Source organism: Pelophylax lessonae, assembly GCF_965119305.1.
Source record: "Pelophylax lessonae genome assembly, chromosome: 1".
NCBI classification, from domain to species: Eukaryota; Metazoa; Chordata; class Amphibia; order Anura; family Ranidae; genus Pelophylax; species Pelophylax lessonae.
This window is the reverse complement of record NC_138768.1, coordinates 131,532,466-131,604,554: the sequence shown is the minus strand read 5'-3', so window position 1 is coordinate 131,604,554 and position 72,089 is coordinate 131,532,466. Positions and strand designations below refer to the sequence as shown.

At 42.6% G+C, this 72,089-nt stretch overlaps 1 protein-coding gene across 1 annotated transcript; it reads left to right on the top strand.

The window, feature by feature from the left end:
- Positions 1 to 35,157: 35,157 nt before the first annotated feature.
- HMGCR (3-hydroxy-3-methylglutaryl-CoA reductase) lies at positions 35,158 to 62,131 on the top strand. The gene is made up of 20 exons (XM_082258728.1): positions 35,158 to 35,307; positions 48,629 to 48,812; positions 49,973 to 50,084; positions 50,201 to 50,288; positions 50,371 to 50,455; positions 50,557 to 50,662; positions 53,264 to 53,370; positions 53,540 to 53,659; positions 54,601 to 54,761; positions 54,851 to 55,089; positions 55,211 to 55,380; positions 55,542 to 55,736; positions 55,955 to 56,113; positions 57,058 to 57,215; positions 58,319 to 58,424; positions 59,523 to 59,693; positions 59,976 to 60,116; positions 60,200 to 60,358; positions 60,607 to 60,761; positions 61,786 to 62,131. Exons 2-20 carry the CDS (start codon positions 48,648 to 48,650, stop codon positions 61,838 to 61,840), a joined length of 2,652 nt encoding a protein of 883 aa, XP_082114854.1. The 5' UTR covers positions 35,158 to 35,307; positions 48,629 to 48,647; the 3' UTR covers positions 61,841 to 62,131.
- The last annotated feature ends 9,958 nt before the right edge of the window (positions 62,132 to 72,089 follow it).

Here is a 72,089-nt window from a genome sequence, read left to right as displayed (position 1 = left end):
GTGCGATGCTGTACCCAAAAAAATTCATGTTTTTTTCCCCACAAATAGAGCTTTCTTTTGGTGCTATTTGACAAAAAAAAAAGCATAATTTTGAAAAAAAAAACAATATTTTTTATTTTCTGCTATAAAACATACCCAATAAAAAAAAAAAAAAAATAAAAATCAAAATTTTTCAGCAATTTAGGTCAATATGTATTCTGCTACATATTTTTGGTAAAAATCCTAATAAGTGTATATTGAATGGTTTGCACAAAAGTTATAGCGTCTACAAACTATGGGATACATATATGGACTTTCTATTGTTTTTACTAGTAATGGCGGCGATCAGTGATCAGTGAGACAAATCTGACACTAAGTGATACTTTTTGGGGACCAGTGACACCAATACAGTGATCAGTGCTAAAAAAAAATGCACTGCTAGGCTCCATGTACACAGGACGTTAGAAAAAACGTCCTGCAAAGCTATTTCTGACGCCGGGAAAAAGCAGCTGTTAAACGTGCTTTCAGTAGCTTTTTCCATTTGCCTTATTGCACGTTTGGCCATGTTGCTTTTAGCAGCGTTTTTCTGCCTCCATTCAAAATCAATGGTGCCCTATGGGAGCCTATTGATTTGAATGGAAGTCGCACCGCAAGTCGGATGAGGATGATCCGACTTGCAGCGCGACCTGCACTGTAAGAATCTTGAGGGGGAACTCCACGCCAAAAATGGGAAAAAAACTGCGTGGGGGTCCCCCCAGGTTCCAAACCAGGCCCTTGGGGTCCGGTATGGAATTTGAGGGTAGCCCCACGCCGAAAAAACGGCGTGGGGTCCCCCCCAAAATCCATACAAAACCCTTATCCGAGCATGCAGCCCGGCAGGCCAGGAAAGGGGAGGGGACGAGCGAGCGGCCCCACCCCCCCCTGGACCACACCAGGCCACATGCCCTCAACATGGGGGGTGTTGGTGCTTTGGGGCAGGGGGAGCTCTGCACCCCCAACCTCAAAGCACCTTGCCCCCATGTTGATGAGGACAAGGGCCTCATCCCCACAACCCTGGCCAGTGGTTGTGGGGGTCTGCGGGCAGGGGGCTCATCGGAATCTGGAAGTCCCCTTTAACAAGGGGGCCCCCCAGATCCCGGACCCCCTCCCTATGTGAATGGGTATGGGGTACACTGTACCCCTACTCATTCACCACATAAAAGGCAGTGTATGGAAATAACGACAGGAGACGTTTTGGAAAGTTTATTAAAAATCTTCATCCGTCTCTTCTTGTCTTCTCCTCTCCGGTCTTCTGCTCTTTTGCTGTCTACTCCTCTCCGGGGTCTTCTGCTCTTTTTTTGTCCGCCCTTCTGCTGTCCTCTCTTCTTTCCTCTCCTCTCCGGTCTTCTGCTCTTTTGCTGTCGGCTCTTCTTCTTCCTCTGGTCCTCCTCCGACGACGTCTCCGGTGATTATGCCGGTCTCTGGTCTCTGCAGCTTATTATATAGCCATTAGGGGCGTGGCCACGATGACGTCATCAGGAGGCCACGCCCCCTCATGTCACAGATGACATACGGAGCGCCGTGTGAAAGGGCCCTTACTGTATAAATGACACTGGCAGGGAAGGGGTTAACACTAGGGGCGATCAAGGGTTAAGTGTGCTCCTAGGGAGTGCTTTCTAACTGTGGGGGAGTGGATGCACTAGAGGAAAATAGAGATCTGTGTTTCAGCTTAGCTTCCTCTGTGACAGAACGGCGGTCTGCCTTGTTTACATAGGAAGACCGCCGTTCTGTCATTCCACCGATTGATCGGCGGCCGCCGGACCTACTGATCGGCTCCTGCTGTGTCCAATCACAGTGGGAGCGGCAGTCTGCAGTATGCATGTAGTTTATCTTGGTCTCATCAGATCACAGGACATGGTTCCAGTAATCCATGTCCTTAGTGTGCTTGTTTTCAGCAAACTGTGTGCAGCCTTTCTTGTGCATCATCTTTAGAAGAGGCTTCCTTGTGGGATGACAGCCATGCAGACCAATTTGATGCAGTGTGCGGCGTATGGTCTGAGCAATGACAGGCTGACCCCCCACCCCTTCAACCTCTGCAGCAATGCTGGCAGCACTCATACATTTTTTTCCCAAAGACACCCTCTGGATATGACGCTGAACACTCAACCTCCTTGGTCGACCATGGCGAGATCTGTTCTGAGTGGAACCGGTCCTGTTAAACTGCTGTGTGGTCTTGGCCACTGTGCTGCAGCTCAGTTTCAGGGTCTTGGCAATCTTCTTATAGCCTAGGCCATCTTTATGTAGAGCAACAATTCTTTTTTTCAGATCCTTAGAGAGTTCTTTGCCATGAGGTGCCATGTTGAACTTCCAGTGATCAGCATGAGAGAGTGAGAGCGATAACACCAAATTTAAGATACATACATATTCACCAACACCATGGATCTTGCACAGCAGTCCGAATAAACTTTTTATTGCAAAAGAATCACATCAGGATAGGTGCAACGTTTTGGAGTCACGCAGGACCCCTTCGTCAGACATGTGATGATCAGTGCCCAGTTTCTTCAAACTGCTGTGCAAGATCAATGGTGTGCTGGTGAATATGTATGTATCTGTGATCGATCCAGTGTCCAGCTGGTGATCGCTGCAGCACCCACAACTGATGTGCCTATATCCAGGAAGGTGTGAAATGGGAATATTCAACACCAAATTTAACAGACCTGCTCCCCATTCACACCTGAGACCTTGTAACACTAATGAGTCAAATGACACCAGGGAGGGAAAATGGCTTATTGGGCCGAATTTGGACATTTTCACTTAGGGGTGTACTCACTTTTGTTGCCAGCGATTTAGACATTAATGACTGTGTGTTGAGTTGTTTTGAGTGGACAGCAAATTTACACTGTTATACAAGCTGTACCCTCACTACTTTAAATTTGTAACAAAGTGTAATTTCTTGTGTTGTCACATGAAATTATAAAATAAAATACTTACAAAAATATGAGGGGTGTACTACTCACTTTTGTGAGATTTTGTATATTATTTCTCACATTTCGTCCATGAGTTAAAAATAAAAGATACTTCTTAGAATTTTTTGAGACATGACTACCAAATGTTATAAAGATAAGATAGAGAAAAAAACAGAGTACAGAGTTCAGGAGTGCACTTCCTACAGAGTGCGGAGTTTGAGAGTGCGTTACATAAAGAATTCAGGGCTAAGGAGCGTGCTACATAAAGAATGGAGGGCCAAGTAGCACTCAGTAGCGTGCTACATAAAGAATGCAGGGCTCAGCAGTGCGCTATAGAAAGAATGCAGGGCTCAGCTGTGCCCATCTATGCAGCCTCCCCAGTGCCCATTTATGCATCCTCACCAGTGCCCATCAATGCAGCCTCACCAGTGCCCATCTATGCAGCCTGACCAGTGCCTATCCATTGCAGCCTGACCAGTGTCCATCGATGCAGCCTCACCAGTGCTCAGCAATGCAGTCTCACCAGTGCCCATCTAATGCAGCCTCACCAGTGCCCAGCAATGGATCCTCACCAGTGCCCAGCAATGCATCTTTACCAGTGTCCATCCAATGCAGCCTCACCAGTGTCCAGCAATGCAGCCATACCAGTGCCCATCCAATGCAGCCTCACCAGTGCCCATCCAATGCAGCCTCAACAGTTCCCAGCAATGCAGCCTGACCAGTGCCCAGCAATGCAACCTCAACAGTGCCCAGCAATGCAACTTCACCAGTGTCCAGCAATGCAGCCTGATCAGTGCCCATCAGCACAGCCTCAGCAGTGCCCAAGCAATGCAGCCTCACCAGTGCCCAGCAATGTAGCCTAACTAGTTTCCCATCCAATGCAGCCTCACCAGTGCCCATCCAATGCAGCCTCACCAGTGCAGGGGATCAGAGATAAAAGAGGAAGAGCCGGCCAGATTATCACACAGGCCGGCGTCGCCCGCTGTGACAGCTTTAATTTGAATCGCTGGTCGCCTGACGTCACTCAAGTCCCGCTTCCAGGATCGGCTCCTACCTATGATAGATGGCACATGTCTCGGCATTGGACAAGTGTGCTGTCTATCAAAGGAGCCAAACCAGGAGGCGGGACTTTGTGTGGCGGCAGGCGCCCGGCTATTCAAATTAAAGCTGTCACAGGGGGCGACACCCCCCAGTGTGTGCCACCTGGGACAGACTGCCCCCCCGTTGGTATGCCACTGGCTTTGGCGCCCCCCTGCACTACTTCGGTACCTGCCCAGGATCGGCCCTGCACCTAGCGCCATCCCTGCAATCTGGGGACAGACTGGCTCCGGCCTCCGGGGAAAATGTCCTCAGTCCGGGGACTGTCCCCGGAACCTGGGGACATCTGTTCACCCTACTTTGGTTCCACATGAAGTGCCGGTTCACACTGGAATGCAGTACGTGTTTACCACAGCACATTCCAAACACACTGGTTGTGCGATCTACCACGGGTGTCAATAAATGGCTAACGACACCATAAACGCAGAACACAAATGCAGTGCGTTTTCCTGCACTGGATCATATGGTACTGTAGTACCATGCAATTCAGTTCCAGAGCATTTTATTTTTGCACATGCACTACTTTTGGTGAGATCCAGTGTGATTTTTAGCCCATAATGGTCTGAAAATCACACCACAGCCATAATTCAGCACCTGGGAGCCACAGGTGGTTTATACAGCCACCTGTACAAATTAATTACAGGATATTGCTGTACACAGATGGAACACTAACACGCCTTGCGCAGTGGGCCATACTTGTCTGTATCGTTCCATTTGTAGTATGTGTCCTGCAGATACGAGGACACAATTTTTTTTTAAAACGTAGCTCCACATTTCCCCCTGGGTGATCTATGTACATTGCAAGGATTTTAACAAACGTTGTTGCAAATTGCTACCTTTCGTTATTCTGAAGAAATACCTGTGTGTTTCTCTGTTCCTCTTTGCTGAGTGGGTCTAATGGGAGTGGTTTCATATTTATCAATTAACTGTGCACCTGCAGGGCTATAATGAGGAAAGCTGCTGGGTCTGCATGCCTTTAGAAGTGTTCCTATTGGGAGTATCTCACCAAAAATGACATTTTTGTTGCAGGGGATGCCTTAAATCTGACTTGTATCTTACGCAGACTTCTGGGAAAATCGGTGAGCCAAACACACAAGCAGGAAATGATGTTTCTGGGGGATGTTCTGTACACATTCTGTGTACAGAACACCTCCAGGTAGCCATATTGCTTTGCATTTTTAGAAAATAAAGCAGCTGCAAATTTATAAGGAAAGGTAATTTTTAATAACATTCAATTACAATATGACTTGTGTCGCAATTGTGTACACTAGGGGTAATGAATCATAATTCATGAAGGTCCAGTCAGTAAAATTTTCTTCCAGCCAAGGTCTGAATCATATGTTTGGCTCTCAATGGCACCTTTGCACAATAGGCAAATGTGGCATGCCTTTACGAGTGCCACATCGCATGGTGCCACAGTACAGCGCAAAAAAAAAAAGATCAGGGACTTATTTTTCTGCGTTCCTGCCTATAAGGCAGCCCACTAAAATAAATGGGCCGTCTACATGCATTACGCAATAATGTGAACCTTGTCTCAGATCTTTCACATCACAATCCTTTTTATTACATCAGTGTTCTCAGTCCCCGTGCACATTACAGTCCTCAGCCCCCCCTCCAATTCTTGTCTGTGGCCCCCCTTTATATCACCCCCTACTTTAAACTGCAGTTCCCAGCCTCTTTGATATTACTCCCCCTTCACAATCCTGTCCTCGCCCACTTTATAGTACCCCTCCTTCACTTTGAAGTCCCCAGCCCCCCTTCACATTCCTGGGCTCACCCCCTTTATAGCACCCGCCCCCGACATTCCTGTGCTCACCCCCTTTTTTTAGAACCCCCTTCACACCGCAGTCTTTTGCCCCCCTTCACATTTCTGTCCTCACCCTCTTTGTAGAACCGCATCCCCCTTCATATCACTCCCTTTACATTTCTGCCCCGCCTCTTTTTTATCACCCCCCCCCCCCTTTCCCCCTTTACATCAACAGTGCCTTCTTACCTATCCTACCTTACACAGGGCACGGCAGCTGACATCGAAAGTGCAGCAAAGGGATGGACGGAGGGGGGGACCTGCCCCAGTTAACTGATTGGTTGCTAGAATACAGGGTAGTTCTAGCAACCAATCAGTTAAATGGGCCAGCCCCCTGCCCTCCGTGCATCTCTGTGCTGCTGCTCCGATGTCAGCTCTGTAAAGACAACAGAGCTAGCGGGCAGCGGCGGAGGGTGAAAAAGCAGATCCTAAATGGCGCGAACGCGGCGGGGCCGGACGGAGCATTGACTCGGTCTGGACTTGGCCCGTGGTCCGCTATTTCGTGATGCCTGGTATACACTATATTATTTTTTCTTTATTTGCTATTTTTTCTCCCTTACCCTTTAAATAACTGATAATATGACTAAAACTTTTTATAATCTTAAAGGTAAAAAATGTTAGTCATATTATCCTTTATTTAAAAATTAAGTTCTATGTGTGTGCATTCACTGCACTATGTGGGATGTCGGACTAATGGGTTTCTATTAGGTCCCTCATTTTTTTTTACAAGCCTGAGGCTCTTAATATCTTGTGATTTTAGCCAATCAATATTCACCATTGCTTCACTTTCAGTTTATGGCTTCTCGTTCCAGCCAATCAGGACAGGAGGCTGAAGATTTAGAGCGCGTAAAAGAAGATCGGTTAAACACGGAATCCACCGGGTATCAGGGGAGCCGTGATGGCTGGAGGGCTCCGTTTGTAGGTAAGCCTCGGGGGGTCCTTTGGTGAGTCCGATCCCTAAAGGGGATGGTTTGCGCCCGCCCCCCCAAAAAAATTTTTAGCACCGTATACCACTGTACATATCAATACAGTCTCATTGCATTCCCATAAACAAACAGACCATTCATGTTGAACAGGCCGCAGTACCCAGGTGAATAAGGCCTTATAGTACACCGAGAGGTTCCAAGCACCTGGGGTGTTTTACAGGGTGTCAGACTGTTTTTCATGCCTTTATAACAGAAAGTTCCAATTCAGCACAGGTTAAAAAAAAAAAGGAATTCATAAGGGTTGGTATTAGGATAGCCACCAGATCGAAAAATGAAACTTGCTGTTGGTCTTATTAACCACCCCAATACAGGGCACTTTTACCCCCTTCCTGCCTACGCCAATTTTCAGCTTTCAGTGCTGTCGCACTTTAAATGACAATTGCATGGTCAAGCAAAACTGTACCCAAATTAGTTTTTTTATCATTTTCTTCACACAAATAGAGCTTTCTTTTGGTGATATTTAACCACTAGGTTGTTTAACCACTAGGTGCACAAGCTATAGCCGAAAGTCGATCCTGGACCTTTACCACATGATCAGCTGCTAGCCAATGATCATCAGAAGCCGGTAATCAGCTTTTTTTCCCCTCACACTGACAGCGTGAGGAGAAAATAAAAGGCCGAACACCAGCTTCTGTAAAAGGGAAATCGATCCAACACAGTGACCGCCAGTGCTGCTAATCAGTGCCCACCAGTGCTCCTAACCAGTGCCCATCAGTATTGCTAACCAGTGCCAACTACTAGTGCCCACCAGTGCCACCTATCAGTGCCATCAGTGCTGCCAATCATTGCCCATCAGTGCTTAATCATCAGTGGCACCTATCAGTGCCCCCCAGTAATGCCTCATCAGTGCCGCCTATCAGTGCCACCTATCTTCGCAGCCTCACCAGTGCCCCCCAGTGCTGCCTCATCAGTGCCGCCTTATCAGTGATCACCAGTGCAGCCTATCATTGTCCATCAGTGCATCATCATCAGTTCACCTATCAGTGCTGCCCATCAGTGCCACCTACCAGTGCCAATCAGTGTCCATCAGTGCCGCCTTATCAGTGACCACCATTGCAGCCTATCAGTGCCAATTAGTGCCCCTATCAGTGCCCATCAGCGCACATCAATAAAGGAGAAAAATTACCTGTTTGCAAAATGTTATAACAAACTATTAAATTTTTTTCTTCGTTTCTGTCAGAAAATGTTGTAAATAAGTAATTTTTCTCCTTCACTGATGTGTGCTGATGAGGTGGCACTGATGGGCACTGATCAGGCAGTACTGATGAGGCAGCACTGAATGGCACTGGTGGGGTGGCACTGATGAGGAGGCACTAATATACAGAACTGATGGGCACTGATAGGTGCCAGTGATATGCAGCACGGATGAACACTGATAGGTGGCACTAATGGGTACTGATAGGCGGTACTGATGGGCACTAATAGGTGGCACTGATAAGCGGCACTTATGGGCAATAATAGGTGGCACTGATGAGCAGCACTGATGGGCAGGCACTGATAAACACTAAAAAGCAGCACTGATTGGCATCACTGATGGACAAAGGTTGGCCTCACTGATGGGCACAGACTGGTATCACTTATGGGCACAGACTGGCATCACTGATGGGCACTGTTGGGGCTGCATTGTAATCGGGGCACTGATGACCCGTGCCCTGATTACCTATACACATCTCCCCTATGAGGAGATGCCGCTGATCGGCTCTCCTCTCCTCACATTCTGTCAGTGCGAGGCAAGGAGAGCCGATAAACAGCATCTCCTGGTTTACATGTGATCAGTTGTGATTGGGCACAGCCGATCACATAGGTAAAGAGTCGCAGCTCTTAGCCGAGATCGGATTTGTGCAATGTCCCAGAAACACCGCACACCCAGGACAATTGTGCGCCACCGGGTGCACACGATCGTGGCTAAATAAACTGGGCACCGTCATATGGCGGTTGTCCCAGAACAAGAGCCGCACCGCTCCGTCATCATTTGTCTATGCGGCGGGAATATTTAGGGTACAACATGGAACATGCTCTTATGCACCCGCCTCCAGCCACCAGAGCTTCCCTCTCTGTGACAGCAGGCGGGGGATCTTCTTCTCACACCAACTGTCACTTTTTGAGAATCCCGCGACTGTGCGGGGTTCTGTCCACACAACTGCATCATTCATTCACAGAAATGTGTAAGTGAATAAACTACAAGTATCATCTTCTACTGCAGCAGACAGACTTGTAGCATCAATGAACTGCGAGCACACTGATCAGCCAGCTTTTAGCTCACTCACACTGCCTACAGAGGTATGGGCAGAGAGCTCTAGGCAATGTGTGCAGGAACCTGACATTGCACCTGCAATCCACTATTTGTGGGTGCAATGCTCTGCAGGCTTCCGGTAAAAAAAATATATATATATATATATATATAAATGCTCAATTTTTCCCTGCAAAAATATGTGCATTTATCATTTTTTTTCACAAAGGTGAGCTTATGCTTTAATGTAAACAGATCACAAGCCTGGTCATTTTTCTTACAAAACAGGACAACCTCACGTAGGTGTTTATTTATAAAACTAATGTCACAAACATTCTCTCAGCCATCACAAATTCTGATGGTATTTTACTTAAAGTGGAGTTCCACCCTATTTTTATACTTACCTCCATCTTCTCGCTCCGGGTCACCTGAAAAAGAAATGGATAATCGCATATTTTTTTTTTTTTTTACTTACCTCGTAGCGAAGAAAATATACTTACCTTACTTCCTTCTTCCTCCTTCCTCGGCCGCGGCCCGTCGTCACTTCCTGGCTCTGCAATGATTCCTGGGAGCTGGACGTCATAGCTCCCAGGAATCATTGCGCCTGCACCGGCCCCGACGTCAGTTCCGGGTCGCGCGCGTCATCCCCTTCTAAACAGCTTCTGGGCATGCCCAGAAGCTGTGGAGGGGTGACGCGCGCGACCCGGAAGTGACGTCGGGGCCGGCGCAGAGCATCGTGGGACCACAGAAGGCGGAAGAAGACGCCGAAGAGGACGCGCTGGCTTCAAGCTGCCCACATCTGAGATGGCAGCGCTGGACAAGACGTTTGCAAGGTAAGTATTTCGTCTTGCAGGTAAGTGCAACCCGGGACAGATCAGAGGCTAGCCATTGTGGAATGCACTAGCCCTGACTGTCCCGGGGGTATTAAAAAAAAAAAAAACAAATCCAGGGTGGAACTCCGCTTTAAGGAGGAATTAAACCCAAAAGCAAACATTTATTATGTTGTAGATCACCAATGTGATGGCTGCATTTGTTTTCTTCTTTAGTCTTTCTTTCTTCTATTTTCACCTGGCGATGTTGTCAGTAAATCTGTTGATTTTTAACAGAAGAAGCTGATGTAGCAGTTAGAGACCAACCATTTCTAGCGGAAGTAAACCCTCCTACCGTTTTCAGCCAGGGAAAATGCCATCTTGCCCTTAGTATAACCGCTTGCCTGCTGGCCACTTTTACTCCCTTCCTGCCAAGACCAATTTTCATCTTTCAGTGCTGTCGCAATTTGAATGACAATTGCGCGGACATGCAACACTGTACCCAAATGACATTTTTATAAATTTTTTCACACAAATAGTGCTTTCTTTTGGTGGTATTTATTTACCTCGGGATTTTTTATCTTTTGCTAAATAAATGAAAAAAGACGGAAAAATTTGAAACAAAAAAAAGTTTTTCATAGTTGGTATAAAATTTTGCAAACCTCCTTCACATATGTGCGTTGATGATGAGGCTGCACTGATGGGCACTGATGAGGCGGCACTGATGGGCACTAATATGCTGCACTGATGGGGCGGCACTGGTGGGCACTGATGAGGCTGCACTGATAGGCAGCACTGAAGGGTACTGGTAGGCGACACTAATGGGCAGTGGTTGGTGACACTGATGAGGAGACACTGATGGGCACTGATTGGGAGCAGTGATGGGCATTGATTGGCAGCACTGATGAGCAACTAATTGGCAGCACTGGTGGGAACTGATATGCAGCACTGGTGGACACTGTTGGGACTGCACTGATAATCAGGACACTAATAATTAGTGCCCTAATTATTAGTGTAGATGTCCCTTATATACAAGTCGATTATCGGGGAGGACGTCGTATGACACCCTCCCCGAAACCGGCCAGCCGTGCTGTAGCCGTCATTCGGCTATAGAGCGATCAGCAAGTGGTTAATCTTCATCTGCCATGATGCTGCACATGTGATCAGTTATGACACCAGCCATTGGATGGTGTGACAGTTACATTCCCAACACGTGCCAGGAATGTAACTGTTTTTTTTTTTCAAACTGTTAAATCAATGGGTTTACTTCCGCTTTAACACTGACAGGGGTGCTTACAATGATTAGCTTTTATTTATGTAAAACCTTTATCCCAAGCCGAACAAAACTGCTGTGACTGCTTAAACCGTGTTAGCTGGAGTTCAGCTTCAATTAATTAGTGCATTTATATCTACTAGTACATCTAATGGGCCATACACACTATACAATTGTCTTTTTCCTTTAGATTTACCAAAACCATATAATATGAGGTCAAATCTCAACACTTTCAATTTGTAAGCAATCTTGCAGGCCCATGCACTACTTAGTAAAGGTAAATCTAAAGGAAATCTAACCACAAAAGTTGTATAGTGTGTATCCAGTTTAACACTCCCCTCCCTCCAGACTGGCGATGCTGCTGTCCAAAGGTGTCTCTGCTGCTTCTTCATTCAGAGTGGGGACACTCTAATACAGGAGGTATGTTACTGGCCAGATAATCAGGTGAAAGAGGTAAAAAAAAACTAAAAAAGAAAACAAATGTACTGTAGTTACCACATTTAATGATTGCTAATACTGCAATGTATTAATTTTCTTTTTTTGGGTTTAATACCATTTTAATATGTTGAGTTCCTATGATCATCAGCTCCATCTAGTGGCCACAATGCAGTATTTTCCTGATTGAGTTATTTCAGGTAAAAAAGACGCAATATGCCCGCAAGATAGAACTGACGATCATAGGAAATGAAAATATCAAAGTAGAAGTGTGAAAATAGAAAAAACACACATACTCAACTACATGCTGCAGCACACCCACTCCGGCTCTAGGTCCAAGAACTAAACGATCACACGACCGTTGATTACTTAGTTCTCAGTTCACTCAGCTGAGAGTGGTGCCAGCTGCTGATCAGGCATCTCGGTAGATCCTGACATTATTGATCCTTCCAGAGCCTAGATCGGCTCGGTGACATCAGCCAAAGCCCTCTGTCAGCTGATTCTGGGTCACAGGAGAGCAAAAGTGCACTCCTATGACCCAGATGAGAAGTATGGCCAAAAATGTTTGGCCATACATCTTTTTATCTTTTTTTAAGTAAAATACAGAAGAGCTAAGAAAAAAGGATAGTCATTCATCTGTGGTAGTGAAAGCTGTAGGTGTGGAGGTGAGAGGGAAGGAGGGGTGGGGTTAGGCATTCAGGTATGGTGGTGAGAGAGGATGGATGGTATTTGAAATGCAGGTGTGTACAATAAACTTATGCACTGCTATTTTTACACAAAACCCCAAATATGATCTGCATAGACAGCTGCTCACACCTCATAACACATGCATAAAGCAACTTGCATTAAATAGCATTTCATTACTGTCACAATAATATAAAACAATATATCATGCAAACAAAATGTCCCAGGTGCACCAGTCTTTATGCCTCTTCCTCCATATCACTCAGTGTGCTTATAAACACTTGGCAAATGTGTTTACTCTTCTACTCCTCCACCTTCAGTGCTCCACCAATCAGGGCCAAGTCCGGGGGGGGGGGGGCAACAGGGCAAATGTTGGCGCTATATAAATCCTGTATAATAATAACAATAATAATATACACGAGAACAGGTAACCAACCCCCTTTCCCTCGTAATAATGTAAAAGCTTCCTGCCAATATACATTTTCAGTTATTAAATCCCCCAATTGGCAAAATAGCAGTAGCTTTTGTAGCACTGCCCCCACAAGGACTGCTGGATATTAACTCTGCCATCTCCCCTGGTTACTAACACACAGTTATAAGTAAATAGAGTTCTTGAATCCCTCCTTACTCCTGTTGGCTCTTCCTAGAAATAAACAGTCTAGGGGTGTTGTTTTTTTTGTTGTTTATTTTATAATTGGGATAGGAGAAGGGAATAGTGGGATACTCCAACTGAACTATTCACATAAATGAGGACTTCTATCTTCGGAACTCCTTTAGCGATCAGGAACAGCCAGGCTGTTGTTTCATGCTGCCACAAGTGTAGATGGGGTTGAGTTTCTTGCTCTCTTTACTCTCTGACATGACGACTTGGTGATTGATATCTTATTTTCAGGACACAATCACTAGCTGCCCCTCTCTCTGCTGACACCCATCCACTGACTATCCTAGGAGCAGGGGTGGCCCCCCTCAGGTCAGGCCCCTTGACACGAGGTCCTGTACTTATGATACTGCAGAAACAGGACCTCCAGTGTCTCCCCTCTCAGCCAGCTTCCCTGTACCTCTGGGTTCAGCTCCTCTTGCGGCCCTTAGGACGACCCCCTGAGGCCGTATGGTGCCTCTACAGAGGAGGAGGCAGCCTCCCCCTCCCTCCAGGACTCCGCTCCCCAACAAAAGACCTCGAGCACATGTGCTCCTGGCTTTTATACAGTATCTCAACATGCACCGAGGCAACTTTCTCTCTGTCAATAATCGGGACTGTATCAAAAGCCCATGCACCCATACATCAGGTTTCCTCCCACTGTCCAACATGCCTCCTGATTGGACCAGTGTGAAACACTCTCTAGACTGAATGAATTGCATGCTAAGTACAATGAGACTTCACTAACAGATCATGCTCTCTGGTAGGCAGAGAATAATAAAGATTTACCGGCAACTCTTCTGGTAAGCAGACAGAGCTCAAAATTATACTTTTTCACTAGCACCTATCTAGGAGGTTGCTACACTCACCCCCCGCCAAACCGAGCCATGTCCTCACTGGCTCTGGGCAGCTGCCCCTACAAAATTCTTGTACAAAAATTTTACAGAGTATCCCACAAACTTGGAAAAGGGAAAAAAAATATGTACAGGGCCATGGGGCATACCCCATATGTGGCCAGTGAATACAATAAATTACGTGGAAAAATATATGACTGCTGTACAAATATTTACACATGTATGTACATATACCAGGTGCATTTAGACCAATGCACCCCCCGCCAAACAAAAAAAATCAGCTTGACAGGTTATGATTTTACCCTATCTAGCTAACTAAATACAATTTCAACATTGTATAGATATATACACAAAGAATAGTGGAGGGCCTATTCAGACTCGGAAGTCCCATGCAAGCCTGCAAAGGAAACAAAAGGTTAGGCATAAAAATGTACATTGTCTACCTACTCATGGTGAGACTGCCCTCTCCTCAGAGGCGACCTTCTCAACAGCATTATGTCTAGCTGTGACATTCCCGTAGAGATCTTCATTACTTCCAGCCCCCTAAGGGCATGCTTGACTCGACGTTCTGTTGTAATAGACAACAAACAGATCCTGCCAATCTGACTGTCTAACACTTCACCATTTATTTCTACTGAGAATCATGTTTTGACTAAATAATAGGCACAGTCCCTCTCAGACACCAGGGCACTGACTCTTTCCCCTATTAGAGTCAGACTCACAAGTTCAGAATGAAGAAATGCACCCAACTGGTATTCACAGTGTCCTTTCCGTTTGTAACACTGAGGCAACACATCTTTTCTTGGCGGCAAGTCAAATTGTTTTGCTGGAGCCTGAGCAAACTTGCCTAACTTGAGAGTTTCTGCAAAGCTTTTCAATGGATCCTTCACTTTGGCATCCCCACTCTCTGAAGAGACAATGAGTCACTACCACCTTTTCACAAGGTAGCAACTCACACAAATTTCTTTCAATTGGCCCACTGGCCCAACAGGATCTTCACAAAGTGTCCTTTGAGCAAAGTATCTTCTGCAAAGGGTCCTTTTCTGTACTCTAGATCCCCCTAGACCAGAATCCCCCACGCTAAGCAGATAGAGTCCTCAAGGTCCTCCAGGTCGGATTAGGGAAAAGACAAAAAGGCTCCAAATGGTGCAGTACCGTTTAAAGATTGCTTTATTCGAGTAAATAGGCAAACAAAGATAAAACACGCTATCTACTGCCCGCTGGTAAGGTGTCTGTAGCGTGGAGAGCGGATTGCGTTCCAGGCTGACTTCCGGGATTGACGGCATGCGTTCCACCTGACGCGCATTTCGTCAGAGCGTATGACGTCTTCAGAGGCACATTTATACACTTTATTGATATTTATTTATATATATATTTTTCTTACTGTGCGTACTTTTTAAGGGTATAGATTTTATGTAATTTATGATATTAGCTTTTTTAATTGTAATTTTATTCCCATTTCCCTCCTGTTCCTACCAGCAAGCGCTATATTATCCCATTTAGTTTGGGGTTTTTTTACTCAGTTACCTCCCACTTTATAGCAGCTGCTTTTATACTCACTTTTATTAATATTAATTAATTAATTATTTATTAGTGTATTCAACCCGTTCAATTAGGCGCGAGGAATATATTCGTCTGAATATATATATTTTTAATATATATATATATATAGATATATTTAACTAAACAAAAGAAGAATCAAAAAGATGGGTATATATAGAAATAAGATGGGTATATATAGAAAAAAGGAGCTATATCCTTGTCCAAAAAGGCCGGTGGAAAGATGTGGGCTGTGAACAATAGAAACCATTCATAAAGACACACATATATTGCGAATCTCTACTCAAAATAGTGGGACACATCCCATTCATAATTCATGCCATGGAGAATACAAGTACCTAGCAAAATATCCAGTATACTTCCCGTTTGCACAGGAGTCTGAATAAATTACCCCCTCTAGCTGGGAGACATACTTTCTCTATTACCTGGACTTGTATTAAACTCATATCCCCATCATCATGATTATTAAAATGTCTTGCTACATTGGTTGATTTCTTTGTTCTAACATCACTCAAATGTTCTCGGAAACGTTCACGTAGTTTACGAGTAGTGCGTCCCACATACTGCATACCACAGGTAATAACATAAATAGGGTTCTTGGTATTGCAATTGAAAAAATGTTTAAATTTAAACGTTTTTCCATTGACGGTAGAAACTAAAGTTTGGCTCTCAAAAATATGTGGACAACAAGAGCAGTCTCTAATCCCACACCTAAAATTGCCCCTGAGATGTAACCATGTCACCGATTGTTCCGGTGTTGAACAAAAAAAGCTGGGAGAGAGTGAGGTACCCAAAGATCGAGCTTTCCGCTGTGTAAAATTGATCCCCTCTTTCAAGATGTTCATCAATAAATCATCCTCGAAAAGGAGGGGTAAGTATCTAATAACCACATCTTTTATTTGATGGAACTCTAGGCTATATGGAGTAACCAAAGTGGGCTTGTCAGTGTATCTTTTTTTACTTTTTTTGTTACTAACTTTATTTTTATTATATTTGGAAAGAAGTAAGTCTCTATTTTTACTTTTGGCAATATTGAATGCACGTTCAAGCATCCACTCTGGATAACCCCGTGAACGGAACCTCCTATATAAAGCCTCTGACTTATTCAAAAAATCCGCCTCCTCACTGCAAATGCGGTGTAGACGGATAAATCAAAACCGGTATACCCTTGATGGTATGCATGGGATGCTTTGACTGAGCCAATAGGAGGCTGTTGCCAGCCAGAGGTTTCCTGTATAAGCGTGTGGTTACTCGCTCTTCAGAGGAAGCCAAAAGTACGTCCAGAAAACAGATTTGTTCTTTATCCATTTGTCCTGTGAATGATAGATTCATAGCATTGAAATTCAAATAGGCCAAAAAGACTGCAAGTCACCCACTTGGGCATCACAGACAAACAGTAAATCGTCTATATAACAAGTGTATAAATGAATGTGTTGTCTAAATGGATTACCATCTCCATAGATGTGGGACCACTCCCACCAACCCATGAAAAGATTGGCGAGTGAGGGCGAAAACGTAGCCCCCATTGCGGCCCCACACTGTTGGAGATAGAAAATTGCATCAAACATAAAGAAATGATGTGATAATAAATAGTCTAGAACTTCCAAAACAAAAATGGAATGGGTAGAAGGCAAGGCTGTAAAATGTTCTAAATAGAAAGAGACAGCAATCTTGGCTAGGCGGTGTGGGATACTAGAATATTGGCTAGCGACATCGCAAGTCACCCACACATAGTCCGGCCTCCACACCACATCGCTCATGAGATTTAACAAGTGGTTTGTGTCTTTTAAATAACTGGGTAAGGAACTGACTATAGGTTGTAATTGGCCATCAATCCATTGTCCCAACACTTTATTTAGAGATCCAATGCCTGCCACTATGGGTCTGCCAAAGAGGGGATCCAGACCCTTATGTTTTTTTGGGGGATGATGGAATATGGGTGTGATGGAGCTTTCCGGAATAAGAGAAGCCGCATCCCTGGTGTTAAAGACCCCCAAATAAACACCCTTCTGAATCAAATTATATAAGGTCCCCCGGAACTATGCGGTCAATGGCATATAAGTATCATGATCAGAAAGCTGTCTCAGTGCCTCGTTGCGATATATATCTGTATCCATGACAACAACCATGCCACCTTTATCTGAATTTTTAACAACTATGGATTTATCATCTTGTAAATTGCGTAAAGCAACCTTTTCTTGTGCTGTAAGATTATCTGAATGAGTATTAGTAGCATGGGAGTTGATATTCTTGGTTAAAAGCAACAAATCCCTCTCTACACATTTTTGGAACCTGTCCATCCCTGGTGTACGTGCATTGACAGGATAGAAATCTGACTTGCTATTGATATTAACCCTTATTATATTGTCATTGATAATGTGGCCAATAGAGCCACCATCATTACTTTCCGAAGCCAACTCCGTCAAATCCCTAATTGAAGACTGTTCACGGAAAGAAAAAGAGTCAGGTTGATCATCATGTTGGGGAGTGGGAGTGTAACGATCTTGGATATTAGCATCACTTGATGAATAATGTCTTTTAATTGCGATTTTACGTATAAATCTATTTATATCCAAAAGAGTCCCAAAAATATCAAAATGTTGTGAAGGACAAAAACCCAAACCTTTGGATAAGAGTGAAATATCGACCGGGGTGAGGATACATTGTGACACATTAATGACATTGTTCAATTCCTTCGTGTCTGGAGTCTGAGGGAATAGGCCCCCCCTCCCCCTTCTCCTTCTTTTCTGGCCTCCTCTCCTGGTCTTTTTCCTCCTCTCTTGTGACCCCACTTGGCTTTGTGTTTCCCGTTTTTTGGGGGCGCAGGGGTACTTGTGGCTGAACCAGTTTATTACTACTGCAGTGTATGTTTGTTTTTTATGTTCCATTGTCAGGGATTCTAAAAATACATTTTTTTATATTTGTCTTTGTGTATCCTTTTACAAGGTAATAGCTCAGATTGTATTCCATCTGTTTTCCTGATCAATTGAGGCTGACAACTTGGAACCTCTTCAAACAAATGCTGGGGATTTGTACAGGTGTGTGTGCTCTCTCTCTTGATTGATCCTTTAGGTGATTTGAAACACACTTTCATTGAGTTTATTCGTGCACCTTGATCTATAAAAGAGCACCCATACCTCTCTAAGATCAGCAATGATTAAGCACTTTGTGTGAAACGTGTCTGCTGAACTGTGTGCTCCTGTGCTATGTCGATTTTTGGACCTGTGATTTTTCAATGAAATATAGTTTCTTTTATCGCTGGAGGTGCCACTTTTTCTTTGCTTTGACCTATGGCCCTCCTCAGGTCAGGCCCCTTGACACGAGTTCCTGTACTCACGATACTGCAGAAACAGGACCTCCAGTGTCTCCCCTCTCAGCCAGCTTCCCTGGACCTCTGGGTTTAACTCCTCTCCGCTACTCTTCCAGCCCTTAGGATGACTCCCTGAGGCCGCATGGCACCTCTACAGAGGAGGAGGCAGCCTCCCCCTCCCTCCGGGACTCCGCTTCCCAACAAAAGACCTTGAGCACATGTGCTCCTGGCTTTTATACAGTATCCCAACATGCACCGAGGCAACTTTCCCTCTGCCAATCATCGGGACTGTATCAAAAGCCCATGCACCCATTCGTCAGATTTCCTTCCACTGTCCAACATGCCTCCCTATTGGACCAGTGTGAAACACTCTCTAGACTGAATGTATTGCATGCTGAGCACAATGACCAGACCTCACTAACAGATCTTGATCTCTGGTAGGCAGAGAACAATATAGATTTACCTGTAACTCTTCTGGTAAGCAGACAGAGCTCAAAACTATACTTTCTCACTAGCACCTACCTAGGAGGGTGCTACACTTTTATGTTAGTAAAGATAATTCCATAACAAAAGGGGCAGAGATGAAACAAGCATGCACCACCATTTACTGTAGATGTGCCTAAAACTGCATGATTTTCAAAAAGTTAACACCTGTCTAATGTGTGTGACCTTATGTTAATTGGACTATAGTTATTCTATCAAATGAGGAAGTCACTTGGATGAGTAGTCAAACTTTTTCAAGAATAATCAGAAAGTTAGTTGTTTTTTCTACTGATAGACAATCATAACTGTCCATTCAGTTTCCACGTACTGTATGTCGATTCTCATGTGTCCATGTTGTGTCTGCCCTGGTAAATGGAACGTCACAGTAAGATCAATAGGCCAAATGGAAAAAAAGTGACTATGTGTAAGTAAAGGCTTGTACACACGATAAGAAAATTGGAAGTAAAATTTTGTGCGACGAACGATCTGCTGATTTTTGTATCATTAGTATGGTGCTTTCCACAGCAGATTACGAATTTTCGTACGACAAAAGCTGAATGTGCAGGGTTTTTTTATTGTACGTGAACACAACGTTAGATTTTTCTTTGATTGGTACAGTTTTCGTCTGAAAAAAATCGTAAGAGCAAGACTATGCATGCTTGGAAACGAAAGAATACATACAAAACAATTCAACACATAACAACACTTCTGAAGTTGAATTCTGTCCTACAAGAATTTTCGTATGAAAGTAACCTCTTTACTTTCAATATGAGACTAGCATGCAACCGAAAACGGACGAAAATTAATTCGATAATCTGATCGTGTGTACGAGGCTTTAAACATTCATAGCAATGACCCAAGTACCACAGCTTGAACTGAATAGGCCTTTAGCCTTGATAGGTTCCTTTGTTTCAGACATGCACTTCTCAGAAAGGTATTGAACTAAATGAACTCTTCTTTCTTCAACCTCAGTAATAACAGAATTATTTATTACTCTGCTCTGTCAGCATGTTGCCTATATTATCTTATCAGATGAACTGCACCTGTTGCTGTGCAATGCAAGCAGTAGTTACATAAGGACTGCCACTCTTTTGTTGTGTGAGGTATGGAATGCACAAACAGACCAAGGTTCTACTTGGTGAAATGTTACAGTATAATTACGCATGCGTTATTAAATAAATAAGAAAAGTTAAGGCTGAACTCTAGAGAGATATAAAAATCACTAATTATTGCAGTTATTTAGTCATTACCTGCCCTGGACACAGAATGACCTTGTCTCAGCACTGCAGATAGAGCTTTCTTTTGGTGGTAGTTAATCACCACTGGGTTTTTTATTTTATTTTTTGCTGTGTGAATGAAAAAGATTTTGAAAAAAACTTTTTAATTACCTTTATAAAACTTTGCAAATAAATAATCTTTCTTCATAAATTTAAGCCAAAATGATTTCTTCTACATTTCCATGGTAAAAATAACCCAAATCAGTATATATGACACTGCCTGCCCCAAAAAAAAGTCGCCACCAAAAAAAAAGGTCACACGCTCTAATATTTTGTTTGCTTTGACTACGGCACGCATTCACTGTTGAATTGTTTCGATAAGCTTCTGCAATGTCACAAGATTTATTTGTGCCCAGTATTGCATTATTTTTTCATCAAATGATGGGAGAGTCGGACCACTGCGCAAAGCCTTCTCCAGCACATCCCAAATCTCAATGGGGTTAAGTTCTGAACTCTGTGGTGGCCAATCCATGTGTAAAAATTATGTCTCATGCTCCCTGAACCACTCTTTCACAATTTGAGCCCGATGAATCCTGGCATTGTCATCTTGGAATATGCCCCTGCCATCAGGGAAGAAAAAATCAATTGATGAAATAACCTGGTCATTCAGTATATTCAGGTAGTCAGCTAACGTCATTCTTCGGGCACATGCAGTAACTATCCAATAAGATAGTTACTGCATGCTTAGTTTAGTTAGTTGCTTAGTTATATCCAGGCGGCGACTTTTTTTTTTTTGGCCAGGTAGTGTATTTAGTCTGTGTGAAAGGTATAGGGTCCACAAACTATGGTATGCAGTGTATTTGAAAATTGATAAATCCTGATGTACTGATGGCCTATCTCATTTCTTGAGGCCCTAAAATGCCAGAACAGTACAAATACCCCCCAAAATGACCCCTTTTTGAAAGTAGACAGTCCATTGTGTTTAGTAAGAGTAAGTATGAGGTATTTAGTAAGGTAAGTGTGATTTTTTTGTTGTTGAAGTTGTCATTTTTTTTTGTCACCTGTTTTTGTAAAATTAGTAAATTAACAAAAATTTGCTATTTTCACAAAATAGTTATTTCTAACACACAGCATAGGCATACTTAAAATTACACCCCACAACACATTCTGTTATGCCTTTCGAGTATAAGAAAACCACATGTGAGACTTTTTCACAGCCTAGCCGCACAGAGGGAGCCAAAATCCAAGGAGCTCCTTTGGGCTTTCAAGGACCATAATTTATGCGTCTAAATTCCTGACATTTGGAGAGTGTCTCTGTGTGAAGATAGCAGTGTGCTCCAGCCAGGAGGGGTGATCTGCTCAGTAGACAAGACCCTATGTTGGGGGTGCTTCTTGTCCATAGGACTTGGAAAGTCAGGACAGCTACTCAGGTCCGGAGAGAATGAGAAAGCTGAGGTCACTAGCGAGTCCACAGAGGGGACTGGAGGGAGTCCTGCATTCCTGAGAATTGGCAGAACCTGAGGTGCTGGGTAAACCCTATCAGCGGCCAGGAGTAGGCCTGTACAGCAGGGTGCTGCAGCAAAGGCTGTGTGTGTTGGAAGAGCCCGTGGTCTTGGAGACAGAGAGAGCAGCGGTGCTGCTGACAAGAGTGCCCAGTGGCTCTGCATTTCTGTTTAATACTGTTTTGTATGAAGCTGAAGCTCCTGCATGGGAAACCTTATGTTGTAAAAACGTTCTTATTCCTTTTAAATAAAGGTGGGCTGCCAAACCCCTAACTATAGTTCCCGCCTCTTACTTTAAATAGATATACAGTGCATCCTGAAAGTATTCAAAGCATTTCACTTTTTCCAGATTTTGTTAAGTTACAGCCTTATTCCAAAATGGATTCAATTCATTATTTTCCTTGAAATTCTACAAACAATACCCCATACTGACAACGTGAAAGAAGTTTGTTTGAAATCTTTGCAAATGTATTAAAAATAAAAAACGAAAAAAATCACATGTATGTAGCAGGTTTTGCAGGCCTGTGGCCTGTTGTGAGTCTGCCATCGGTACCGGTTACCCCTCCAGCCCTTGTGAGCTGTGGCCCTGGGTGTGAGCACTGAGAAATTGACAACTCTGGCATCTTTGTTTTGTGGTTTTATTGTATTTAACCGGTTGCCGACTGCTCACAGTATATTTACTGCGGCAGTCAGCCCCGGGCCAGGCAGAGTGACGTAGGTCTACGTCGCTCGCCTGTCACTCCTTTTAGAGCCAATAGTGGGCAAACGTGCGCCCGCCTCGGCTCATTCACAAGAGTGCGGGCGTGTGACCGGCGGACCCGATGTCCGCCGGTCACACTAGGATCGCCGGTACAGCGGGAGAAAGACAGAGCGGCTTATGTAAACAAGCCGCCTGTCATTCTCCCCTGTGTAAAAATGAAGATCAGACGGTTCTACTATGTAGAACCGTTGATCTTTGTTTTTACACTAGGAGACATGTCCCCCTACAGTTAGAATCACGCCCCTAGGACACACTTAACCCCTCCCTGTCCAATACAGTTAACCCCTTCCCTGCCAGTGTCATTTTTGCAGTAACAGTGCATATATATAGCACTGATTACTGCAGTAATGTCACTGGTACCCCCAAAAGTGTCAAAAATGTCAGTCAAGGGTCCGATCTGTCCGCCGCAATGTCGCAGTACCGCAAAAAAAATCGCAGATCGCCGCCATTACTCGTTAAAAAAAAAACACCAAAAATGACAAAAATCTTTCCCTTTGTTAGTAAACGCGATAACTTTTGCGCAAACCAATCAAAATACGCTTTTTGCGATTTTTTTTTTTTTTTACCAAACATATGTAGCGTAAAACAATTTGGCCGAAAATGTTAAAAAATTTTGATTTTTACATTTTTTTTTTGGGGGGAATTTCATATAAAAAAAAGTGAAAAATATTGTTATTTTTGCAAAAATTACGCTCTTTTTTTGTTTATAGCGCATGATCAAAAAATCGTACAGGTGATCAAATACCACCAAAAGAAAGCTCTGTTTGTGGGAAAAAAAGGACGTGAAATTCATTTAGGTACAGCGTCGCATGACCGCGCAATTGTCCGTCAAAGTCACGCAGTAAAAAATCGCAAAAAACCCCCTGGTCAGGAAGGGGGTAAAATCTTCCGGGGCTTAAGTGGTTAAGGGGATGGGAGAAGGGAATGAGTGGGATACTCCTTTAGGCTCAACTAGATATATTTTTGGGACTTTTCTGGCAAAAATGCCTATTAGCGCTATCTTGATGCCAGCCGACGCTAGCCAACGCTTCCTGACGCTTGAACACTGTGTAATTACTGAAACTGTGCTGGATCCTCAACTGGCTCCCTCCAGCACTGCACTGGCTGAGAATCTCCTTGTATGTTCCTGTACTGCTGCATCTCTCAACTGGCACACTTCACACTGTACACTATCACTTCAGGGCCCAAACCACAGGCGCCCCCTTTACACTTTAAGCTCTTCAGGGTCCACTGACTATGTACCCCCTCTGTAGCTTCAGGGTCCTCAACCTAGGTACCCCCTTTCACCACTAGCTGGCACTGGATCCCCGAACCTCATCCGGAGTGGTCCCCTCTAACTTCAGGCAGACCCCCAGGGACGATCCTCAGTACTCACGACCTATGTAGGCTTTCCTGGGACTGGACCCCTCTGACTTTCCGCACACCGGATCCCCTCAGCTTATCTCAGCACTCTCTGGATCTTCAGGCAAAACCCCGAGATCCTCCTCCTCAGACAGGAGGGGAGACAGCCATTCTCTCCCTCCTGGGACTCTGCTCCTCCCAAAGACATTGTGTCATGTGCCACCCCCAAACTGATACCCGCTCCCAGAATCCTTTGCAGCACAATCTGCCTTCTAGGGTAGTTACAAGCCTGGATGTGTCCCCTGATTGGGTTTCCTCCACCGCCCTATGAGAAGCCTCTCACAGGAGCTAGTGGGGAGACTCCCCCTTCAGCAGGCACACCTAGAAACCATGATACCCTGACTAATAAATCACAGCCCTGCTGTTAGGCAGACAAGGCCCACTATACCTTTACCTAGCACCTACCTGTAGGGTGCTACATGTACATAATTATTCACAGCCTTTACGCAATACTTTTTTAAAGCACCTTTGACACCAATTACAGAATTACAGTCTAAGGTCTTTTTGAGTATGATGCTACAAGCTTGGCACAGTATTGGGTGGGTGGTCGTATCAGTATGGGTGATCGATGATCAGTGTATGTGTGTGTACAGGGCCGCTGATAGGGCAGTACAACCAGCCCTGTTGTACCGGGCCCGGGCTCCATCAGCTCTACAAGGGGCCCGGGCAGCATCACAGTAAATTTCTGCATGTTAAAAAAAAATAGTTTTTTCTAAACTTTTTCTTAATTTGTACTTTCTTGGGGGTGTAATTACATTTTCCTGGGCCCTATAATGTCAACAGAAGGGCCCAGGAGGTGAGTGCAGTGGCGGGACTTTTTTTTCATTTTCGGGGGCGCATGTATACATGGGATGTAGTTCCACCTTGATTTGCTGCCATAAAGTCCAGGCTGCTGCTGTCCACTGCCTTCCCCGGTGGAGGGATACAATAATTCTCTGCTCAGCCCCGCCTCCCCTTACTCAAGTGCCGAGTGTGATCATGTAAGGAGGCAGACGACTCAGCAGCTGACAGGGAGCAGCAGGAGGACAGCGTGGCTGCATTGGACAAAGTGAGTGAAGAACAGAAGATAGAGTCCTCACTGTGTCCTATGATCACCAGTATGAAAAATCACACAGGCTGCAGGTGCCCTGTCACAGTGTCACATGGATGCTGGGGATGCTGACTTTAAGCTATGGCTGTACTGAGTGTTACTGCATAACAAAGTCAGCAGTCCCAGCAACCAGGTGACACTGTGACAGGGCACCTGCAGCCTGTGTGATTTTTCATGCTGCATAGGACACAGTGAGATGCTACTTGAAACTTGTGTTTGGGGGACAGTAAAAATGTGCAGTCAAACCACTCCCCTTTAACCTCTTCCCGTCCATCGATGTATCGGTGTTCTGTCAGAATAGCGCTACCGATCAGATTCTGCTAGCAGAAGTGACGTACGGACTAGAACAACATACTGCCCATGCGCCATAGGTTCCAACATGGCGGCTATGCGTTCCAATAGGTTTCCTAATGTGACAGAACACGAAGCAGCAGCGGACATCTTCTTACACCCACACAAGTCTTGAATTTTACATTTATTTTATCAGTAAACTCACCTTATAGACTGAAATAAACTATTTCACCGCAGCCGAGTGGAACAGTCTATTTCACTATATAATCAGTTTGTCGCTGAGCAGTGCGGGGTGTACCAAGATGGCCGTCACCACCTTCTGGCCGCAGGTTTCTCGCTATATTTACTAGAATACAATAATAATAGAAATGTAATACTGTGATTTATTCTATAAGGTCAGTTTATTGCTAAAATAAATGTAAAATTGAAGACTTGCGTGGGTGTAAGAAGATGTCCGCTGTTGCTTCATGTTCTGTCACATTAAGAAAGCTATTGGAACGCATAGCGGCCATGTTGGAACGCATGCCGCATGCGCAGTAAGTTGTTCTAGTCCGTATGTCACTTCCAGTAGCAGAATCTGATAGGTAGCGCTATTCTGACAGAACACCGGCACGTCCCTGGATTGGAAGGGTGATATCTTGGTCATCCCTGCAGCATGATAGCCCCAGCAACTTTGCACAAAGTAACATAAATAAAATAAAATGTAAAACCTTTTTAAAGCCCCCATTCCCCCTTGCTCATGCGTAATTGCAAACATGCACATTGGTCCCGCACATATATACGTAAACGGTGACAAACCTGCATTTTGTTTTGAGGTGGGGCCAGGGATGGGGTTGAAGGGGGCCCCATCATTTCTAACAGCAGCCCTGTGTGTGTATATATACATATACAGTGTCTCACAAAAGTGAGTACACCCCTCACATTTTTGTAAATCTTTTATTATATAATTTCATGTGACAACACTGAAGAAATGACACATTTCTACAATGTAAAGTAGTATGTGTACAGCTTGTATAACAGTGTAAATTTGCTGTCCCCTCAAAATAACTCAGCACACAGCCAATAATGTTTAAACCGCTGGCAACAAAAGTGGGTACACCCCTAAGTGAAAATGTCCAAATTGGGCCCAATTAGTCATTTTCCCTCCCCGATGTCATGTGACTCGTTAGTGTTACAAGGTCTCAGGTGTGAATGGGGAGCAGGTGTGTTAAATTTAGTATTACAGTCGTGATTGAAAGTTTGGGCACCCCAGGTAAACATTTGTATTAATGTGCATAAAGAAGCCAAGGAAAGATGGAAAAATCTCCAAAAGGCATCAAATTACAGATTAGACATTCTTATAATATGTCAACAAAGGTTAGATTGGATTTCCATCATTTACACTTTCAAAATAACAGAATACAAAAAAATGGCGTCTGCAAAAGTTTGGGCACCCTGCAGAGTTAATATCTTATACTGCCCTCTTTGGCAAGTATCACACCTTGTAAACACTTTTTGTAGCCAGCCAAGAGTCTTTCAATTCTTGTTTGAGGTATCTTTGCCCATTCTTCCTTACAAAAGTCTTCCAGTTCTTTAAGATTTCTGGGCTATCTGTCACGCACTGCTCTTTTAAGATAAATAGATTATGTTGAGGTTATTCAATTATGTTGAGGTCAGGAGATTGTGAAGGCCATGGCAAAACCTTCAGTTTGCGCCTCTTGATGTAATCCCCCATGGATATTGAGGTGTGTTTAGGATCATTATCCATTTGTAGAAGCCATCCTCTCTTTAACTTCAGCTTTTTCACAGATGGCATCAAGTTACCATCCAAAATTTTCTGAAATTTTATTGAATCCATTTTTCCTTCTACTCGTGAGATGTTCCCTGTGCCACTGGCTGCAATACAACCCCAAAGCATGATTGATCCACCCCCATGCTTAACAGTTGGACAGAGGTTCTTTTCATTAAATTCTCTGCCCCTTCTTCTCCAAACGTACCTTTGCTCATTCCGGCCAAAAAGTTCAATTTTAACCTCAAAGGTCCACAGAACTTGTTTCCAAAATGCATTAGGCTTGTCTATATGTTCATTTACAAAGTTCAAACGCTGATTTTTGTGGTGAGGACAGAGAAGAGGTTTTCTTCTGATGACTCTTCCATGAAGACCATATTTGTACAAGTATCTCTTTATAGTGGAATAGTGTACCACAACTCCAGTGTCTGCCAGATCTTTCTGGAGGGATCGTGCAGTCAAACGTGGGTTTTGAATTGTTTTTCTCACAATCCTGCGAGCTGTTCTGTCTGATATTTTTCTTGGTCTTCCAGATCTTGCTTTAACTTCCACTGTTCCTGATGACTGCCATTTCTTAATTACATTCCGAACAGAGGATATTGACATCTGAAAACGCTTTGCTATCTTCTTATAGCCTTCTCCAGCCCGGTGAGCGTCAACAATTTTCAGTTTCAGTTTTCTAGACAACTGCTTTGAAGATCCCGAGGTGCTGATTGTTGGGGCAAGGTCAGATGAGTCTGGGCATTTAAAACCTTTGAGATTGACATCACCTGGTCTTCCCAGACAATCATTGAGAACAATCCATGACACTGGCAGGTCTCAGCCTTGCAAAGGGGGCAGTGCATGCTATAAATTCTGCATGGTGCCCAAACTTTTGCAGACGCCATTTTTTTGTTTTCTGTAATTTTTAAAGTGTCAATGATGGAAATAAAATCTAACTTTTGTTGACATATTATAAGAATGTCTAATCTGTAATTTGATGCCTTTTGGAGATGTTTCCATCTTTCCTTGGCTTCTTTATGCACATTAATACAAAGGTTTACCTGGGGTGCCCAAACTTTCGATCACCATTGTATCGCTCTCACTCTCTCATACTGGTCACTGGAAGTTCAACATGGCACCTCATGGCAAAGAACTCTCTGAAAAATCTGAAGGATCTTAAAAAAAGAATTGTTGCTCTACATAAAGATGGACTAGGCTATAAAAAGATTGCCAAGACCCTGAAACTGAGCTGCAGCACAGTGGCCAAGACTATATAGCGGTTTAACAGGACAGGTTCCACTCAGAACAGGCCTCGCCAAGGTCAACCAAAGAAATGAGTGAACGTGCTCAGCATTATATCCAGAGGTTGTCTTTGAGAAATAGATGTATGAGTGCTGCCAGCATTGCTGCAGAGGTTGAAGTGGTGGGGTGCCAGCCTGTCAGTGCTCAGACCATACGCCGCACACTGCATTAAATTGGTCTGCATGGCTGTCGTCCCAGAAGGAAGCCTCTTCTAAAGACGATGCACAAGAAAGCCCACAAACAGTTTGCTGAACACAAGCAGACTAAGGACATGGATAACTGGAATCATGTCCTGTGGTCTGATGAGACCAAGATAAACTTACTTGGCTCAGATGGGGTCAAACGTGTGTGGCCACAACCAGGTGAGGAGTACACAGACAAGAGTGTCTTGCCTACAGTCAAGCTGTCAGGGACTCAATACCCTGCGCAGACGCACTGGCGTCGCTAACCGGCGAACGCCTATGCGCATGCGCTAAAGCTACCTTGGTAGAGTTCGAGGCTACCTTGGCGGAGTTCCAGGCTACCTTGTTGAAAGTTCGATGCTACCTCGGTAGAGTTCGAGGCTACCTCGGCAGAGTTCGAGGCTACCTCAGTGTAGTTTGAGGCTACCAAATTGGCGCCAAAATGGCCTATTTAAACACAGCTGTCACTCTAGGTGATTGCTGTGTTGTCTTCAGCTCTCCTGTATCCTGTGCCTGTTATATCTGCTGTTCCTGTTTACGTGACCCGGCTTGTCTTTGGATTCTGATTACCTGCTGCCCGCCCTGACTATCCTCCTGTCTCGTCCAGATCTGTTTACCTGCTACCGGCTATTGGTCCTGGACCTGTTCCTGGCTCTCCCAGGGAATCCGGGGGGCCGCGACCTGGTGTTAGCAAGCAGCCAAGTCCATCCCCACCATCTGGGGCCCTGGTGAAAACCGGCTAACACTTAGACTCCGCGCCTCTGGTGAACCTGTGCCACGCCAGTTACCCGGTAAGCCACTCCTCTTACATCAGGCTCTGCCACATTACCCCGTGACAGCACAAGCATGGTGGTGGGAATGTCATGGTCTGGGGCTGCATGAGTGCTGCCGGTGTCCTGTCGAATAATGCCTCCCGTCGAAATGGACGTCCGATGGACTGCGCGTGCGCAGTAAGTGACGTCACTCCAGATGATTTCTGCGATCAGCTGGGGTTGACATAATCTGTGCTCGTGCGCAGTCCGTCGGATGCATTTTTCGACGGGAGAGTCAGAGTGTGTAGAATCTAATGTCACATTCTGCCTTGCGCTTTGTACTATCTGCGCATGCGCGGGACGGAACAGATTATTCTTATTTGAGATTCTTATTATCTGATTACAGAATACACAGCTCTTATTGGGACACATTAAAGGGGCACTCTGACCGGGACACAAAGGTGCATTCTGATTGGGACACATTAAAGGGGCACTCTGACGGGGACACTGATGTAAAGGAGAACTCTGACGGGGACACTGATGTAAGGGGGAACTCTGACGGGGACACTGATGTAAAGGAGGACTCTGATGGGGACACTAGCCTGAAATTTTAGACACTCAGGCTCCAAAGCCGGAAGTGACGTTCGACTCCAACCTACGCGTTTTGTCATCAGACGTACCTCTTCCTTTCCTACTAATTATTTATTTGTTGCTCACCAATATTTTCTCAAAATATACACTCAATATTTTTACCCTATTTATTGCACTCTAATCTTATCACCTGCACTTTATAAAGTATATATAATTTTTACAATAAATTTTATTATCACTCGTGCACACTTGTTTCAATTTATTGCTTATTGAACACCGTTTCGCTCACGGTATATCATTTACTCAGCACCTTGTTAGGGGGAGTGTGTGACCCAAACCCCTTTGTCTTTATGATTTAGTGGCACAATTGCACTTTATACCACGTTATATTTCTACCATCTGATTTTTGCACATTGAGTGATTTTATATATTTAGTATCTTTTTAATATATTCATAGGTAGCGCCTTTTACCAACTTTTTCTCCTCTCTATCCCATTTTAACCCTTGGAACCCAGGGGTTGGTTGGTGGCTGCTTACACCTATCTTTATTAATATTTATCAGTTTTATCACATATTCCATAGCGCTGGTCATCCCTACTTTTAATATTGAAATAAGTTGACGCTCACAAAGCTGGAGAAGGCTATAAGAAGATAGCAAAGCGTTTTCAGATGTCAATATCCTCTGTTCAGAATGTAATTAAGAAATTGCAGTCATCAGGAACAGGGGAAGTTAAAGCAAGATCTGGAAGACCAAGAAAAATATCAGACAGAACAGCTCGCAGGATTGTGAGAAAAACAATTCAAAACCCACGTTTGACTGCACGATCCCTCCAGAAAGATCTGGCAGACACTGGAGTTGTGGTACACTATTCCACTATAAAGAGATACTTGTACAAATATGGTCTTCATGGAAGAGTCATCAGAAGAAAACCTCTTCTACGTCCTCACCACAAAAATCAGTGTTTGAACTTTGCAAATGAAAATATAGACAAGCCTGATGCATTTTGGAAACAAGTTCTGTGGACCTTTGAGGTTAAAATTGAACTTTTTGGCCGGAATGAGCAAAGGTACATTTGGAGAAAAAGGGGCACAGAATTTAATGAAAAGAACCTCTGTCCAACAACTGTTAAGCATGGGGGTGGATCAATCATGCTTTGGGGTTGTATTGCAGCCAGTGGCACAGGGAACATCTCATGATTAGAAGGAAAAATGGATGCAATAAAATTTCAGAAAATTTTGGATGATAACTTGATGCCATCTGTGAAAAAGCTGAAGTTAAAGAGAGCATGGCTTCTACAAATGGATAATGATCCTAAACACACCTCGAAATCCATGGGGGATTACATCAAGAGGAGTAAACTGAAGGTTTTGCCATGGCCTTCACAATCTCCTGACCTCAACATAATTGAAAATCTATGGATAGACCTTAAAAGAGCAGTGCGTGACACAGCCCAGAAATCTCAAAGAACTGGAAGACTTTTGTAAGGAAGAATGGGCAAAGATACCTCAAACAAGAATTGAAAGACTCTTGGCTGGCTACAAAAAGCGTTTACAAGCTGTGATACTTGCCAAAGGGGGCAGTACAAGATATTAACTCTGCAGGGTGCCCAAACTTTTGCAGACACAATTTTTTTGTTTTCTGTTATTTTGAAAGTGTAAATGATGGAAATAAAATCTAACTTTTGTTGACATATTATAATAATGTCTAATCTGTAATTTGATGCCTTTTGGAGATTTTTTTTTTATCTTTCCTTGGCTTCTTTAGGCACATCAATACACATTTTTACCTGGGGTGCCCAAACTTTCGATCCCCACTGTACACCATCAGAATGCCCCTTTAATGTGTCCAGGTCAGAGTGCCACTTTAATGTGTCACGGTCAGAGCTGTGTGTTCTGTAATCACGACAATATTCCTGCCATTTGCCAATATGAATCTAAAATGAGAATAATCTGCCCAGTAAGAATAGACTTCCATTGGGTGCATGCACAGATAGTGCAGAGAGCGAGGCAGAATCTGACATGAGATTCTCGTCCCTCCGCTCTCTCTCTCGTCAGATAATGCATCCGACAAACTGCGCATGCCAGTGTCGTCACCGCCAGCTGATCGACAGATCAGCTGGAGTGACGTCACTTACTGAGCATGCGCAGTCCGTCGGATGCATTTTCTGACGGAAGGCATTATTCGACAGATTGTGGGGGTCGGGAGGTGTTGTTATGGGGCGCTACCACCTTGTACAGCAAATTACTTTGTTGTGTGTGATCACAGTTAAAAGTGCACAGTGTTTGCTTATATAATTATTATGCAAATATAATATTAAGGTGCTGCGTGCTTAACAAGATAAATGTGCAACTTAATGCAAACACAAAAAATGGTACTGTATTGCCGGGTGAATTGTACCATCTATGTGTCACTCATCGGATGAAAAAAACTACCATTTGTTTGGTGACAAGTGCCAAAGTGCAAATGTGCAAATAAGTGAATGAACAGTATATAAAACCTTTATTGTGACCTCCTATTACAGAGGAAACTAGCATCCGTGATGAGTGTTATAAGATCAATAAAATTGCAATATAAAATCAATTTCAGTAAAAAATATATATATAAGGTGGAAGTGAATTGCGCCTGTTTGCGCGTGCTGAGAGTGAGGAGTGCTAATAACGAAGGTAAAGCACTTACCAATAGCCTCTCCCTTGTTCACTTGGTTTACTGTTTCTCCCTCTTCCTGATGCCTGCAAGATCTTTACTGCTGGTCGTTCCACAGATATTGTTGCGCGTGCATCTAGGGAGTTAGTATGAAAGAAACCAAGAGAGCTTCCATTGCGTAGTATAGTGTGTCATTAGGGGAAAAAATAGTAGCGACTCACTGTTTGGGAAGTTCATCGTCAGCTTGTTAGTGGATCTCCGGCGTGCGGCCGGACCGCCCCAGATGACGTCGCAGTGACGAAACCCGTAGAGCGGCAATCAGCGTCAAACGTCACTTCCAATTAGGTAGCTCTGACACACTATACTACGCAATGGAAGCTCTCTTGGTTTCTTTCATACTAACTCCCTAGATGCACGCGCAACAATATCTGTGGAACAACCAGCAGTAAAGATCTTGCAGGCATCAGGAAGAGGGAGAAACAGTAAACCAAGTGAACAAGGGAGAGGCTATTGGTAAGTGCTTTACCTTCGGTATTAGCACTCCTCACTCTCAGCACACGCAAACAGGCGCAATTCACTTCCACCTTATATATATATTTTTTACTGAAATTGATTTTATATTGCAATTTTATTGATCTTATAACACTCATCACGGATGCTAGTTTCCTCTGTAATAGGAGGTCACAATAAAGGGTTTATATACTGTTCATTCACTTATTTGCACATTTGCACTTTGGCACTTGTCACCAAACAAATGGTCGTTTTTTTCATCCGATGAGTGACACATAGATGGTACAATTCACCCGGCAATACAGTACCATTTTTTGTGTTTGCATTAAGTTGCACATTTATCTTGTTAAGCACGCAGCACCTTAATATTATATTTGCACATCATCTGTTTATAAGCAAGCACTGTGCACTTTAACTGGGATCACACACAACAAAGTAATTTGCTGTACAAGGTGGTAGTGCCCCATACCAACACCTCCCGACCCCCCACAATTTTTTTACCCTTGCAGTAAGTTGGAGGCAGCATAACCATCTGATCCCCCACAAATTTTAAACACATCACTGGTTCAGTATTTGTGTTACTATCCTTAGCGCGGGTGCACCCCAACTTTTATTCTTACCATTATTCGACAGATCACTGGCACTGGGGAGCTACAGTTCATTGAGGGAGCCAACATGTACTGTGACAAACTGAAGCATGATCCCTTCCCTTCAGAGACTGGACCGCAGGGCAGTATTCCAACATGATAATGACCCCAAACACACCCCCAAGACAACCACTGCCTTGATAAAGAAGCTGAGGGTAAAGGTGGAGGAACGCAAGGTCTCTAACATCCACCAGCTCTGTGATGTCATGGAGAAGTGGAAGAGGACTCCAGTGGCAACCTGTGAAGCTTTGGTGAACTCCATGCCCAATAGGGTTAAGGCAGTGCTGGAAAATAATGGTGGCCACACAAAATATTGACACTTTTGGCCCAATTTGGACATGGTCACTTAGGGGTGTACTCACTTTTGTTGCCAGTGGTTTAGACATTAATGGCTGTGTGTTGAGTTATTTTGAGGGGACAGCAAATTTACACTGTTATACAAGCTGTACACTCACTACTTTACATTGTAGCGAAGTGTCATTTCTTCAGTGTTGTCACATTAAGTGCCGGTTCTCATTTGTGCGATCACAGAGGTCGCATGTAATTCGGAGCGCACTGCTCCTAAAATTACATGCGATCTCTGTGCGGTGAAAATTCAACCATATAGTTTGTATGGCTGAATTCGCACCGCAATCGCACCTAACACCCACAGGACCCTTTTTTTGGTCCACAGCAGAATCGGTTCGCACACTAGTCCAATCCGATTCTGTGCGAATTTTCAGATCGCACTGCGATATGCGATCTGATCTAGGGGGTGTCGTTAATTTTTAATTGACACCCCCAGTGTATCGCATATGGCAGTGTGAACTGCCAGGGGTGCGGATTCGATGTGGGAACGCGCTGTATATTCGCAGCGTTCCCGCATTGCAGAAATGTGAATCGGCACGAAAAGGTATAATAAAATATTTACAAAAATGTGAGAAGTGTACTTACTTTTGTGAGATGCTGTGTATATATATATATATATATATATATATACCGTATGTTATCTAAAACTAATTATCGCAGAATAAACAGGCTTTTTGGGTAAATGTAAGGTCCCTATGGGGTACATACAAGTGAGGATTGAAGATTGGTTTATAAACAGTCCCTGGGTCTGGTGATGGGTTATTAGGTGATATCTAGGAATGTTTATGGAAATCAGCGGTAAATATGAGTGTGATGTAAGTGTGTGCACAGTGTACGTTATACAGAGGGGATGCAGCATCCCCCCTGTAGTTCATGGCCAGTTTGCACAGCCAGGCTGCCTTGTCCCCCGCACTCTCGGCTCTCCCTTATTATTGGCTCGCTGTCAGTGAGGCGAGATCGCCTTGTCTTACACGGATGCTCGTTGCCACAGCAACTGCAATGACGAGCTCACCTGTCCAAGGCCCCGATTGGTTGCAGGATCAGGCCACTCGTTGCTTTCAACGCGCTAGCTCCGCCCTTTCTCGTTGGGGCTGTCACTGGAGGATCAGGTGACGCGCTCGTTCACTCGCTCTGCGGCGGCGTACGGGTGAGGTTCTTCTACCACAGTGCCGCTTCCCGACGTGTCAACCCCGCCGCCGCTGGGCCAGTCAGGATAGATCCACCTGCCTGAAGGTGAGTGTGTGCGCCAGGCAGCGGTGATATTCGCTTTGCTTATTCCAATCAGGCAGTGAGTTAGACAGCCCCGGGCAGAGCTGGAGGCAGGGGTCCTTCGTGCTTCTCTCGTCTTCCTGTATGGGGTCATGACTCTGAACAAGCAGCAGTACTAAACAAGGAGGGAGGAAACTGATCACCATTATTAGATGTCCTACCTGTAAGGAAGCTCCATGAACTGGGCGCAGGACTGAGGGGGGTGTAAGTAAGGCAAGTATCCCCCTTCTATTATGGTGGTGGGGCACTGCTCCTCCTGGGTAGTGCAGGTAATAGGTGTTAGGGGGAGATACCCCCCCCCCCCCCTCCATGTTCAGAGCAGAGAGCACAGCTGGTGGAATGGAAGGTCCCCAGCATCCATTTCCCTGTGGTTATAAAATGTTATGTGACTGAATGCAGAGAGCTGGATATGGAGCTGTGAAGAGATGTGTGAAACCATGTTCTATGAGACATCACCTACCTTTAACTGCAACAACCCCCCCCCCCCAACCAAGGCTACCACTCCGTGTCCCCCCCCCCCCCCCCAACCAAGGCTATGACTCCGTGTCCCCCCCCCCCCAACCAAGGCTACGACTCCGTGTCCCCCCCCCCCAACCAAGGCTACGACTCCGTGTCCCCCCCCCCCCCAACCAAGGCTACGACTCCGTGTCCCCCCCCCCCCAACCAAGGCTACGACTCCGTGTCCCCCCCCCCCCCAACCAAGGCTACGACTCCGTGTCCCCCCCCCCCCCCAACCAAGGCTATGACTCTGTGTCCCCCCCCCCCCAATGACTGTGGCTCCATGGTCCCCACCCTCACCCCAAGACTGTGGTTTCCCCCCCCCCCCCTCTATGACTGCGATGTAATAGCATTTAGTGACTGAAGCTTCCGTTCCTCCAATTACAAATTATTTGAGGTTTAAAGGGGGGGGGGGCCTTTCTGTTATTAGTGGGGGGACTTATTGATAGAGGAGCCTTCAATAACCATAAACTGCTTCCCATGTCGGCGCTATATAATAATAATAAACTCTAGCAGTTACATGCAACAAGTCCTAGTCTGTCTCCTACAGCATGACCACAGTCTAGATGAGTCTCTATCTCCTCTAGGAAGTCTTCAGCTGTAGCGTTACCAATAATGTTATATGTGGCCCTTTGGAGATATCAGGGGCTGCATTTGGGGCCTCCTATACCTTCTAAGGTGACAAAGCTGATTTCCAGTATACTCAATATTTTTTTTAACCACTTCTGGACCCTTAATGACCAGGCCATTTTTTTTCGTTACGTTAACTGACATGCGACGCTGTACCCAAATAAAATTGTTTTTTCCCCCAAAAATTGTTTTCTTTTAGTGGTGTTTGATCACCTCTGCGATTTTCTATTTTTTTTTTTTTCGCTCTAAACAATTCTAAAAAAAAAAAAATGTTTTACTTTCTGCTGTATATCATTCTCAAAGAAAAAAAAAATTAAAAATCAATTTTTTTTCATTATTTTAGGCCAATGTGTATTCTGCTACATATTTTTGGTAAAAAAAAAAAAAAATCCCAGTAAGTGTATATTGATTGGTTTGCGCAAAAAGTTATCATGCCTACAAACTAGGGAAAAGATTTATGTAATTTTTATTTATTTTTTACTAGTAATGGCGGCGATCAGCGGTTTTTAGTGGGACTGTGACATTGCGCCAGACAGAGCAGACATCTAGCTGACATTGTTACTACAGTAGTTAGTGCTAAACATATGCACGGTTACTGTACTAATAACACTGGCAGAGAAGGGATGAACACCAGGGGAGATCAAAGGGTTAAATGTGTCCCTAGGGGGTGCTTTCTAACTGTGAGGGGGTGGGCTTGCTGCATGAACACACAGACCTGTGTTCCTAATAAAGAGGAACACAGAATGCCTGTGTTCATTACTGACAGAACAGCGGTCTGCTATGTTTAAAATGGCAGACCGCCATTCTCTCTTCATGGGGAGCGATCGTGGGTGCCTGGCGGACATTGCGCCCCCCGGACCCGCAGATTGGCTCCCCCTGTAGCCAATCTGCGCGTACGCGCGCCCCCACTAGTGGTCCCGCAAAGTGACTTACTTACAGGTACTTCGTTTCCCGGAACAGAGCCGACCTCCCGCAGTAAAACTACAGATGCTGATTGGCAAGTGCTTAATATATGGTAGTAAATAGTAAAAGAAAAGTACAAGTGTAGATAGATAGATATAAATATTTACTAAAACTGCAGCACTTAGAATCTGGTGCAGTTGTGCATGGTAGCCAATCAGCTTCTAACTTTGGCTTTTTCAATGAAGCTTTGACAATATTACTTGAAAGCTGGTTGGTTACTTTGTGCAGCTAAACCAGATTTTGCACTTTTATTTTAGTAAATCCCCCATAGTGTGTGTGTATATGTATATATGTATATACTGTATAAAAAAATATACTGAGATAAATGTATAACAAGGCTGTTCATAAATATTTTCTATTCTATTTTTAGCTAATAAAACATTGACATTCCCTTCTGTGTCAATTCTGGAATCCATTTTTCTTTAGTAATAGCTATTCATTTAGATGTACTAAAATAAAGCCAATATATATATATGATACTATACAGTAAACTGTGACCTTTTGTATCAGTTACTCTTATTTTATAATATATTTTTTATAATAATTGGATTTTAGACTTGATGTCAGTGTGATATCTTCATCATCCTTCACTGACTTAGTACAATAGGAGGTGTCTGTGCAGATTACAGCCGACGCCATATTGAACCAGAATCTAGAAGAGCCCTGCCCAGTAGACGTGATCTATAGACGGCCTTGTTTCTTCGTCTCCACTTCTGAGCAGAATTCAGACTGTGGATACAGAAAGTATAGAAAAATGGTTTACAATAATAAAAAAATAAAGTATTTTGTATTCAGAGTTATTTTTTGTAGTGTATTTTTTATTTTTTAATATTCATTTGTAATAATAGTATAGGTTATAACAGTATTTTGGTTGTTTTGGACCAGAATGTGTTTTTTTTTCCCTGTGTGCAGCTTTGATAAATGGATCATTGATCCTTCCAGGCCCCCAAGTCTTTATAAACTGCTTGTTACGTTAATAAGTTGGATCCGTTTTTCAACAGGTACTATTACAGTTTAATTTTGGGTGTTGTGGATGGTGAAACAAGTCCTGAATGTTCTTTGCTTTGATATTGTATCCTCCTATTTTATTTGACTGTCAGAAGATTTGGGGTAGGTCTTCAAATCATTTTGAGGCTGCTGAGTGCCCACATCACTGAAAATCCAACCCCACCCTATCAGGACTCTTCACTGTACTGACATGTAGAGCGAAATGCAATGAAAACTCTGTTATGGATATTGCTGGTGAACTTTTTTTTATTGTTTATGTATTGTATCTGAGTCATAGGTGCCTGGTGAGAGAATATGGCCAATACATATGCAAAGTGTCAGATGTAACCTGTGCTAAACATGGCAAAGACTGTATGAGCCTGATTTGTTGTTTTATTTAGAGGAAGATTCGTTTTGGAGGCTGGTATTAATGTCTTGTCCTTCTGATCAGTTTGGATTGGGGACATGGAAAGTATTGAAGCCAGAGGTAGAAATATGACCTCCTTCTAAGAACACTACTATACGGACAGCTAAGCAAGGTTTCCTTTCCTGAAGATCTTTTTAAATGCTCTTAAAACTCTCAAGAGGGCACATAAGAGATGCTCTAAAACGTTTACTCTGGAACCTATCCACTACCTGTTGTGAATCTATCTACCTGCATCCAGAAGGTTTTTTACCTTCATGTATAGAATGCATGAAGGTAAAAACCTTCTACCTTTAGAACCACTTTAAAACCGGAGAGTGCAAAATCTGTTGCAGCTCTGCAATGAAACATATCAGCTTCCAGATTTTGAAGAAGCTATTTGGTTACTGTGCACAGATCCTCCATATTCCCAGTGCTCCTGTTGTAGTATATCACCCCCCCCCCCCCCCCCGGCTTTTATTAAAAAAAACTCCCAAAGCCCCAAAAAACATCAGTTTTGGAGCAGCAGTGTGCATGAACCTTTAAACATCCACCTAGCTAAAGAACCAATGCGTCACCCACTGTTTATAATCCCAATCCCATGTAAGGATAGCAGTTCATTTTAGGGATACTAATGAGAATTAACATGACAATAAATTATTTTCTGGATAGATCCATGTACTTTGTGGGACATGGTTTTAGAAAACAAGACGTGTTCTTAGAGGAAACGCTGGCACAGGTTCATTTTGAGTCAGGATATTGATAACTGATGCCAACTGTGCACAAAACAGTTGTGTAGTATGATGATCATTTAATTAACCACTTCAATACAGGGCACTTTCACCCCCCTTCCTGCCCAGGCCAATTTTCACCTTTTAGCGCAGTTGCATTTTGAATGACAATTGCGCGGTCATGCAACACTGTACCTAAACCAAATTTATGTAATCCCCCCCCCCCCCCCCCACAAATAGAGCTTTATTTTGGTGGTATTTGATCACCGCCAGGTTTTTTCTTTTTTGCTAAACGAATAAAAAAGACCAAAAAGTTTGGAAAAAAAAGTTTTTTTGTTTGTTATACAATTTTGTAAATACGTTTTTCCTGCACTGATGGGGTGGCACTGGTGGGCACTGATAGGTGGCACTGGTGGGCGGCACTGGTAGATGGCAATGATGGGCACTGGTGGGCAGTACTGATGGGGAGGGCAATGGGTGGGCATCCCTGGGGTCATGGGTGGGCATCCCTGGGGTCATGGGTGGGCATCCCTGGTGTTTCTAGTGGCACCCCCCCCCCCCCCGAGTGTCTGCACTGGTAATCAATGATCTGATTACCAGTGCCGAACCTCCCCCCTGTCAGGGGAGCCGCCAATCGGCGCTCCTTTACTCGTGCCTGTCAAGCACGTACTTAGGAAAGCTAAGGCTCTTCCTGTTTACTATGTGACCAGCCGTGATTGGACACGGCTGGTCACATGGTAAAGAGCCTACTTCAGTAGGCTCTTTACCGAGATCGGAGATGCAGGGAGTCAGACTGACACCTCGCTTCACCGATCGCCACTCCGCGCGAGCGTATGATCCTGCCGCCGTCGTATGATGTCCGGTCAGGATAATACAACCACATTACCGCCGTCATTCTGCTATAGGGCGGGATGTGGTTAAGGTCTTGTGTACTGTGTGTACCTCACACAGGGATTCCCCTTACTGGTCCTGTGCCCTTGTTGAATCCTCTAAAGTTGTATAGTACCTTCAAACCAAAAATACTGCACTAATTTGATTCTAATGCCCCGTACACACTATCAGATTATCTGCAGACTTTTGTCTGCAGACTTACCTTTTCTATGTAGTGCAAGGGCCTGCCGGATTGCATACAAATTGAAAGTGTTTAGGTTTGACCTCATATTATATGGTTTTGGTAAGTCTGCAGACAAAAGTCTGCAGATAATCTGCACGTGTGTATGGGGCATAAGGATATTCCTACACTCAGTTTTGCTGCTCTTAAACGGTATAGGTGAAACCTATCGCATACATGTGAAAATATGTAGAAAAGTGCAATACGGATTATATATCTATAATCCACTTAAAACTGTGCAATTCTTCGTGTCTTATGTGTTAAAAAAACAATTGTGATTCTAAAGGTGTGATCAATTACATGTTATGTACAAAAAAAAACATTGTAACAAGATATGTAACATTGTATCAAAAAGGGCTTCAAGAGTTTCATTTGATAAAATGTTATAGACCTTGATGCAATCATAATTAAGTTTCTTTTGTACTAGAAGTTTAGTTTATTACACCCTTAGTTTTTAGACACATAAGACGCCAAGCATTGCACAGTTGGTACACTATGTAATCGATTATGGGTTATACAAGTGTTTTTAGGTAGTATTGTCCTTTAATGTTTACTACAGAACTCTGAAAATATATAGAAGGATACATAAACCATAGTACACCTATAAAGGTCGATCTTTCCTCTCAATAGACTGAGATGTGTAGACAAAGGGAGATTGATTGGTCATTTTTAATTGTTCTTCTGTGTCAGAGAATGTGTGTGAGTAGTAATGTCAAATATGTGACCCAATTGCTCTCTCATGATGAGTGAAACCTAATGCTTAAAGAGATTGTAAACTCAAGTAACACTATTTTAGGGCTTGACAAAATTGCTCCTGGTGCCTGGGCTACACTGCAGCAGTGGTCTGGATTCCTCCCATGTGGCCCCAATCAGGGGGTACCCGGACTAGGGTTTGGCTGGCCGGTAATTGAGGCTGACGCTTTGGAGCCTGCTTAAGTGGGATACACGCTTCTTTATGCAAATTAGCATCATCCTCTGGTGGGCGGTGCTGTGATGAATGTGGCTGAGGGCTTCACTTGCCCGCCCACCCTGACATCTTCCCAGTTTGACAGCTCAGGTTGAGGCTGCGGGCATGATCTGTCGCCTTTCCTTACCGCCGCAGAGTGCCACCCCATCAGTGCTCATCAGTGCCACCTCATTATTACCACCTCATCGATGCCCCTTAGTGCAGACTCAATAATGCACATCCGTGAAGGAAAGAAATTGCTTATTTGGTAAATTTCATAACTACGTTTTTTTTTTTTTTTTTTCTTTTAATTTTCGGTCTTTTTTTTTCGCTTGTCACCAGGCATGGGCAATTCCTATTGCCCGATGCCCCGGACATGCTGTGCCGAGCAGCTGATTTAAAAAAACAAAATGGTCTCAAGTTTTCTAGCTTTGGATTCAAATTTGTCGAGTCCTGCACTCTTTACAAATATGAGCATCTAACAGATCCATCTTTGTCATTTTAAAATAACTTGCCTTTATTTTCTTTAAAACTGCAGGTCACATGATCACTTTTCATACCTGAGCAATTTTTGGACCTGCAGATGGGCGTATCCATATCCTCTTCACATCCTAACAGGAAGTAATGTTTGCCGCTGTGCATCTGCGTTTTCATGGTGATGAAACGCAATCATAGACCCGGCGGCATTACATCACTTTCCCTAGCCAAGCTCTGTGAGCTCAATCGAAGGCTCAGTGTTGGGCAGAGGGTGTGGCTTTTGACTGTCTTTGGAAGATACAGACACGCTATGGGCTTGCATAGAGTGCTTGTATTTTCGAACGGCATGACAGAGGATGTTAACTGACCACACTAGTATGGATCAGCTTCCATGCTTAGCGCGGTCAGTTTAATACTAGGAAAGGGGGAACTGGCATGATCAACCAGGTAATACAGAAGCACTCTAAAGATAAATATGGTATTTAATATAAAAGCACATAGGCATACATTAAAGGGACAGATACATGCATTTTTATTTTTGGGGCTACATACACTTTAATTCAGTCACATTACTTTTTTATTTTTTTCATAGATGTCACGTTGTGGGAAAAAAAGTATCCTTATCCTGGTGGTGTAGGCCTGTGATTTGAGACTATTAACTGGTGCATTTATATAGAGCTGTAAAAAATATATTTTCAGTATCCGGTCATCAATACAGGGAATGTAATTTGTCTACATTTTAGGATGGATAAAAAAACCTTGTTCATAGATAAAGTCAGGTATGGTTGACCATTAGAATTTCTCACTCGTTCAGGCCTAAAGTGGAACTTTACCCATAACAACTTGATAAAAATGTTCTTTAACAAGGAACATTCCATATTAATAGTTATGCAACCAAAATGAGTGTGTACTGTAAATTGCCTCCAGAATTGTTCCTATTTATTCTTGCTGGAGGCTGCCATTTAACTGAAGCCCAGAGCACCCGAGCAGCAGTAAATCTTAAGTCAGCAGATCGGCCTCTACAAATTTGGCAGTGCCTAAATAGAGAGCAGCTGAGCATGCGCAGAGCCAAGTAAGACTTACTGGATTTTGAACAGTATAAGCGCTTATCTCGAATGTTTTACATAGCTATATCTGCGAAAGGGGCCATCCTGAACTTCCACTGTAAAGCCTGGTACACACAATGAATTTTTCTTTGGGTTGAAAGAGACAAAAAAAAACTGTCAGCTCCGCATGGAGCCGTTGCACTAAGTATCCAACATTAGTACAGCGATCTCGCCCGCTGAGCTGTTGTGTTCTGACAGGAGGGCGGCCCCTGGCCAGAACACTGATCAATGGCTGAGAACGCAGATTGGCAGCCGGTCGACTGCTGGTTTTCCAACATGCTTGTCAGACAGAAGGCTGCCCTACAAACGGAGCCGAATGTCGAACGTTTTGTATTGAACCGCCCGATGTCGCCTGGCTTAAGTTGGCCATAGATGAATTGAAGTTTGGCTGGTTCAACAGGGGGCAGCTAAATTTAAGTCTGTGGCAATTCCAATTCAACAGAAGTCGAACATTAGACCAACTTCTGTTGATGGACAAGCTGAAAAATGTTTCTTAACCGCTTGCCGACTGTATCACTTAGATATACGGCGGCAAGGCAGCTCTACTGTACTTGATCACATACCTCGTACGTGATCCAGCACTTCTGGGTTGGGAGAGTGCATATTTACACAGAGGGAGCTGATCGGCAGGTACCACGGGCTTGATGTCCGCCGACACCCAGCGATTGTTCGTTACACAGGCAGGATGGCAGTCTGCCTATGTAAACAAGGCAGATTGCTGTTCTGTAAGTAGGGAAGGCATTGATCCTGTGTTCTTGCAAAACATGAACATGGATCAATGCCTTCCCTTAGTAAAAGTACCTCCCATAGTTTGGTACAGAGCTTGACAAATTTTGCTTAGAATCTAGGAGCCAGCTAAAAAGGTAAGGAGCCAGTTTTTTAAATCTGCTGCTCAGTGCCCAGAACTGCATGTCCGGGGCGTCAGGCAATAAGAATCACTCGGGCCCGGTGCCAAGTGATAAAAAAAAAGAAAATTGGAAAAAAAAAAGTGGCACTGACGAGGATGCGCTGATGGGCAATGATGAGGTGGCACTGGCAGGCGACACTGATGAGGCGGCGCTATTGGGCACTGACGGACGGCACTGATAGACGCACTGCCAATCAAGCCAAGCTGTCAACCTGGGAAGATGTCGGAAGTGGACAGGCAGTGAGAGCAAGCTGCGCTTATCACAGCACCGTCCACCAGAGGGCGTCGGTTTTGTACATAGGAGCGTGTATCCACTCCAGCAGGCCGCAAAGCCGTGGCCTCAATTATCGGCCAGCCCGACGCTAGTCCGTGCACCTGCAGGTGGGCCACATAGGAGGGTCCCGACCGCTGCTGCAGTGTAACCCAGGCTCCAGGACGTGATTTCCAGTTGCCATTGCGACCTGGCGCCTGGGTTTTGTCGAGGCCTGGTTTAGTAAAACACCGGCTAGGCACACATTTAACTCTTTGATCGCCTCTGATGTTAATCCCTTCCCAGTCAGTGTCATTAGTACAGTACAGTGCATATTTTTAGCACTGATCACTGTATTAGTGTCACGGGGCCCTGAAAAAGTGTCAGTTCGTGTCTGACTATCTGCCACAGTATAGCCGTGAATAAAAATATCCCATCATTTTGTAGACAGTATAACGTTTGGAAAACCAATCAATATACGCTTATTGTGCTATTTTTGGTAAAAAAAAAATGTAGCAGAATACATTTTGGCCTAAACTGGTGAAGAAATTGTATATCTATCTTTCTTCTCTCTCTCTATACAATTATTATTTTCTTTTTTTAATTGAATATGTGTTTTATAGTAGAAAGTTAAAAAAAATATATATATATAATATTTTTTTTTTCCAAAATCATCTATTTTTTGGTTTATAGTGCAAAAAAATAAAAACCACAGAAGTGATCAAATGGCACCAAAAGAAAGTTCTATTTGTGGGAAAAAAAGGACATGCATATTATTTGGGTACAGTGTCACCCAACCGCAAAATTGTCAGGTAAAGTAATGCAGTGCCATATCGCAAAAAATGGCTTGGTCATCTTCCAGCGGTCAAGTGGTTAATCAGTGGCTGCAGCTGCTTAGCAGTATATTCAGACATTGGAGAATCCAGCTGTCAGAATACCATGCCCTGGTGGGAGGATTCCTACATCTACCACGTTATGTATAAATGAAGGAATCTGTCTGTAATTTGTTTTCATTCAGCCCTTTGACTGATGGAAAAAAATAAAAATAAACCAACTGTGGCCAGCCTAAGCATCCATATTAAATTGGCTGTACATAACGCATATATGAACAAATATGCTCACTGAGTCTATGATGGTTTAAAGGGGCTGTAAATGTCAAAGTTTTTTTTTATCTCCATGCATTCTATGCATTAAGATAAAAAGCCTTCTGTGTGCAGCAGCAGGCCCCCCCTAATACTTACCTGAGCCCCATTTCTATCCAGCAATGTCCATCCGCCATCCAGGACTCTCTCTCCTGATTGGCTCAGACACAGCAGGGGCACCATTGGCTCCTTCTGTCAATCAAAGTCAGTTAGCCAATCAGAAGAGAGAAGGGGCAGACACACAGAGCTGCAGCTCGGCTCGGGAGCTCCATAGCAAGCTGCTTGCTGTGGGGGCACTCAATAGGAGGGAGGGGCCAGGAGCACCGAAGAGGGACCCAAGAAGAGGAGGATCTGGGCTGCTCTGTGCAAAACCAACAGCACAGAAGAGGTAAGTATAACATGTTTATTTTAAAAAAAAAAATACACGAGACATTACAATCATTTTTAATATCTTCCCAACAAGTTTGACTTTGGTAGTGGACGACAGAATCGACCAGATTTGGGGGTAGTCAAAGTGCAGTAGAAAAAATGTGAGATTTGTATTTGAATTGTTATCAATGTTTGCGCTTGGATGGTTAAGTTTAATTTTGTTAAGCTGTCTAGAGGTCTTGTTTGGGTATGGCCTCTTTAGCCGATACGCGGGTGCCCTTTCTGCTTTCTATGTTATGGTTAGTGTTTTTAGAAAGTGTAGTACTATTGATACATTGAGAAGTGCCCTGTTATGGCTTTGCCTTCTCATGTCGATATCTGGGAAACTCCAGATTCGGTCTTCTCAGAATCCCCCTTTCTTCTGTGTCCACCCATTTTTCTTTCTGGATTTTCCAAACTCGGGGGATTCCAACTAATGTTAGGATGTCAGGATATTTGTCAGGATGATGTTGAGCGTGTGCTCTGTAAACACTAAATGACATTTCACGTTTGCTACTTGAAGTTCTCTCCTGTTTGTAATGGGTTGCATCAGTAGTTTACAAAGGGAACTAGATGTGTCATTCCTGAGCAAACTGCAGCTGGTGTGCTGTCAAGACATTTTATATCCTTTAACCACCTCCTTCCCAAGCCTATTCTGACACTTTGCCCCTACATGTAAAAATCTACTTATTTTCTTACAAAAAAAAAAAAAAAAAAAATTCATTAGAACCCCCAAACATTATATATATATATATATATATATATATATATATATATATATATATATATATATATATATATATATATATATATAATATAATATTTTTTTTTTTGCAGAGACAATCTAGAATAAAATGGTGTGTGTTACAATTCTTTTCATTTCACTGGGTATTTGCACAGCAGTTTTTCAATCGGAATTATTATTGGAAAAAAAAACATTCATGAATATAAAAAAAAATATTAAAGTTAGCCCAATTTTTTTTTTTTTTTTTTTTACAATGGGAAAGATGTTAAGTCCAGTAGGTGCAGGCATCATCCCGGTATAACCACTGAAACCCAAGGATGTGCTGGTACGTCCTTGGTTGGGAAGTGGTTAAAAAGCTTGGCTTAGTTTATTGTATTCAGTGCTGGTAGATTAGTAACATGGGTGCACTTAAAGTATACCAATTGGCATTGCAATACACACAGGCAAACCTTTGTGTGCTTTTTACTGGCACCCTAGGCAAGAACAAGCATTGCAAGTTTTTTTATTTTCCAGAAGTTCACCTTTTAAGCCCAACCCCCTTCAATGCTGGAAAACCAATGGGTAGGGTTTTACTGCTCTTTAAGAGTCCCCCCCCCCCCCCCCCCTCTACCCTACGTGTTCTATATGGGTTTGAGCTCACAGCTTGCACTTTTAGATTTTGGAGATTCGCGTTTTGACCTGTTCTTGTCACAGAGCAGTACTCTTAACCAAGGAGTCCAGTGAGAAGGTGAGAGATTGGACTGGAGCTCTCTGTAACCCAAGTTCATTCTTGCATTTATATTGCAGGATTTGCTTGTCCCATAGAGGGTTCAAAATTCCATAATATATTCAGTATTTGTAAAGCTTGTCTATTCTTATGTAAATTTTATTTTATTGATGGCATTAGTTTAGATGACTAAATACTTGAATATTTACATTATATTAGAGCATATCTTGACCTATAAAGCAGATTTACATTTTTTTTTCTTTATGTTGACCCATAAATGGTCACTGGTTTCATTTGTATTAGGAGAATTATTGATCAGTCTAAAGGTGGAGACGCTATTAATATTCATAAAATTCTCCTTTTGAATAATGGGGTCAGTGAACTTGAAACAGACTGCAGTAATGGCACTGATAAGGGTTTGTTATTGATGCTCAGTATGTACAAAGGGATCTTACTTGTCTCATGTTATATAACCAGAAGAATAATGCATCGTTTTAAAGGAAGTGAATGAATCTGTGTTCAGTTGAGGCAAATGGCATTAACACTGTTTCCTATAATTTCATTTTTATTTACTAGCACTTTAAGGGTCCATGTACACGGGACGCTGGAAATGGACGTTTAGGAGCAGTTGGGCGTTTTTTTTCAGAAGCCCCTGAACGCAGCTCCATGTTATCTTATCTGTCCATGTACACATGGTCGTTTACAGGCACTTGCGTTCAGGGACGTTTTTTAGAACGCAATTATTTGCATTCGAACGTGTGTTTCCCGGCGTTTCAAACGCACAAACGCGTCCGAATGCGATGACCCGCGTTTAGCGTTCGCGTTTTTCCATTTTAAAGGGGAATAATTTTTTTGACCTCTAGGAACGGTTCTAAACGCAGGTGCAAACGCGATCTAACGGACGTTTCAAATGTCCTAAAAATTCCAGCATTCAAAGGGACTTTTAACAACGTCCCGTGTACATGGAGCCTTAATCTGAAGGATAGGTAATTGTGACACAAAATGACTTGGCAATATACTGTAACTGAAAGTAAAAGCTGTTGTGAATGGAATTCTTCAGTAGATTCAGCTGAGCAGCTTAGTCTGTCCAGACTTTTCCTGGTCATTATTTCAGGAAACAAACACATTGAAGAGAAGTAAAGTAAGAACACTCTTCATGTTGTAAAACTCCTGTGCTATTGGCCTCTGAGAGTTTCTCTTGCTCTGGTGTTTTTCTGTGTGAAGCTGAAATACTTGGAATTAATTTACAATTTCGTCATTTTATTCTCTTTTCAGATCACTACAAAGTGTAAAGATGTTGTCCCGATTGTTCCGCATGCATGGCCAATTTGTGGCTTCCCATCCATGGGAGGTCATTGTGGGTACGGTGACTATCACCATTTGCATGATGTCCATGAACATGTTCACTGGAAATGATAAAATCTGTGGATGGAACTATGAGTGCCCGAAGTTTGACGAAGTAAGTTCAAAAAGACCTCTCTTGTTCTGGAACTTGAAATAAAGTTAGCATTACAGATGATTGACAACAATGCCACATTATACCAATGCCACATTTATACCAATCAATCCATACTTTCCCTGAGCTTTAGCAGTTTGATATCTGTTCTTAGAGGAGGCCAACAGCATCTCTTATGTGGCATGCCTGTGGCCTTAACGCATTTTAATTTACAAAGTCTGAATTGGATGTCGAAAGTTGTGTACACACTATATGAAAATGTAACGATCGTGCCTCGTATGGAATTTTTCCTATTTTCCCAAAGGGTGTACCTCCTTTAATGTGCGGATACCTGCAGACAGCTGTGTCGCCTCTTAGCCTGTCATTGCTTTGTACAAGCTGAGCGTCTGTAGCTGTCTGAACCCATTCTATGTTTGCGATGTGCTCCGATTCACACAGTATGCCTAAAAACAGCAAAAACGTTCTTACCTTTTTGGATCAGGTGTTTAAATAGGGCCTAGAATGTTTAGGCTACATTAACCCTAGCCTACCCTGACTGCGGCCACGGAGAAACGTTCCTATGCTGAACAAAATTTTTCTGCATTCAGGAGAGGGAGGTTTACCTCACGTAAACACTGCCGCTCCCAAACTCTGCTAAAAGCCTGTGTATACATGGACACATGCTTTTATGGAGCTAAGTTTAGGAGCTATGGGGAAAAAAAACTCCAAAGGCTCCGAAGCCCAAGTTTAGTAGCTGCTAGTGTACATGAAGTCTTAGAATAGCTTTATGTACCGTTCGGTGACAAACTTGTTGGGTGTTTTTTTTTTTTTTTTTTGCTTTGACATACAATGGTGGCACCAAAGCTTTATGATCCTTATCTGTTTTTTGGGACAGATAGTGTGCCCATCTAGTTTACAATTGATGATGAGATCTGGCAGTACAGATGGGGGTAATGATGGTAGACATACCTCCCCAGTCCCCTCCTTAACATTGCATAGAAGTTGATAGCTAAAAATGTAAGTAGCAATTTTTAAATATTATACGTGAAAAGGGCCATGTAACAAATATAAAGTAGGCATTATCACAATTGGGCTGCAAAACTGGAGATACACTTTAGGTAATTGAGAGTTTTGTGACCTTAGAGTAAATTCATATTTTAATGCGTTTGTCTTGTAAATTGCAGGATGTTTTGAGCAGTGATATCATCATCTTGACCATAACACGATGCATTGCAATTCTGTACATCTACTTCCAGTTCCAGAACCTCAGGCAGCTTGGATCTAAATACATTTTAGGTGATGTATATGTCCGCATTTGAATACTATATTGAAGGCACTTCTCCTTCCTCTTTAAACATTTGACTGAATTTGGATATTTGTTGTTACTGATTTTTGTTTTGTTCTCGTTTTAGGAATCGCTGGGCTGTTTACCATCTTCTCCAGCTTTGTTTTTAGTACCGTGGTCATTCATTTCCTAGATAAAGAGCTGACAGGTTTGAAGTAAGTGCAGAATGCGTAGAGCTGATAAGACAAGTTTTCCTTTTTTACTGAAATTGTGACCTTATTTTTATCTTGTTTCCAGTGAGGCTCTTCCATTTTTCCTGCTGCTCATAGATCTCTCTAAAGCCAGTGCATTAGCCAAGTTTGCCTTGAGTTCAAACTCACAGGTCAGCATAAACTATATGATGCTATTTACAATGGTATTTCATTTTGTTTATATTCCATGCTTTGTCTATAATGTGGCATTGTAAATTTTTTTTCTTGTTAGGATGAAGTTCGAGAGAACATTGCTCGTGGTATGGCCATTCTGGGGCCCACCTTTACTTTGGATGCTCTTGTTGAATGTCTGGTTATTGGAGTGGGCACAATGTCAGGTGAGTGTCTTTTGCTGGAAGAGACAATCACCCCGGTTTATGTATTGTTGTGAGTCCAGTCTGTTCTGGAGATGAAAGGTCTCACGTGAAAATATATTTTAGATTTGCCTGAAAGGAGTGCCTGGCATGGCGACTGTAAATTATACAAGCCAATAGAACATTTTTTGACCTGTTATTTTAAATTGCTGTTTTTACTATCTGTTTTGTCCGTTTATCAATAGGCCTCAAGCACCGCTTTTACAAGCGTCAAGCGTTTTGGGGGTCGGGTCAGCTTATGTGTTCATTCACAGGCGTATTAGAAGGAAAAAAAAAACTCAAAAAAATCAAAAGCACATTCAGGAGAGAAGATGAAGAGCAGAAAAATGTGCCTAGGCACATTTGAGCGTTCTTGCATGCCAATGGTTAGAAAAAAATGTATTCTGGTCAATGGAATTCATTAATGCTCAATTGCTTGACACACCTAAATCTTTGTGTAATATGCCACTTTTAGGCGCATTTTTAAGCAGCTTTTCTCCTGCCAGGAGTTCTGGTGTTCAGAGGAAAAAAGCAAATGTCCTGAACACATGAGGCCTTATATTATGGTCATCCAGCAACCTGCATAGAGGTTGTATGGCTTTACTGTTGTTTTGAAATGGGTTTCCTCTTAATACTACCCTTACTAGAAGTGTGGGTACTATGAGCAGGGCTGTACAAATTTTGCTTTGAATCTAGGAGCCAGTTTACACCCAACCGTCATCCGATCTGCTCAGATGGAGGGTAACGGATCCCCATCCTCCTGCCTTTAGTGGATTGGATTGGATGTATGCGGGTCCAATTGTCTTGTTTTTCAGGCGGACCTTCTATTCTCTTCTTTGGAGTGGTGGGTGTAAATGAACATGAGCCTGTATGGTGTTCCCGTGTGTCCCCTGCAAGGGGCTCCATGTGCTCACCTCTCTTGGAGGGCTGGGTGAGAGAACTGCCTGTGCCCGTTGTTGAGCTTGTGGTGCAGCGGAGCGGTGTGCTGGTGTGTGGAAGGCACTTTTTTTGGAAGATGTTTGTCTGCTGGTCAGAATAGATTTCCACAGCCATCTTCCTTTTGAGGGCCAGGAGGAGAGTCTCATTGTAAGCCTGAACCTTGCCCGATGGTTTTTTTTTTTTTTCTTTATTGACTGGAAACCTGAAGAAACTTCATGATACAGTTATCCATGCAGCCGTGGTCTAGATGCATGGGCGGGGAGAGGACTAGGCACCGAGAACTTCCACAATTATCAGAAGGGACCCATGCTTCATCCATAGATTGCAAGAAATGAAAAGCAGACCCTGTCCTCCAGCAATTCCCCCCCCAAACTGTAATGTGTAATTTTGTTAGGATCAGTCAGTCCGCCTCTGGGGCTGACAAAATTAAGGCGCCAGGACGCAATTTCTAGTTGCCGTGGCAACCTGGCACCTGGTATTTCTCGAGCCCTGACTATAAGTAAATGGTAAACATTCTTGTGAAATAAGTGTAACAAACAAGGGGCACAGTGGTGTGTATGTGTATTGACCCTGTAGTTATTCACTCAAATTGCATCAAGCGACAATGCAGCAGGCGAAGTTGATGGTTATGTTGTAAATATGTATGGTGCAAAATATAACATTGTACTTCTCCATTAGGCTTTGTTCACATCTTGACGTTCCGGATCTTAGGCAGAATCACGGCGACTCTGCCCGCGATCCTGAATGATGCCAAATTGCAACGGGCATCCCGTGATTCTGTTTGCACGATTTTACTGCGATTCGTCAGGCGGCAATCGCTGACGAAGTGATGAAAATTGCATGGGCGTCCCGCGATTTGCCGTGATTTGGGATCACAGGCAGAATTGCGGCAATTCTGCCCGTGATCCGGGACACCAAGATGTGAACGGAGCCTTAATCTCCTTTGCCTGTTGCTCATGCTAATTGAAAATCTATACACACTCGGGCTGGTATAGCAATCTGGGCACATGGAGGAGATTGGTGGGGCAGCAGCAGTAGAGCATGGCAGTGTTAATTTTGACATCAAATTTTGATTCAGTTTTAGTTATAGACTTTTGACCAAAATGCCGTTTTTAGTTGTATTTTATGGATCTGAGTTGTTTAAGTCGTATTTTAGTCGACTAAAATCTTCAGTACATTTTAGCCAACTAAAATCAAATGGGTTCAGTTAAATTTGAATGCATTTTTTCATTAGAACTACCAAACCTTATATACTCCTGGAGTAAAAAAATTAATGACTTGTTTATTATTTATTAAGGTTTTAACATGCACTACAGACACAAATTTAGCCATTGTGATATAAATTTAATTTTAGTCATGGTCTTTTGACTAAAATGGTATTTTAGTTATCTAAATTGTGTTAGTCATATTTTATTTTGCTAAAATCATATTAATTTAGTCGATTAAAATTTTTTAGTCGATTAACATATTTTTACTGGAGCATGGTTCATAGCCTTAAGTAAATATTGCTTGCCTTTTATTTATTATATTATTCCTTCTTTAAAATACTCCTCAGCTTTTTATTTATTTATTTTTTTTCTTACTTTTTTAGTGCTCTCCTATAGCATGACTGTTTACTAAAATATGTATTTTTATTTTTTTTTTCAGGTGTGCGTCAGCTGGAAATAATGTGCTGCTTTGGTTGCATGTCCGTCCTAGCAAACTACTTTGCTTTCATGACTTTCTTCCCAGCTTGTGTGTCCTTAGTCCTGGAGGTAGGCAATTTTTATTTATTTTTTTTTTTTCTGCTCTCCCAGACTATTCCTTCTTCAATAAACAGATTTTTGCCTTTAGAGCATATTGCCATGATATGCCATGTAGATCACATTTGATTTCCACCTATGAATTATTGTGTAATCCTAATTGTCTCCTTTTTTTCCCCAGCTATCCAGGGAAAGCCGCGAGGGCCGCCCCATCTGGCAGTTAAGTCAGTTTGCAAATGTGTTGGAGGAGGAGGAGGATAACAAACCAAATCCTGTCACACAGAGAGTGAAAATGATCATGGTGAGTGTCCTTTAATTGTTTTGGACTTTTTTATGTTCATCTTTATTGTTTATCTTATCATTTTTTTTTTTTCTCCAATTACTGTATCCAGTTTTCTGTTTACAATTCTGTGTTTTTTTTCCTCCCTTCCTTTTTTTTTTTCACATTTGTTTGCTGCTTCACTGCCTTTTAAGTTATGATGCTCCAACTTTCTCCAAGTTATGTTTCTTTACAGTGGTCCTTTTATCCAGCCATCTGCAGTATGCTGGCGACTATTCTCGCTCCCTCTGTCTCAATTTGGTTTAGTTGCTTTGACAGTAGTTTGTATTGCTGAGTTACAGAGCACCAGTAGAAAGCTAGTGGGCAGGTTGTAAGCGTAATGACATAATGTACTATGTCCACGCCAGTTTCTGGAGTTTTCCTGGATGGGACTGAGTACACAGGTGCTGGAGGCTCCTACAGGCACCCCAGTGGGAGCTTATGTATTACCCTACTACTGGCTTAAATGTAAGCTCATTGTACTTGTGTTACATTGTTTGTATGTTTTCTTCCTAACTTAACATACTTTTTACTGCCTGTTTTCTGAACTTATTTTTTTAGAGGATTGCAAAATAAATCCCTGTCAATGGGTTTTGTCTGTGTAACTACTGTTGTGTAGACGTGAGAGACTGAAATCCAATATGTGCTTCACCGAGCTCTTAATTTATTAGAATTAAAAGCCTGCAAGACCAAGGTATCGCTTGCATTTGTTAAGAAAAGAGGCAGGTCATGTGTCCCATCATAAAGCCTTCAGTTAGGCTTCAGGAATAAGTTGACAGGTTTAAGTGTTACATTTTTGTTTTCAGTATTCTAAACCCGGTCCATCCAGATTAGATTATGACTTATCATAATGTGGTACATAAACTGCTTAACCTACAAAAAACTCAGAACAATGAAATATTTGCCTCTTATCTTGTCTTCAGTCTTTAGGCTTGGTTCTTGTTCATGCTCACAGCCGGTGGATAAGTCAACCTTCTCAAAACAGTACATCTATTCAAGACAATAAGGTTTCCATTGGCCTGGATGACACAATTCCAAAGAGGATTGAGCCCAATATGCCTCTCTGGCAGTTCTATCTTTCTAGGTAACACAAATGACTCATGGAGTCTTAATGTTATTTGAGCTTTTTTATTCAGACCATTACCTTCTAATAAAAACGCGTTTATTCCACAGAATGGTCACCTTGGACATTGAGCAGGTCATAACTTTGGGCCTTGCTCTTCTCCTGGCTGTCAAGTACATATTCTTTGAGCAAACTGAAACAGAATCCACCTTTTCCCTGAAGAACCCAATTACATCTCCTGTGACCATGCAAAAGAAACCAGTGGAGGGATGCTGTAGAAAGGAACCTGTAGCAGAAAAGCCAGCAAAAGAAGTTAAAATGGAGGATGTCTCATCCAAGGAGGAAAAAGGTACCAGCTTTCAGGAGTCTTCACAGTAAAATGTCGGTTTAAACTTTTATTTAAAGTAACATTGTGGGTTTCCTCCTAAGGAATGAATGTCATATTTTGTTTTTTTATCATTCTATTTCAGAGGCTGTTATCAAGCCATTGCCTCTGGAGGCTGTACCAGCCAGGCCAAACTTTGTTTTGGGAGATTCACCATCACAAGACACAAGTGAAGAGGAAAATGAAACCAAGTTTGATATACCAGAAGAGCCACGGCCCATTAATGAATGCATTTGCATCCTCAAAAACCCAGATGTAAGTGGTTAGATAGTACTTAATTGGTGATGTTTTGGGAGCTGTACGTATTATGTCCTTTAAAATATATTAGATTTTATAATTCATTATTGATCTATAGCTTAAGCAAGGCCACTGCCATGTAATGAAAGTGAATGAAACCTCTTTTATGCTTCATATAGAAAGGTGCTCAGTACCTGAGTGATGCAGAGGTGATCAAATTGGTGAACGCTAAACACATCCCGCCCTACAAACTGGAATCCATGATGGAGACGCCAGAAAGAGGAGTTGCTATCCGCAGACAAATGTTGTCTAAGAAACTGCCAGAGTCCTCTGCCCTTCAGAACTTGCCTTACAAGAACTACAACTATTCCTTGGTAGGTCCTAAACTTTGTAGGTCCTTCAAATTTTGCTTTATAATATTTAATCTGCCAACGTGCATTTATTGTTTGCATTCTAAGCTTATGCTCTCAAAGTTTTATAGCAGTAAGGATCTGTAAATCCTCTTGCAGTTTTATTTTTGGTGATAAGTGAAATTATATTACTACTGCATGGAAAATAAATCTTGTGACTGAATGGTATTTTCCTTCTTTAGGTGATGGGGGCATGCTGTGAGAATGTTATTGGATACATGCCCATCCCTGTTGGTGTAGCTGGACCTCTCATTTTGGACAACAAAGAGTATCAAGTTCCCATGGCTACAACCGAAGGTTGCCTTGTGGCCAGTACCAACAGAGGCTGCAGAGCTATACTGGTGAGTGTTACTCCATTTTTAGATCACTGTTTTCTAAAGTAAGGACTCTTCAGTAGCACGCGACAAAGCTCAGCATTTACATATCAGGCAGCCTCGTGCTATTCATTTGGGGTTGGCTTACAGTTGCAGGCTCTATAAGAAATGTTGATGTAGATACTATGCTCATTCTGAGGACCTGTTGCAGTATATGTCGCCTTGCCAGAAAACTGCAGTGACATCCAGTGCAGCTGAAGCAGTGGGGGTGGATGGGGTTTTTTATTTTCTTTCTTTTTCTTTCTTTTTTCGCTGATGTAATCTGACTTTTTGTTAGAGGGTGGCTACACTTCATTCTCCATGGTCTCACTTGATGGGGGAATGAATCCCCCCCTCTCGTGTTCCTCTCTCCCAGTATAGACTATGGGATGTATAATGTGCATAAAGCAGTACATATGACTGCAACTAAAGTGCACTGCTCATTCCAAAGAAATGTAAGTGAGGGGGGGGGGGGGGGGGAGATCAGTGGTTCTTACAAGGAGGCTGAAAAACACAGTAGGACACAATGTCAATAAAATAGATTACAAAGCCAATAAGTGGTGGATGTTTAATGTACCTTTTTGAGATACACCTCCTCCATCAAGCTTCTCCCTCTTTCCTTTGCCGTGAAATGACTGGTACAAAGAGATGTACAGAGGTTTCATGAATACTGGAAAATGTTTGCACTGTCATTCCTGCCCAAAGGAGAATAACCATTTTATATATGACCCGAAGAGTGCATACAGAATAATAATCTAAATATCAGTTTTAGTAAGGATGAAATGTTGAGACCAGTTGCAAACTGACTTGTGACATTTTTTGTGTGTGATGTAGAAATCCAGTGTAGACTGCTAGAATATCGCTGCTGGTATACTTGTGTGTGCAGCTACTGGCTATTTCCAGAATATAAACAAACGTTGTGCTCCTTTCAGCTGGGTGGAGGTGCTCGCAGCCGTATCCTGGCTGATGGAATGACTAGAGGGCCGGTGGTGAGGTTGCCAACAGCTTGTGATGCAGCTGAAGTGAAAACTTGGTTGGACAGTCCTGAGGGATTTAAAGTAATCAAGGATGTCTTTGACAGCACAAGTCGGTAAATGTTTATTTGTTTTAACCTGTGTGTGTGTGAATCTACTGCTACGAAATGGCACTAATTGTAAGGTTTTTTTTTTTTTTTTTTTTTTTTTTTTTTTCTTGTGTGTATAAATGTCTGTACTACGGGATTACTATAGCCATACAACCAATTTGTTTTTCCTGAGACTTTAAATGAGGCACAACACATACGACCAATGAATAACTAGTTTCCAACATTGTTGTTTAATAAATATTGCATACAAAAATAGGATAAGGTGGTAATAACAAGCAGATTTGTAATGAATCTATAATAATGCATTTCCTACACAATTAAATGTAATGTTGACCATATGCAATCCAAATGTCAATACATGATTAAAACAAAAACTGCATCCAAAAAGCTTACACGTTTCATGACTTCACTTCTTCAAGAGTAGAAACATGTATAGTATCTGTAAGATAAGACATCAGGCAAGTAGCATACCTAATGGTATCAGGTAATACATAGAGTAATTCCAACCTCAAAAGCTGCCAGAGGGGCTCTAAGACTTACAAATCAGCCAAGATATAGATATGACCATTTTTCCAAATGGTGATTGCCAGGGGAGTCTCACCCTGGACTTGTGGAAGTGTGACTCGGCGAGAACTGTATAGCACTTCTGGAGGCATTCCCCCGTTAACAATGTGTTGGGGAAATCAAGCAATTTTTTTTCCCTTTCCTTCCATGAAAGAAAATCCAATCCATCTATGGGCTGCCCTACATTCAGTCTGCTCTGCACCGAGGGAAGGCAGCTGAGACGGGTCTAAATAGTTCCCTACGTAAACAAGTTATAAGGGATTTTAGCGTATTGAAACCTCGGTGGATTTATGTAACACCGTTGACTTGTTTTGATATCCATCTCACTTATCACTTTTTCTTTCTTTTGCTTTTTCTCCCCTTTCAATCTTTCATGTTCATTTCTTGAAACATCTGCTTTTACAGCTGTCCTGTTCTTAATACCTTTTTAATTTAGCTAGTATGCTCATTATGTTTTATGCTTAACATTTACACAATAAACTCAAAGATTCAGTGTCTACGTTGAGTCTGTATGATGATTGGTGTGCTTTTCTGTCGTCTTCTAGGTTTGCCCGACTTGGGAGACTTCAATCCACTGTAGCTGGGCGTAACCTTTACATCCGTTTTCAATCAAAAACTGGAGATGCTATGGGAATGAACATGATATCAAAGGTAAGAAGCAATAGTAATACAGTGCTGCTTGCATTTTTAAAGGATAAGTTCACTTTAAAAAAAATTATAGATAAAAATAAGTGCCCACAGTAACATGTTCTATGGGTGTATATGGAATATGGGTGTAACATGTTATGAAAGGTGAACTTATTCTTTAAGCTACAATTATCTATAAACTGATCATAAGATGATAAAACCTGGCTGTGACCCCCCCCCCCCCAAGATGGTTAAACGTGTGTGTATATGTGTGTGTGTATGTATGTATGTATATATATATATATATATATATGTATATATATGTATATATGTATATATGTATATATATATATATAATATTGTTTTTGTACGAGCTGATCCGCCAGGAGAACCGCTAACAGACCATGACTCAATAGTAAATGGCGGCTGTCTTTTGATAAACGGTTAGCAACATTATGCCCTCAAATAATTCCATGTGAAACAAAGCATAGCACCATATCTCTAGAAGCCCTTGCACCATGCCTGAGCCCAGCTGTAAATTTAGAAGATAAACCAAGGGAACTGTATGTATTTTTTGGAATATTCAGGATACATACTAATTCTATACATGTATGAGGAACTTTACAAGTGAGCGGTGAGGTGTTGTGGTGTGTTTTTTTTTTTTTTTTTTTTTTTTTTTTTTTCTTAATCTGTTCTTGGCCAAGAATTTGTGTATCCTTTTTTGTTTCTTTTAAAAAGAGTTAGAATAAAATGCACTAAGTGGGGTTCAGTAGTCATAGCCAGGTTTTTTTTATTTTTTGATGAGTTTGTCAGTTTCATTGTACGGGAGACTCCCCCATTGTTTATGCTCTTTGATATTTTAGATTAAATATGGAGTTGTGTAAGTGAGAGGTCTTGAGGATTTTTATTTGTGGAATTGCTAAAATTGGCTATATCCAGCTGTACATTTTGGTTAATGCTATCCTATGTTCCTTGTTCAAAATAACTTCAAACAAAATATTTAAACTAAATTATGCTGAACACTAAATTTATGTTGCACATTTTATGTTCTATAGAAATTATAGTTCAGGCTTCCTTAACATATTTTTTTTTTTTTTTCTTTTATCCTCTTTACTTTCACAGGGAACTGAAAAGGCTCTGTCTAGATTACAAGAAGAGTTCCCTGAGCTGCATGTCCTTGCTGTAAGTGGCAACTACTGTACAGACAAGAAGCCAGCTGCCATCAACTGGGTGGAGGGGAGAGGCAAGTCTGTGGTGTGTGAAGCTATCATTCCAGCGAACGTTGTACGAGAGGTAAGAACAAGGTCTTGAATTATCCTACTTAATAGGTTTAAGGATTCTATTTGATTTAAGATGAGACTTGTATGACTAAACACAGGGTTGTCAGATTTTTTGTGTTGTGTATATAAATAATCTATACTGAAAAAAGACCCCACTGTATAATTTGCAGGTGTAAGAAGTAGAGTGTACGTTTTTGTTTTTAAATTGCTGATCTACAGTACTTGAGCTAATAATATTTAATCCACTGTTATGACTGTTTCCAGTATGCACTCTCATATGAACTTGTATCTGCAGGTACTGAAAACATCAACAGCTGCACTGGTAGATGTCAATATCAGCAAGAATCTGGTTGGCTCTGCCATGGCTGGCAGCATTGGAGGTTATAACGCACATGCAGCTAACATTGTGACTGCAATATACATAGCTTGTGGACAGGTGAGGGGGAGACATGGATGTTTTACAAGAATTCTTTTATGAAAATTGAAATATCATTTTTGATAGTTTTTCCTTTGTGGTAGGATGCTGCTCAGAATGTGGGGAGCTCCAACTGCATCACATTAATGGAGCACACTGGCCCTACTAATGAGGATTTATACATCAGTTGCACAATGCCTTCTATAGAAGTTGGAACTATTGGAGGTGGAACCACTCTGGCCCCCCAGCAGGCTTGCTTACAGGTAATATACAACGTTTTTTATGCTGTCGTCCTCTTTTTTTTCAGTAAAATGTGTAGCAATGCAATAATAATTATACACATTTGGATTTCTTGGCTCACCATTGTACCATTTCATGCTCTGATTTGGTTCAGCCTTTACACTCCCAAAAAAATTTTTTTCGACAGTTTCTGGGACTAATTTATTTTGATCATGTTTTATAGTTATTGAGTTCAACTTATTAATTTCATGTGTTATTTGTTTCTGAATAGATGCTTGGAGTACAGGGAGCAAGCACAGAGTATCCTGGTAAAAATGCTTGCCAACTTGCACAAATCGTCTGTGGCACAGTAATGGCAGGAGAACTTTCCCTAATGGCCGCTTTGGCAGCTGGGCATTTGGTGAAGAGCCATATGGTCCACAACAGGTAATGCAACTTTGAATAATAAGACTAAATACCACCTGTGTGTCTTAAAAATATTTTGTTACGTTGCTCATTTTTTATGCCAAACATGTCTTCATACCTGCTCTGTGCAGTCGGTTTTGCACAGAGTGGCCCGAATCCTTCTTCTCGGGTCCCTCTTCGGCTCTCCTGGCCCATCCCTCCTTTTGAGTGCCCCCACAGCAAGCAGCTTGCTGTGGGGGCACACAAGTGGCAGCTCCCTGTGTCCATTCAGACATGGAGCCACAACCCGGCCCCACCCCTTCTCTATCCTGATTGGCTGGCTGGCTGGCTTTGATAGCAGCGGGAGCCAATCATGCCGTGCTGCTGTCTCCGCCCATGAGGAGGGGAGTCCCGGGCAGCTGAGACACTCCTACAACATTGCTGGATAATAGTGGGCTGAGTGGGGCTGCTGCACACAGAAGGTGTTTTTTATCCTAATCCATTAAGATAAAAAAACCTTCTGCCTTTACAATCCCTTTAAAACAGAAATAACCCTGTCCCCCCTCCGCCCCCCCCCCCCCCCCAACTGATGCTTTAACTACCACATGGTTTCTGTCAGGTTGATGTCAAAACCCTGTTTAAGCTCATTGTAAGATGGTGTCAGAGCTTACACAGAGTAATGGGCCATACACACTATAAGATTTTCTGAAGACTTTTTCCTTTAGACTTGCCAAAACCATATAATATGAGGTCAAACCTAAACACTTTCAATTTGTATGCAATCTGGCAGGCCCTTGCACTACATAGAAAAGGTAAATCTGAAGGAAATCTAACCACAAAAGTTGGATAGTGTGTATCCAGCTTTAGTAAATGTATTTGGGCCTGAGGAGTAGCTGCTCAGGCCCAAGCTCTGCATCATTGGAGCAGGTCACATGCTTGCCCATTCTTGAAAGCATGGATATTTCCTGGGAGCTCCAACAGATTACACCTTTGTCTGTGAATTGCTACAAGATCAAAGACCCTTTTGATTTCCTTTAAATAACTGGGCACTGTTATCTTCTTGCAGGTCAAAAATAAACCTTCAAGATTTGGCTGGCACATGCATAAAAAAAGCTGCCTGAGCCCAAGAAATGTTGGGATGAACACAGGACCATAAAGAGCGAGAGGAAAATAAAACGGAAACTTCTCTATAGGGAATGTGCTTTGTCAGGATTGGGAAAAGATGGTATGCAGGCAACCTGAAAGGAAGACATATTACAGCCTCAACACAAGTCTATGTGCCTCATGTCTTGTTTGTCACAGAGGGTCCAGTTATCGCTTCTGCCCCAATTTGTCTGCTGGTGAGGCCAAAAAGCCAAATCAACTGAACTTGGACATGTACATTTTTTTTTTTTTTTGTGGTGAACACCGCTTGCATAAAACTTTTCAGTTTCAAGCTACTTTTTCATTAAGTTTAAAGAATTGGTTATTTTTTATCTTATTTAATAATTTTGAACATTGTAATATACCTCAGTTTTAATTAAGAAAAAGGAATAATTTATTTAGTCTTCATCCAGCTTCTCTTCTATTTTTCTTCGTGTAACTTTTCTTTTTCAGAAAGAGCTGTTTTTTTGGGGGTTTTTTTTGTTTTTTTTTTAGTTTAAGGCCACAGCAGTTTAGAAAGAATATTTCTAGAATTCTGACATAGAGAGGTGGGCAACCTATGACTTGCCAGCTATTATTAAAGCCCAAGAATTTCAGGTTTTAACTCTGAATGTTTTGTTTCTATTAATTTTGTAGACATTGGGTCCTTCCAAAACATTTTTTTTTAATTTTGTTGTAGTAATCTCATTCACATTGGTGTCCCTGTTGTGCCAGGACTCTGTTTTGAGCCCCTCTGAGTTTTCTTTGCTCCAAGCAATCTAAGTGTCTTTTTGCCACTAAGTTCACTCAGAGGAAGCTTAAGTCTAGTGAGATTATGGTGGGAAGAACTTCAAACGTGTTTTTAACCCAACAGAGAAAGCATATAGGTGTGAGTGAAGTTATCAACCAAAACTTGCTTTATCCACCTGTGTAATGTTTGGGTGAGTTTTCCTTTTAAGCGTGCTGGGAGGCGGAAGTATCTGCACATGTTCTACAGCTTTGAAATTAAGTTTAACAAATGTAATTAGTAACTCCCTATGCTTTTCAAAAGCTACAAGATTAGAAAACAAAATAGTTGGAAGTGTGGTTTTCTGGTGCTGGTTCTTTTGGTGGTCTATCACTACCTCATTCAGAATAGCTATGACCTTCCAATGCCAAACAAGCAATGACATCACAGCCTGACTACACCTCCGGGGCGTGGAACACCATGCCCAGAGTAGGCTAGTTTACAATTCCATACAATTTTATATGGCTGTATACTCTGTGTTTGAGATTTTGTACTTTTTTGTAACTTTTAATTTTCCTTTTTGTATCACATTATTTTTCTGTTTTAATACTTGGTATTCATCAGAGGTATTAAGTTGGTTCAGAGAAGCGTCTGTCACCCTGAAGCAATGTGTTAACTACAGAAAGTGGTGCCTGTGTCACTTTTTTGCACTGGTAAAGAGCTGACATCGTGATGAATAAAGCATCTGTTTCCGTTTTGCCAATCTGGTATTTATTGGAATATATAGTAAAGGGTCACCTTTTTCTTGTATTTTAAATAAAAAAAAAGCTATCTTTAAGTTGCTGGAATAAATGTAACTATTTTTCTAAATGTCCGGTTTCCTCTGGTGCCTGTCTTGTCCTTCTTCTCAAAATTGCCCAGGGTGGTTGTGTCAGGAGTACATGGGACACTACAAAGCTAATTTCTGAAGAGAGTAGCCAGATGGATTTTACCTTTTACTTCTCTTAAAGCTGAACATCAGGCAGGTTAAGTCAGTTATGCATTCATTAAACCCTCAGTAAATGTGTTTTAAATGCAGCTAGTTTACAGTGCATTTCCACCTTTCCAATCAAATTTGGGAAACACCCACTATATGTCTTAGGCCAAATTCACACAGCATACCAAAAATAAAATACCATAAAAAAAAAATGTTGCTTACCTTTTTTTAGCTATTTATTTGCAGCTGTGTTAAACATAGAACAATATCTGCAGCTTCTGTTGCCTTGAATAGGTGGCAATATGAAGATAAGGGACAGACTTGAGGGATAGTTTTTAAGAAAGTGTAAAAACTATACATTGTACTACCTAAGCTTTGAGAGCTTTAAACCTTTTGTTATGACCGATTAATGGTCCCACACATCTAATTTACAACTGATAATGAAATCTGTCAGCACAATACAGACATGATCAATTATGGAAAATGAAAATCCCCGATCCCTTCATAAATATTACACAGAAAGGGAGAACAGCCTAAATAAAGTAGCAGTTATCCCAGTTTTGCTGCAAAAGTGTCAGAATTTGACTTGGAACGAGTCTTTTGTAATCTGCTGTACAGCAGAACTGACTCTGAGAGGAAAGGGCAACTCGTTAGCCAGTCAGGTGAAATGCATGTTCTTCTGCTGGAATGGAACATGCTGACAAAAGGAGAGAGAATGATGGCTTTATCAGTCTGTTGCTGCTACTTGTTATTGCCAAATAAAAGGCTAGGATCACAGAGGTGACCAAACTAGTATTGCATGGCTGCCATAGAAAAAAAGTTTAGTCACCAGGGGGCTGATTTACTAAAGGCAAATAGTCTGTGCACTGGAAGTGCAGTAGCGCTAGATCTGAGGGGAACATGCAAGGAAATAAAAATAAATTTTTGCTAGCACATCATTAGATGATAGAAATCAACAGCGCTTTCCCACATTTCAGACCTTCCCCTCAGATCTAATACAACTGCCAGTTCAATTAACACTTATAGTGCACAGAGATGTCTGGCAGGTCTGTGTAAAGCCCCGTACACACGTACCGATCGTCGGCGAACGATCGGCCGTCTTTTGTCCCCGGGCTGTCGGTGTCTGTTGAAAAGTGCAAAGACAGCACAAGAATTTTGTCCGCCGACTGCAGAAGTGATGTCATGTAATGGTTAACTTTCCCTGTGTTTTTTCTTTTCTACGCATGCCCAGTCTTGCAAATCTGCGGTCTGTCGGCCGAATTCTGTACTGACTGGCGAACAATCGGCCGCTCTGGTGTCGGCATACAAAAATGTTAATGCTTGCATGACAGATTCTTGTCGGCAGAATGTGCGCTGACGGCTGTCGGAGGCATCATACTAACAAGCCTACAATCGGCCGACGCTTTTCGGCCGACGATCGGTACGTGTGTACGGGCCTTAAGTCTCCAGAATGGATGGGCAAAGTTACAAATCCTTGTTAAAGTTAAACAACTTACTTCTACAGTGGGTATAGAAAATAATCATCCCCCCCCCTTAAAATAATTACATTTTGTTGCTTTGCAGCCTGAATCTGGCACAGTTTTGTTTTATTCAGCTGTATTTTCTTAGAACACCCAAGTGAAAAGTCTAACACCAACATCTCAGGAAAAAAAGTTCAAAAATAGAATAACCAAGTTGAAAAAAGGATCACAACCACCCCCCCCCCCCCCATCCCCAATAATGACTTGTTAACTCAATCAGATCTAGCTAATCACCTCAATGGCACACAAAGCCATTTGACTATCAGCTGTGGTCATTTTGATTAGCTTAGCATGAAAATGGCTTTCCTGGAGCATTTCAGTCCCCGGTAGTGCAACTGAAACAATCGACTATGGGTGGCAAGGCACTGTAAAAAGATCTCTGGGATAAAGTTGTGGATACATTTTCAATGCCTAGAAGTATAGTGATGTCTATTAAGAAAAGGAAGGTATTTGGTACAACACAGACCCTCCCTGGATCTGGACATTACTCCAAACTGGATGACAGTGATTTTATTATTTTATATCTTTTATTTTTTTTCCTGACATGTTGGTGTTATATCTTTCACTTGGATGTTATAAGTTGCACTGAGTTGAGTGAGTAAATACAGCTGGATAAAACAATAACGGTGGCAGACTTCCTTTCAGACTGCAAAGCAACAAAATGTGATTATTTTAAAGGGGGGGTGATGCTCTTCTATACCTACTGTGTATTTAGAGGTTTCCCTGGAGTTTTAGCTTTAAGAAGGTGGGAGGGAGACATTTGATCTAGTGGCCAAGTCCAACGGTTGCTCTTTAGGCAGGCCATAGATTATGTGATTTTTCTTTCCTGCAAACACGGGTTGCAACTCCCTCCATTGGAGCTATTCTGTTCTCCTGCTATGGGGCACATGGGAAGCTGTCCCTGCCAGGAGAACCCAATGTGCTTGCGGTTACAGCTGCTGGCAATAATCGCATGATATATATCCGACATGCTGGCTGTACCCAAGTTCTCAATGGATCGACTTTGGTGCTATTAGCCTGCCCATAGATGGGTCCAATCTCAGTCAGTCCCTGCTGAACCAGCCAAGATTTAACCCATTTATGGACAGCTTTACTCTGCCCCTGGTTTAACATCTACATTAAGTAAATTATATAGATGGAAGCACTACAAAAAGTGATGTACTTGCTAACTGAACTGAAACTGCGAGGACAATATTGCAATAGTTGCCATTGCTGACTTGTTTTCAAGGTGCATGCACCCGGGCTGGCTGCATGTAAGGTAAATATCTCCTAAACGGTACATGTTTAGGAGATATTTACAGTACCTATAGGTAAGCCTTATCATAGGCTTACCTATAGGTAAAAGTGTCAGAGGAGGGTTTACTTCCTCTTTAATATGGTTCAATGGATTTAAAAGGGACACCTTTTTTTTTTTTATTGGGACTAAAAAGAAATTCTATAAAAGATTACATAAATAGTAACTACACCGTTTCTAAGGATTGACAAATAATACTCGAAAGTGTACATGATCAGTTTTTTTTTTTTAAATCAAAACTATATACAAGTCTGTGAATGGTTTAAGATTCAATAGACGTCTTAATCTCATAGTCTTTACAATAGCATATCAAATGTCATTTAATATAATATAGCTATACTAAAGTGTAACCTAAAACAGCACAGGTATAATAGTATGTCCTGCGAACATCTTAACTTGATCAGATAAAAAAAAAAAGCTAGTAATGTAACGGTATCTGAAATTTGGTAAAGAGGATATGTAAACATGATTTCAATTGGAGAAGCTCTTGCATACCCATTGTGAGCAGCAGTTTGCAACAGCTTTAACAATCTTATCCAATTTTAAACTATGCAGAAAGCCATATCTACAACGCAATCTGTGCTGCAAATTTACTGGAGCACTAGAGCTTATTCATAAAAGTGCCTGAAATAGGAGCCCTCTACTTTCTCCAGGGTTTGTACGGTCATGAAATTCCTGGAAAAGTCATGGGATTTTGACATGACACTTTCCAGGCCTGGGAAGTTATGGAAAATGACTAAACCCCACTAAGCTTTGGAAAAGTCATGGAATATTGAGAACTCCCCACTGTGGAGCAGATGCTTAATGATTTTATTGACACATATTTTACATTGGTGTAAGCGTCTATAGGACTGGTAGGCGTCCTTCCCAGTCCGCGGTTTGCCCTGAGACTGGTCAGCAGCAGCAGAGAGATGACAACCAATCAGGCAGCGGAAGCGCATAGTCACTGGAGAGAGGGCTGGCCGCATGAACGTGATGACGGGGTCTATTTGCCTACCAGGGTCAAGTTCAGGTGATTGGTCACAGTGATTACGTTACCAAGCCCAGCCTGGTACAATGATCTGTCTGGTGGACACAGTGGGTTATAGATAGGGGCCGCACAGCTGCACAAGGACGTGCACAAGCCATACACCTGGAGGATGTCCTATGACTTCCACCCAAGATAGTACTGCTCTTGCCCAACCGTCATTTTACAATAGGCCGGGCAGGAAGTGTTTAAAAACGCAGCTCAATTGAAGCCTAAATCATCTGATGTTTTCAAGGCATGGTCGTTTAACGGTGAGGTTTGACTGCTATGAGAAACTGGGTTCATACACCTTTTTACCAATAAAATTCCAAGACTTTTCCATGACTTCACGTAAATATTCATGGCCTAATGTTTCATGAAATGTCTATGTATCCATGTTAAATAAGAAGAAAATCTATGTCACACTCAGCATATTTTTACTAAAATAAATGACAAGCTTTGTAGTGTACAGTACCTCTGCAGTTAGGGTTTAGTTTCTGGATACAACGTGACTCAAAATGGTCCCTTGTTTTACAGTGGATGAGATGGAAGCACCGCTGCCGCAGATGGGAGCCGGTGTCACTTCAGGCGCACGGGTGAAAAAGCCAGCGATTGGATTGGAAGCTGTCGAGCATACAGCTGCAGACTGGTGCTTTGCACCTTTAGCGTGGCTAGACAGTGCTGCCTCTCCCATGTTTGAAATGTCAAACGTTTTATGACACACTGTACATTTAGAACGCCACCGGGTCCTGATCTTTCTCCAGCCACCTCTCATACTTTTCATCTGGAAGCCATACATTTTTAAAGTTGCATTTCCCTGGCATTGCTACTCTGTGAACACACTAACTTTAGCTGAAACTGTGTTACCCCCAAAAAGTTAAAACTTGTAATTTGACCAATATACTGTAACTGGAGAAAGAATATTAATGGCCGCTCCTGCTTGGGGATAAAATAAAGCTTCAGTTCAGGCAGTCATGATGGAGGTGCACCCGGACTGGTATGGATGGCACAGTCAGATGCACAACATGCGGCGCTTACTCTTTAGGCCGAAGCCACAGTCATGATGGAGGTGCAGGCGGACTGGTATGGATGGCACAGATGCACAAATGCGGCGCTTACTCTTGTTTATACTGGAGAAAGAACATTAAATGGGCGCTCCTGCTTGCCAGGACAAAGCAGTTCAGGCAGTCATGAAGGTGCAGCTGGACTGGTATGGATGGCACTGTCAGATGCACAAAATGCGGCGCTTACTCTTTAGGCTGAAGCCACAGTCCCACGAACAGGCAGAAAAGAGTTAACAGAAAGGTGCCACTCAGTGGAGCGGATGCTTAATAATTTTGACACATATTTTACATTGGTGTAAGCGTCTATAGGACTGGTAGGAGTCCTTCGGGGTCTGCGATTTACCCAGACATGTTCAGGCATCCAGGGAGCAATATGACAGCGACAAACTGGTTGCCGCAAGTAGTCAAGACACTCTAAAAGAGTCTGTTACAACTCTAATGAGGAAGATCTTTATGCAGGCTTTGTACCCCCTTTTTTGTAAGGCTGTTAGGATGCCTAAAATGGCAGAGGTATCTGCAATGCAAGTATTTTAGCACTTCCAAAGGAGTTCATTGTCTTTTTTTTCCTATGATGTTAAAGCTAGAAGCTCATTCTTTAAGAGGTGGTGCAAACTGAAGAGGACAGAGCAGCAGAATGCCTTAGTGGGTCAGCTCCTTGCAGTACTGGGTTGCTCTGATCAACACCCAACCAGGACACTTCTGCTTGCAATGCAGGGTGTCAGATTAGTGCACTTATGGGGAAGAGGATTTCCAGCATAATCCGTGGCCTGTTTGTTTGACGTGGCCTTCATGAGCTTAGCTGTATATATGGAGTTGTTATTGGAGGATGCTGTGTCCTTCAGGGGTATACTCATCATGATGAATTGGACTTGTCCCTGAGGGTTATACCTGTCTGCAGTTGCAGCCTGGGAGCCTGCCTTAACTTTTGCCTCTCTTCCAATGCAATGGAAGTTGGGATGAAAAATATTAATTCTATCCTAAAGAATAATTCTGACAAGTGGGACAATCTGGTCAGCATTGCAAGAGTTTAAACTGCCCCCTTCAGGGGCTAGCTTTATCCTGATGGCAAATAGCTGGAGATGATTCTACAAGTAGAACAATTTTGTCTGCATTGCGGGAGTCTAAAAAGTCCCCTTAAAGGACTAGCTTATTTTGACAGCAAATAGCTGTGTTCTTCTGAATGAAAGAGGACTGCAGTTCAAGAATCAGTGTCTAAGTAGGCAGCAAAGAGCTCCACTTCTGTATCCTTTGGGTACCTGGCTGCTCCTCTTCTAATGGGAAGATACAGGTTTATTGGCCATACACACTATACAATTGTCATTAGATTTTTTTCCTTTAGATTTACCAAAACCATATAATATGAGGTCAAATCTAAACACTTTCAATTTGTATGCAATCAGGCAGGCCCTTACACTACATAGCTGAAGGTAAATTTAACAACAAAAGTTGTATAGTGTGTATCCAGTTTTAGTCTCGGACGGTTGGACCCTCAGGTCAAGCACTTCAGGCCATGTTAGTCAATCAGTCACCTTCAAGCCTCTGTACCAGGAGGAATCCTTTGCTCCAGCAACAATAGGCAAGTTCTGCTAGCCAACGTCGTTCTTACCATCTAGGGACATCAATTCAATTCCAGCAGGTGTGATTTTAAGAGGAGTACTATTGATGCTCTGAGGGATGCTTATTTCCAACTCCCAGAGCTGTCTTCTGACATACCTCTGTTTCTACATGGGTCAAGATGTCATGCAGCATATATGTCTGCTGGTTGGGTTCTCGATCCACTTCTCTAGACAAAGATTCCTGTCAAGTATATGGAGGGAATTCTTAGAACCCTACAAGAGACTGGCTGGCTAGTCTTTCAAAAAGGGTCATGTGGCTCCTACACAAACCCTTGTGTATCTGAAAGCTTAATCAATCATTATTCAGGATACATTGTTTTTGCCACTAGAGCATACTGATGGTAGGACGCTGGGTAATCCTGTCTTTCCTCTCTTCACCTGTCAGCATCTCAAAACCTTATGATTTGGACCACAGTACCTCCCATCCCTATATTGAGGTGTGCTCAATGGAAATGGCTATTTGTACTTAAATGTTTTTTTTTTCTTCAGTGTTGATCATGCACTCAGCGCTTCATGTCTCGCAAACAAGCAGATGAAGCCTCGGGTGCTGGCACAGTAATAAATACCGTATTTATCAGCATATAACTTGCACTTTTTCCTCCTAAAAATGGAGGAAAAAGCAGCAGTGCGTGTTATACGCCGATATTAAAAAAAAAAAAAACGGCCAGGAAGCATTGCCGAGAGCAGAAGGGGCAGGCCGGGCCGAGGAGAAGGAAGGACGAGCTGTCATAAGAGCAGAAGGGGCGGGCCAAGCCGAGGAGAAGAGAGAACGAGCGAGCGCAGTCATCGGAAATCCCGCCTATGACAGACGTCACATGTCTCGGCAGAGGAGGCGGGACTTCCGATGACTGCGCTCGCTCGTTCTCCCTTCTCCTCGGCTCGGCCCGCCCCCTTCTGCTCTTATGACAGCTCGTCCTTCCTTCTCGGCCCAGCCCGCCCCTTCTGCTCTTGGAGTCAGCGCTGCTTCCCGGTCTTTTTTAAAACAAATGAGGTCAGTTCCAATGGCGCGTGCGATGCTGCATATTTGGACATTGCGCTTGCGAGGCTGCTTATATGGACACTTGGTGGGCTGCATGTATGGACACTTGGTGGGCTGCATGTATGGACACTTGGTGGGCTGCATGTATGGACACTTTGTGGGGTGCATGTATGGACACTTTGTGGGCTGCATGTATGGACACTTGGTGGGCTGCATTCATTGACACTGCTGGTGGGCTGCATTCATTGACACTGCTGGTGGGCTGCATTTATGGACACTGGTGAGATATCATTTGATTTAAAAAAAAAAAAAAAAAAAAAATGTTCTGAGTTCAAAGCTGTTTATGTTAAATTTAAGCTTTTTTCCTGAAATTTCTCTCCAAATATTGGGGTGCGTGTTATAAATACGGTATTCTGTGCTGCTGAATAATTGTAAGTGGACACTCCCCTGTTGGGAAGTTGTTTTGCCATTAGAACTTCTCGGTTGGTAAGTTATTTTGAACATTCTGGTTTCCTAGCCAGCTGTTTCATACTCCCTTCGCCCTTTGTCACCTGACAGCAGGCTTTCTAATATCTAGTGAGGCTGAACAAGATCACAGTGGTGTTCTACATCATGGGACAGGTCAGAACCTGAAGGGTCAGTCCACTGAGAAGAGGTAGAGATGACTGTGAATCTGGGTGGAGTAGAATCTTCTTTATCATCTCTTTTGAGTCTACATAGAATTTCTGGGACAAATCCATATTCTGTGGCCCAATTGGCAATATTCCAATTCTGTGGCAATAGGTGGTTCCTCCAAGTAGATTTTATCTCTGGACAGGATTTCATAGTTTAATCTGGTAGCATCTCCTTACTGTTTCAAACTGAAAAGCTTTTCCCTAGGGGCCCGGGCCAAGCCCTAGGTGCAGATGCTGTGTCAGATCAGGAAAGGTCTCACAAGCCTAATGCTTTCCAGTTCGATCCATATACAGTATTTTTTTAGGGGGGGAGGTTTTTGGTAAAGACCTTGGCAATTTTTGCAGTAATTTCTTAGCCAAGCAAGCCTTGGTTCCTACCTTTGATTCCGGGG

Coding starts and splice junctions, on each gene's coding strand:
- HMGCR (XM_082258728.1), top strand. CDS start 48,648: ATGTTGTCCCGATTGTTCCGCATGCATGGCCAATTTGTGGCTTCCCAT. Junction 53,660..54,600: donor AGAGAGTGAAAATGATCATG/GTGAGTGTCCTT, acceptor TCTTGTCTTCAG/TCTTTAGGCTTGGTTCTTGT. Junction 55,090..55,210: donor CTCATCCAAGGAGGAAAAAG/GTACCAGCTTTC, acceptor ATTCTATTTCAG/AGGCTGTTATCAAGCCATTG.